Genomic DNA, 71595 nt, shown 5'->3' on the forward strand with positions numbered 1-71595 from the left:
TGAGACCATATTAAGGATGCTGTTCTCCAACCCTGGACTATACACTCCCACTACTTTCCTCATAGGAAGGCTCCCTCAGAGTGCACCCTACCCTGACTTAAAGAGGCAGTGAAGGTGGCAGCATCTGGTGTGACAGACAGGGAAGATGGGGACCGAGTGCTCATTCAAGTCAGTGCTTTTCTCAGGTGGGTAGAAATGAGGACAAATCAAGCTGCCAGCATGGAGGGAAAGAGGATCAATCAGCCTGGCCACAGCCTACTGCTCATGGTTTCCAAGCCTGCCTCTGCAGTACTGACCACCCTTTCCTGGTTTCATTCTCATACCTCTCTGCAATTTTGGAAGCAATTTAGAGGCTTACCTCATCAGCTGAGCCCTGGGCTCAGGGGTGAGCCCTCATGCAACTGGCTTTATTTGGGATTGAATCTTGGGAAAGGTGAAGCACTGCCCTGCCAAGAGGCTGGGACTCCTGCACACTGACAAGTACCACTTGAGGGCAGGGAAATCACCTCTTGGGGAGCTTCCCACATAGCCTTCCTCCCTTCCCATGCCCTGCTGAAGCATCCTTCTCCATGCTTCATCCTCATCTAGAGCCAGTAGGTCCTTTAGGGCTGCTTCTCTAAGTTGTCTGGGGAAGAGCTTTTAACATACAGGCTTTCCTGAACTGGTGCTGGAGGTGTTTCAGTAAAAAAGGTAGATGGATGATCTCAAAGTGTATGCTTGTTCCACTGAGGCCTGTAAATGGGATGGGGTGTATTCTGTGCTGAAGACCCAGCATTTCCAGGGGGCACAATAATGGGATTAGATTACACAGATTTCCCAAACTGACAGTGAACACAGCTGCCACTACTTTCTAATGTTTAAAATCAGATAAAGAAATATGCACTTGAGCTGGGCTTGTTCCTCAGGCCTCTCATTGCAAATTCTGTGAAGTTTTTTCAAGCATTAAATTATTTTCCACAATGCCTTTATTATTACCCATCGGGTTACTTCTTGTTAAGGTTAATTCTTGTTAAACCGAGGCCTATCACTGTGCAGACTGGTATTAGATTCAGGACCAACACTGGATCCCATGACAGGCAGGTGCCAGGTTTGTACATGGGGAATGGTGAGGGTTCCTAGGCTGGAAAGTCAGCCCAAAGCTGGGGGTAAGAGATAGGCATCCTATTACTGCTGGCCTTAAGATCTGTTCCCTCGGTAGAACCCTTCTGACCTGTCAGCAGTGGCGTGCAACCTCCTGGAGTAGGAACCAGGAAGAAAAGAGAGGGGGAAAAAAGGACTGACATCAGTAGAGACCTTATTCTTTGCCCACCATAACAGTTTTTAAGCTGGGAGATGAACTGCATCCACATTACACAGTGAAGAGCCAGTCTTGCTGGTTGCCCCACACAGGACTCAGAGGTGCAGCAGCCAGAGGATACTGAGCAGTGGGAGATGCCTCTCACTGCACCTGGGGATACATCCCTAGCATACAGCCCAGAGAGCTCTATCTCTCTTTCCATCTCTTAGAAAGGTATATGGAAAGCATGGATCTTCAACAAGGCTCAGAGGAGCTGCTGCAGTTGCTGTAAACTATGTTGTTGTGGGTGGTTGGAGGCACAGCCATTTGAAACTGCAATGGTAAAAAGCTTCAAGTTGGTCCAAGAAAAACGTAAGACTTGCATAAGTAACAGGATTTGTGCTGCCAGAAGAGGGGTTGCTGGGCTTTCCTGTCAAGCTGCAGCCATGCTAGCCATGACCAAATTTCCCAGAGCTCCGGATAACAGTATCAGGGAGTTCTGAAGGATTTTTGCATACCAGTAGCTAACCTGCCCTACAGAACCAGCTTGTCTGATCCTTCTCTCATGACAGTGTTACCCTGTGGGCAGCTGGTGCAGATCTAAAAGGGATAATAGCCCATGAAACCAAATAACCTGCGTCTGCAGGATTAACCAGGCTTCTATTAACAGCACAATGGCTTGATTTGTGAATTGATTTGGGCCAGCTACCCCTAGTATTTAGCAGAGTTTCACTGATCCAGGCGAAGGCAGAATTTCACAGGTCTGGGAAGCCTATGTTTTTTTCCCCTGCCTGGCAAAATATTCTTGCTGTTTTGGATTTTATGCTGTTAAAAATTTAAAAAATATGATTCTCTATGAAAAACAGTTTGTTTCTTTTCCATTTTTTTCTCTCTTCTCCAGACTCTACCCAATCAATAATTCAGCAGCCAAATTTTAGATCACAACAGCTCCTGCTTTGGCTGGAGGCCAGTCTGTCCATCTGAAGGATATGTGGACATGTAATTTTCCATTCCTACTGCATACAGACAATCCACTAACCTGCACTATTGCCTGGAGCCACAGAGAGTCATAATGGCAAAACACTGTGAGTCCAAACTGTCTGTAAACTTCCCATGCAATTACTGTGTCTTTCTGTGACCACACTCTGCAAAATAACTTTTGCACTCATTTTTCATTACCTGCTACTTTTTGCATAAAAATCATGTTAGCTCTCTTTACTGTGGTGGCTTCAGACAGAAATGAGACTGTTTCCCAGGCCAGGCTGCTCTCCTCGTAGTGAGAAGCTTTAGTGCTCCCATTTGAGTGGACATAGTAGATAGAGGAAATTGGGACCCCTGGGTTTTGGCACTGATTGCTCATCTCCCATGGAACTGACTTGAAACTCTCAACCTGGTTTGCTATGTCTATCAGTTCAATAATGAAGGTTAAGAGGATTAACTTAGATCCTCAGTGGAAAAATTATTTAGGAGAAAAAAATATGTTTAGGATTTCAGTGTTATGGTTTGAATGATGCATTGATTTTTTATTATTTTTTTTAATGAAGGAAGACCCCAGCAAAATATGCAAGTGAGAAAGCCCTAGTGCTATTATCAGCCTAATAAATATTGTAGTCCCTCTTTCAAGCAGCATTTAATAATTGGCTTCTCTCAGTCCAGGGAAGTCTCTGCCATGAGGTATCAAAGCCAAAAATCATTAGGATGAAAAATATAATAATGTTTATACAACTACACTGAGAACATCCAGAGGTCCTGTGCTGAGAATAGGAAATAATTCTTGCCTGGCACATTAGAATCTCTTGGCTCTAGATGGAGGAGCTTTACCCAGGACAAGATGTCTCAGCATCCTCCTGCATAACTGCTGAATGTGCTCCAAAGCTAGTTTTGGATGGTCACTAACTTGGAGAGACATTAGGCCTTGTTGCTTGTCAGTTCCTGCACTGTGAGCCTGAAGAATGTCCATGGCAGGCCACAGGGAATGTCCCCAACAGCCACCACTGCTGCTCCATGAGCCTTCAGAAATGTACAGTTTTCAACATCAACATGCTGAGTGTCTCTGTGTGCTTCTGTTGCAGGTCTTTTCACACAAATGGTCCCCAGATATTCTCCAAGCCTAGATGCTGCCAGTCCACCCAGCACTGTGGGACGTGTATGCAGACCATCAGGCCAGAGGGAGAAACTGGAGTGAGAAGGTAGAAGTGCAGCTTAGCTCATAGCACATAGGCAGCTGGGGGCTCATGTTAGCAAGCAAAGGGATAAAAACTCTAAAACCAGTATGGTGCAATGGAGAGGATGGGTGGAGGCAGCTATCAACAATACTATGTTATTCACAAAGTGCTGACATCTTGCAGGGTGGTATGAAGAGTAATGTTGATAACATACTGATATTTTAGTTGTTGCTAAGTAGCACTTATCCTAAGTTGTTTCAGTTTCCCCTGTGCTGGCAGCAAGCAGGTGAACAAGAAGCTGGGAGGGAGCACAGCCATGACAGCTGACCTGAAGTAGTCAAAGGGATATTCCATACCACAGAACATCATGGCTAGTGTATAACTGAGGTGAGGCGGCTGGGAGGGCTGGATTGCTGCTTGGGCATCGGTCAGCAGGTGGTGAGCAATTGTGCTGTGCATTGCTTGTCTTTGCTTGGGTTTTATTTATCTATATTTGCTTTTATTACAATGATTATTGTATTTTATTATTGTTGTTATTCTTATATTTTCATTTAGAACAGTTATTAAATTGTTCTTACCTCAACTCAGGAGTTTTATGTTGTTTTCTGATTCTCCTACCCTTCCCACTGGCAGTGGGGAAGACTGAAGGAGCAGAAGCTTGGAGCTTAGCTGCTGGCTGGAGTTGAACTGTGCCACTTCCTAAATAGGGGACAAAATTCTTTGGAGAGGAAAAGCCATAAACAATTGCTGCTGTAAAATGATACCTCAGAACAACAGCAGCCTTTTCATAACCACAACTATGAAGTGAAAACTGTGCAGGTTGGCTCAAAATGACATTTTCTAGATGGAAAGTAAATGCTGCAAATCCTAAACCTTGCCCATTTGTATAAAATCCTCTGATGTCATCTGTTTGCAATGACTGAGCAGAGTATCAGAGTAAGAAAGTCCCCATTAACTGGGGAGTAATCTGCTGTCCTTTCTAGCCAGGGCTGCTACAGCAGCCTTCTCTAGTGCCATCTTCGATTACAGGTGTTTTTATACCAATTGTCCCCTGTTATTTTCCAGGAATTGCCTTCCGTTAAAGCAGGTGGTGCTGAGGGCAGTGAAACCTGAGAGGCACCACTAAGGGCAACAGGAGAAGGCAGTGGGGACAACCCAGCTGCCACCAGAGCCTTCAGTGGGTATAACTCCTAAGGTAATCACCAGGACAGCACTGAGAGGGGGAAAACTGTTGCATCTGCCTAGTTTTCTTCCAGCAATGCATGTGACAGGGCACCATTATCAGTACAGTATTGCAAGAAGGCACACTCAGAAGGAGCTCCTCACTGTTTTTTTAAGCTGTTGTGTGATGGTTAAGTATGTCAGGGATGCTATTTTTGTGCCCATCTGCCTGGTAGCTCCACTGCCCATTTTCTGCTCCCTTGTAGCTCCATTGCTGCCTACCCTTGAGAGCAGCCAGCAGTGCCAAAGGGAGCTGGAGAAGCTCAAAGTGGAGCTTAATAGGTTTATGAAAGCAGTTGTACATACAGTCTGCCTCCATGCAGCACTGGGTCCTGGACAGCAGTGCAATTGGCCTCTCCTGACTGCATTTTCCTGAGCTGCAGAGCGGGTCCCTGGATCTCCTCAATATCTTGCTGTCAAGAGGCTGATGCCCTAACTGCAAGGGCTATGAGGGCTAGAGGGGAATATCCCAGCATTCCTGCAAAGTTCAGGCAACATTATGCCCCTCTCACAAGGCACCACAGTGTTGCAAAACCTCAACTGGTCCATGTGAAAAACTGAGAGCTGTATTTTGCTTGGTCTGAGCATTGATTAAACAAAGTCTGTTTGGTTACATTAGCTGAATCGATCTGCTGCACAGGCAGAGGTGCTGCATATAACCACCATCCCCTCACGTTAAAGCCACCAGTGTTTTCTTACGCTGAGCAGTCAGTGTTTTCCATCCTGTGTATCATGTCGGCTTGCATTTTTTCATCTGTCCCAGTTAGGGGAGGCACAAGGCGAGGCAAGGCAACAAATACTGTTTGCTTCCTTATTGAGAAAAAAAAAAAGGCAGTTTCCTCGAACTGTTTCTGAAAATCCGTCAGTGCCCCCGTGTGTTGGAGCGGTGGCTTGGAGAGTAACTGTGTCGAGAGACCTGCTGCCTGCGGTGGAGGGAAGGCAGGTTTGCAGTTACCTAAAATGTGGTGCTTGCAACTTGTCAGCCAGAGGGCTGGAGCTGAACAAGGGAGATCATGCTGTCTGCTCTCAGACGGGTGTTGTGAAGTGTCTGCACGTCTGCATTGTGGTGGCGATGGCACTGCAGCAACCCCCCCTCCCCAGGACAGTCATCTCCCACAGGGGCAGGATTTGGGTGCAATGCAATGCCTTAAACATGGAGTGTGAGAGAAAAAGAAATATCCAGAAATCACTCAAGGGCTGTGGGGTGCAGCCGTTTAGTGAAGAATTGATGCAGGGCCACTCCAGCATGGCTATGTCTCAGCATGGGTGCATGAGAGGAGGGCAAAGGCTGGCTGCAGAGGCTGCCCTGCGTTATGTATTTACTGCCGAAGCAGCCCATTTCCCTAGCGACCGCGGCTGCCTAACACAAGGCTAGATTAAGCGAATCCTATTCCAGTGTTTGCTGGAGATGGATTTTTAAAGCAGATTAGCACAAAATGGAGAGAGGTCCCTTTGCTGCAGAACCTTGCCTCTCCTCTGAAGGGCTCCTGCTGCTACCCATCTTCATTGTCTTGCAACAACGGAGCTTAAATCAGCTATGACCCCTGTGTGGTGTTGAACAAAAAAGGAATTCTTGATGCAGATGCATCAATTCTGATATACTGCACAGACTCAGTGGTTTAAATGTCACCTAGCCAGGGCTGAGCTGTGCCACACTGCCTCTTCAGCAGGAAACTGGGACAATTTCCCTCCTCAGTGAGTTCGGGGAAGTACCCGGGTTCCACTACCCCTACAGTGAGTCTGGGGCTGCTGAAGCAGATGGCTGCGGGAGGGTGCTTGTTTTAACAGGTGCTCTCAATCCTGCTGTTGCCCAGACATGGCTCTCCTTTGCAGGGGGAGAGGGGCGAGTTAGGGATGGGAAGGGGCTGGCTCTGGTGAAAGAGGGACATGGAACCTTGGGTGGTGAGGTAGCTACCAGAACTCTGCTCTGGGTGAGCCCTGTGCCTAGCACTAGCTCCTGCTCCAAAAGGATAGGAGGGAGCTTTTTGCTGGTGCTGCAGTGCTTTGGTTTATTTTACTCCACTTAATTATCTTTCACTTTATTGAGACTCCCACCCGGAGTACTGTATGGAGCTCTGGAACCCTTAGCACAAGAAAGACGTAGACGTGCTTGATAAGGTCCAGAGGAGAGCCATGATCAGAGAGCTGGAACACCTCTCTTATGACGAAAGGCTTGAGAGGTGGTGGCGTTCAGCCTGGAAAAGTCTCCAGGGCGATGTTACAAAAACCTTCCAGTACCTGAAGGGGGCCTACGGGGAAAAGGGGAGAGTTTTCTTAGCAGGGCCTGTTGCAATAAGGGATAAGAGTTTTGAAGTAAAAGAGGGTAGATTTAGACTCGATATAAGGAACTCGAGAGAGGTGGTAGATCCCTTCATCCCTGGTAACACTCAAAGTCAGATTGGATATGTTTTTGAGCAATCTGATCTAGTTGAAGATGTCCCTGCACACTGCAGGGGGTTTGGACCATATGATCTTTAGAAATCTCTTCCGACCCAAACTATTCAGTGACTCTATGAGCCTGTCTCAGACCCTCTGAGTCGCGGGGGGAACCTAGATCCCTCTGCCCGCGCACCCCAACCCTCATGCCCCAGCATGACAAGCCCCCGCGCGCCGTGACGCCAGCAAGATGGTGACGGGCGGGCAGGGGGCGGTGGTGGCGCCGCGCCGCCATTGGCGCGGGCCGGGCGGGGCGGGGCCGGGCGCAGCTGTTTGGATTTAAACGTTGCAGCGGGAGGGGGCGGGCTCGGCCGCCCGCGGCTCCAGGCGACGGCTCGCGGCTGCCTGCCCCGCCATGGTGGTGCCAGCGCGGCGCGTGAAGACGGAGTACATGAAGCGGTTCAAGGAGCCCAAATGGGAATCGTGCAGCGCCTGCTACCTAGAGCTGCTGCGCTATCGCCTCAGCCGCCGCCTCCTGGAGCAGGCGCACCGGCCCTGGCTGTGGGACGGCTGGGAGCAGGACAGCGGTAGCGGCGGTGGCAGCAGCACCGCCGGGTCCCCCTCTCCACCGGTCGCCGGTAGCCCCGCAGCCGCGCAGGAAGAGGAAGCGACAGCGCCAAACGAGGCGGGACGGGCGAGTCCTGGTAGGTAGTGTGGGCAGTGCGTGTGGGGGTGTCACCGGTGAGCTCGGAGCTGTGGGCTGCGGTTCGAGTCCCGGCTCCTCCTGCGGGGCCGCTCGCCTTTGAGTGGGCAGGCTGCAGGAGACGTCTAAGATGGCTCCATCCGAGCGGCCCTGCTGCGGCGTGAGGTGCCGGGTCCGCGGCGGCGCCCGAGTGCCGTAGGGTGACCATACGGGGGCAGCTGGACGCCGCCTGGCTTGTCTTGCCCACTGCTGCGGCAAGGGTGTCCACAGGGGCCCAGCCCGGGCGGTACTCGAGGTAGGAAGATACAGCTTGTGGGCCCGTGTTGAGGGAAGCAAGCATCACGCCTCGTGTGACGGGGAGGAGTGCGAGGCTTCCCCCTCGGTGCCCTCCAAATAGGGCTCGTAGGAAAGCCAGACTATCGAGGGCTCGGAGGTGAAACCTCTTCATCTGGGCCCCGGTGACTTCCCGAAGTGCCCGCTCTTCCCGACTGAAGGCAAGAACGTGCTGATCTTCGGATCTTTGCTGGGCCCGCAGAGAAGCCGCAGCTGCGGCATTGGAGGCGGCTCTTTAAAGAGCCGAGTGTTGGTAACTCTCAGCCTGAGTCAGAGCCACTTATGTAAACTGTTGCCATGGGAGCAGAGCATCTCTGCCATTATATAAGCTGGTTCTCTGGCAAAAAAAAATGGTGGCAAGTTGAACTGTGTGCCAGTGCATACGTAATCTCTCTCAGCTGAATGCCTTGCTTGTGGTGCTGCCTGAGGTTTGGTCTTGGCTTTGCAGCAGAGTGCAGACAGCTGTAGGCCTAGGCAGGTGAAGATCTGATAGTTTGTTCTCTTCGAGCACATCTTGCCTTTTGAAGGCTCAGAAGTTAACTCTGTGGAGTGGGTAAACAAGGAATAATGCTGTCAAGCTTCTCAAGTTGGCTTTTTTTTTTTTTTTAAATCCCATAGGTTATTATCTCTCTTCTGTAATGCAGGAACTTCCTCTGGTGGCCATTGATTGGTGGCTTACAATGTATTTTGGACTGGCCGTTTACCTGTTGTATTGTAGCAGGGAAAATCCTTGAGAATTGTTCAGCTAAGCCTTGTGCTGGGTTGATTTCTTTCTTTTTGGGGTTTTGTGTTTGGTTTTTATGTTTTCTCTCTGGGGTTAGATGTGCTTGTTTAGATTAGACAGGCTATTTAATCTGTTTCAAGGTCTTTTGGGGCCTCATTTTACCAGTATTATCTGTATTCTGGTATTTGAGTCTAAACTGCATTAGTTGTCCTTAAGAATACCGTGTTGTACAAAAGCTTTGGTTAGCTATGCTATCATCCATTCAAGAGGCCTGGTGTTTCCAAGTGTGCTAGTGATGTGAGGTTTTGCAGTGAGCTGTAGTTCTTGGGGCAGTTCCTGTGGTACCCAGCCCCCCTTTGGTGGCACACATAGCTGCCAGGGTAGCACACTCCACCTCCCCAAAGCTATGCAGTGATGGAAGCTCCCTAGTTAATCAGTGTGTAACAAAGTGGATCTAATCTTGTTTTCCTCAAGCAGATCTTGAGGAAGTTAGATTGGGGAATATATGTGGAAGAAGTATGTAGCATCCCAGTAAGAAGCGCTACAGAATTGCAAAAGAACAGGGAATGGTTGCATGGGAGAAGGTGGTGTGTCCTGATGGGCATTCTAAAAATCTCGGCTTCCAGTGAGAGGAGGGTGGAAGCTGTTGAAGCTGCAATCAGAACTTAACAATTCCACCCTTTCTGATGCAGTTTGAACGTGTGCCAGTCTTGGAGCTGTGTAGGGACCAAAATTTCATTTGTCTGCTCATGGAGCCAGTAGAGTAGAGGAGGTAGCCTGCTACAATCTAAGTAAGACTGGCAATTGCAAGGCTAGAGGCTGCTGGCCAGGGCACTTTGCTCAGTCCTTGTTCTGATCTCCCTGACTCCTGGGGGGAGGCGATGTGGTTGGAGTCACTTGGTACCCTGATTCTGGCTGGGTCAGTTTTGGCAGTGGATAAAAGCTTGATAGCTGTGGATGTGCTGCTCATGCTGGCATTTTCTGTGGTCAGCGATGGTGTAACTATCCAGTGCATGCATAGTTGTGTCCTGGCTTACTTTATCCCAGTGGCAAAGGGAGTGTGGTGCAACTGTAGCCTGACAGTTCATGGGTTTTGGGGAAATTCTCTTCAGCTGATGCAACTTTGCTGTAAGTGCTATAAAGGCATACTTAATGCTCTATTAGATCCATGCTATTTTATACTTATAATGGGAGAAAAAAATCTGCACCTAGCATGTGTTTCTTTGACAAGTGTCTTGGGTTGAACGCTCTTCTCGGTTCTGGTGGTGTTTAAGAGCTTTGCAAGTCCCTGTCAAAAGGACTGAAAACAAGTCTGGACTGAGTGGAAGTTTTTATACATTAGTGTACACACCAATATATTAAGTGACTCATTCAGTATTGGACAATTATAAGGATGTATTTTTCTTTTGCTTAGTGGCTGGCTAATTAAAACATGTAGAGGAGATAACATAGAAACTACTACCCCATGAATCTTCCCTTATTCAACTGCTTTTTCTGGAAGAACTTAATTACACTGAAGTGCTGTGGGGGTAGCTAAGTGTGCTCATGTTGATGACATCTTTTGTCTTCTGAATCTGACATCCACCCACATGCTGCAGGATTCTGGCTGTTACCTGGCTACTGTTCTGTGGGGAACCTGAATTCTGGCTAAGTGGTATTGAATGTACTTGTGGCCAAGAATGTTGCTTAGTATCTGAGGTAAAGCCAATTTGTAATGGTGTGTGTGTGGCCACAGTTGTTTCTTCTCTTTAAGGTGAGCCCGTGTGTGACTGTAAAGCAGTGTGTAAATGCTTTTGGTATGCCTATTGAAAGCTTATGTATAAAGCTTTACTTTAAGGTTTAGTGGTGGTGGTGTAGAGTACTACCAATGTGAACACCTGAGACAGTGACAGATCACATTTGTCCTGCCTTCTGTTTCTCACACCAGAGCTAGAACAGCATGGTATTAAGGCACACTTGATGGCATCTTTAGGTCAGTTCTGTCTAGCACTTCACTTCTAACAACTGTTTGTAAAACTGTTCTGTACAGCGTGCCCAGGCATAAGTATGCTTTAAACATAATCCAGCAAAATCTTGACCTAATTCAACTGGTCTAGCTGACACATCCTCAAGACTGTCAACAGAACCCAGTGGGCTGGTTAGTGAACTCTTGGCAGGAGTACTTGGCAGCGGCATTGCTGTCAGACCTGTTGCTTGTGAAATGATACTGCTGCATGTGTGTGCAGGATGAAGGCTTATATCAGTCCTTATTGCCATTTTGCCTGCAGCATTTTTGTGCAGAGGTCTTAAATGACAGCAGTGACAAGCTAGTGTCACAGCAGTTGCCACACAGTAGTTGGAAAATGACTGATATGAATTAGTGCAATTCAGCAGAAGATCCAATTTCAAACTTGTTCCATGATCCTGTCTGCCATGGTGTTGCAGGTGTATTTTCTGGCCCAAGAACTTGGGAAGGAGTGGCTTGTGGTGGTGGCAGTCTGTTGGGGAGTTTGAGGTAGTATTGTGATTTAAAGTTGCTCCAGGTTTGTTTGTTAGGGTTTTTTTTGGTTGGAAACAAGCTTTGTTATCAAGCCAAGGTAGTCACTGCTTTCTGAACTTTGCTACAGATTGTGAATCTAATTCTGAGCTGCTGTGTTGTTGGTAGCTCCGATGCAACTTCACACAAGATCTGTCTTGAAGCACTGATGTTGCAATCTGTTTCAGCTGTACTAACTACTTTTTACTCATCTGTAGTCTATAGGGTGATAATATTGTTGATCCCTAGGACCCGTGATTCTAGTCAGGTTGCTGATACCTCTAGTAAGTCAGCAGAGCCTCATAGAGCATGCAGTTCTGTGAGAAGAAAAGCTTTTCCTGCTTGGGAGAGAAGCTCTTTTGCAAGATGGAAAATGCAGCAAAGTTAAGTGACTTCTGGGATGGAGCTTTCAGCAGCCATATTGGATGGACCTAGCAGCCTTGTTCTGTCTGCTAAGCACTTAATCCCCTCCTGTCCAGTTCACTCTCTTTAGCATCTATGATGCAGTTTTCCATGTTCCTAGCTTTTCCCCTCGCCCGTCTAATCCCTATCATGCGGCAGCCCATCAATTCAGTTTCCTGCGTCTGCTGGAACTGGCACACTGCATGAGTAGGTGTTGCTGGTGGTTGGGCTCCCTTAGCAGCTGGGTCTGAATCCTTCCCTGCTATTAACTGCTGCTTTTCAGCATTCCTGGAGGGGGAAAAAAAAAAGGGGGGGGGGGGGGGGGGGGGGGGAGGAGAATGTGTGTAACAAAGTATCTTGGATATAAACTATAGTTTTAAGTAAAAGGCTTTAACTGTTAATTGGTGAAGGCACAACACAGGTATCTTTATGATCTGTTATGCACCACAGGAGTGAATCTATTGAAATAGCTGCAGCTGGTGCTCATAAGGTGCTATAGTGTGCTCTGGCATGCAACATTTACTGCAAGACTGTGCACAGGACTCTGTGTGCCATTTACCCATATGCTTTTATTGCTATTTTGGGACAAGCTGGCTCAATCATTTCTGCACCAGCTGGAGCTACATCCTATTGAGCAGCATCCTCAGGCATTGCTGTTGCATTGAAGTAGTATCTTAAAGCTAGAGTATCCATGAAACTGCAGAGTCTCTATTTTCCTGTATTTTTAATCCTCTAAATGCTACCTCTGCTACTCATGAACTCTGTTGCTCCATTCTCCTTTGTAGAGAAGAATGATGCCATTTTCTCTTGAATGGGGGAATGGAACAGCTTCCCAGAATAAAAGCACTCCTCTCCTGTTTCAGAGTTGACAGCAATATGTTGCTCATCAGTGTTTTATTTTCTCCAGACAGTTGATCTTCTGATAATGGTCTTCCTTACACGGAAAGGGATAAGCCAGTCCTTTCTTAGGAGTGGGCTGTGTAGAAAGATATGTGGATAGTATTTTGCAAGGGGATAGCTCTGTGCTGCCTGTTGTATCTCTGATGGACAAGGTGCCTTGTCAGGGTGTCCCAGAGCCCAGGACATTGTGCAAAGCAAGTATTCTATGGCATCGAGGTCACTCTTGCCTTCTTTTTATTCAGCCTTGGCTGTGATGACTGAAACTCTGTGCACTTAGCCATATATATTTAGGTGTGTGCAATTCAATTGGTCTTTTTTGTTGCTCCTTTGGCCTTGACTGCTGCTCTTGGCGGTTTTATGGGAAGATTCAGCAGAATTCTTAACAAATACAGCTCTGAATATTCATTATTACTGGTTATTCTTGACCAAATACTCAGCTGTACTGCAGTATCATCTGTAGCTGAATGCCACATCTGCATAGCTTGTCAGGCCTGTGTGTATAGGCTGGCCTGAACAGGGCCCAGCACCAGTGCCTCTGTGCTAGTTGGCAGCAAGTAGAAAATATGTTGGCAAGACTAAGCTAGCAAGAGAGCATGAGGGTTGCCTTATGTGACAAATCTTTGTCTTTACCCTAAAAGTACCAAGTGAGTGCAAGAGTAAATGGGTGCTTAACTGGATGCTCAACCAGTGTGCCAGGCAGGTAACTTCCATTTCATTTGAGCTACATGGATTCAGAAATCAAATTAAAGCAGTTTTAGAAGTAGCATGTACTTGCTCAACTAGCTGAGTCATTGCAGTTAACAAGAATGACTGCTGTTGTCACAAGGCTGGCAAGCCCTTCTGTTTTTAGTGAAGACACTTAGGTGAAATTTCTTCGTTTGTGGTCAGCCTCTCAATATGCAAGCAAGCCTTAAACTAGATGAAATCCTGCACTAGCAGAGAAATTCCCTCTGTATGTACCATTGTATGGTGGTGATGGCTGAAAGCTGAGACTTGGAACAGAGGCAGCTTGTAGTTGGTGCTTATCACAACCAGAAATAGATGGTAGGGCAGGAAACTTGCAAGTTCAGCATGTTTGTCAGCAGAGTTTGAATATATCACTGTCTATCAGAAGGCAGTAGCCAATGCACAAAGGTGGACTTGAAGGGAATCACTAGTGGGCTGCTGTGCTGTTAGGCTAATAAAAGGCTTTAGTTGCTGTTTATACAGAAGTTGTGGTTGACCTATGTTGCAGACTTCAGATCATCATGTCTGCCTGTGCCCACAGTGCTTAGGCATCATGTTCAATGTCTAACCCACTCCTCCAGCTTGTCCACACTAATACTAAAGATTTGCAGGACAGCAAAATAAAACAGGGTTCTGTGTATTTGTGTTTTCAACTAAATAATTTTTCACCAATGCACTGCAAACAGTGTATTTGCTTAGACTCAAAGACTCGTTTAGGTTGCAAAAGAACCTTAAGATCCAGTCAAACCATATACCTAGCACAGCCAAGTCCACTACTAAACTATGTCCCTCAGCACCACATTATACTGCTTAGGTCTTTTAAATACCTCCAGGGGTGGTGACTCGGCCACTTCCTTGGGCAGCCTGTTCCAATGTTTGGCAACCCCTTTCAACACAGAAATTTTCCCCAATATCCAATCTAAACCTTCCCTGGCATGACTTGAGGACATTTCCTCTTGTCCTGTCACTGGTTAGCTGGGAGAACAGACTGGCTGCCACCTTGCTACAATCTCTTTTCAGGTAGTTGTAGAGAGTAATAAGGTCTGCCTTGAGTCTCCTTTTCTTCAGGCTAAGCAAACCCAGTTCCTTCAACTCTTCTTCGTAAGACTTGTTCTTTAGACCCTTCACCAGCTCTGCCCTTCTCTGGATATGCTCCTGGACCTCAACGTCCTTCTTGTAGTGAGAGGCTCAAAACCTTACACAGTAGAGTGCAAGTACAAGGCTAGTCCTGCTGCCCATACTGTTTCTTATGCAGGCTGGGATGCTGTTGGCTTTCTTGGCCATCTGACCACGCTGGTTGCCATGCTGCTTATCTGGCTACTGACCAACACCCCAGCTCCTTTTCTGCTAGGCAGCTTTCCAGCCACAGCTCCTAATCCTGGAGCATTGCATGGGATTGTTGTGATACAGGTGTGAGATCAAGTACTTGGCCTTGTTGAACCTCATGCAATTGCCCTTGGTCCACCGATCCAGCCACCCCAGATCCCTCTGTGGAGCCTTCTGATTCTTAAGCAGATGAATACTCCTGTCTAACTTGCTGTTGCCTGCAAACCTACTGAGGTTGCTCTTCATCCCCTCATCCAGCTCATTGATAAAGATATTTTAGATGGATTCTTGTCACCAGGCCAACATCTTATAGATTGCAAAGGTGGAAAAAATATTTGCCATTCTTTTCCAGTCAGTAATTTTCATCCATGGGCATTTACTTCATTGTATTTAATGATGTTATAAGTCAGACTTGTTAAAAATTACTTAAAACCTTTATTGTAAGGCATGACTTTCTTACCAGCCTTTCCCTTAGATTCAGGGCCAGGTTGGATGAGACCTTGATCAGCCAAGTCTAGTTGAGAGGTGTCCCTGCCCATGGCAGAGAGGTTGGAGTAGATGGTCTCTAAGGTCCCTTCCAACCTAAGCCATTCTACAAAGTATTGGATATTGGAGTGCTTTGAGATACTCGTTTTCCTTGCCTAAAGTCTAAGTCTGTGAGGCACCAACAAAGGAAAACTGGCTCCTGCATACCTCTATAATGCAAGATTGGATCTTATAGGACAGTTTTCCCTGTGGTTTTATTTTTTAATGTCTTAGATAATGCTGATTCAGCCTTCAATGTTGATCTACAGTCTGTAAACTAACAATGATACAGTCCTTAAATTCTCCTCCACAAACTCTACTACACTTATCCAGTGCTCAGAGAATAAATACTGGACTCTTAAGGAAGGTTTAAAAAGCATGTGGGTGAAATGAGCCTTGCCCATGGAGTGTGGTACTTCAAATGTAAAACATGCTTGACAGAACAGCTAGCAAGGGTGATGTCTATCACTTTCTAAGTCTTTGCTTACTACTCCCCTCTGCTCCATAAACAGAAAACCATAATGAAGATGTATGTACAGTCAGGGAGCTTGAAAATTAATCACTTTTCTTTCAGTGGAAGCTTACAATATGAGGGATTTATTATTGCATGTGTTTTTTTATCAGACTTCTCTGACTGGCTGACAGGATCTATGTGGCATTCAGCAGTCCATCTGTTTGCTGCCTGGATGATGGAAGGATGAAATAGCAAATACAGAAGATCACAGCTCCTGACAGCATTTTAAATACTGTTTTCTATCTGGTATCTGTAGTCTTACTAGTTAAAGGCTTGTTTAGGGTATGTGAAAGCTGAGGTATAGAGGGAGGGCTTGGAAATATTGTAGTTATTGAAAAAGAAAGGAGGTGTATGAATGGTGTAAGAATGAAGTGCAGCTGTTGCTAAGGAAGTAATGATTTCTTCCATTTCTAAGCAGCACAGCTTCAGTGATGTATTAAGAGCGGCTGTGCAAATCAGACATATGTTGTCATTGGAAGCTTAAAGTACAACTTTCTATCTTATTTTCTTTAGAAAAAGAAAAAGAAGATCAAGAAAAGCAACAGAGAGAAGAGCAAGAAAAAACTGTAGAACACAATTCTGTAAAGGAAGCAGACAAAACTAGCCGTACAGGACGACGTCCGAGTCGAAGTGCCTTGTCCAGTCGTAATGATCGAAGATCAGCCAAGAGTCCTCAAAAGACAGATGCGCCAAAGGAGATCAAACATCCATTTGCTCTGTATGGGTGGGGAGAAAGACAGACAAATACCGGAAGCCAGAAAACACACAATGTCTGTGCTTCTGCCTCAGCAAACGAAGTAAGTGAAAGCTTCTGTTTTGTTAAAGGGTAGTGGCTTCATAGTGCCTAGAGAAGACATACCTAATATCTAGGTAAAACTTCTCAGGGATGCCTTTGGGTGCATGAAGATTCCAGCAATAAACCTGGAGAAGTATGACATGTCCAAATCAAATAGCTCTCAACCGTTAATCAGTTTTGAAATTTCCAATGTTTGACTAATACTTGCAAGTTATAATTAAAGCTTGGCTATCTTGTTTCTGGCTGTTGCAGCACTACCAGCAAAACTGGCTGTTATAAATGTATTTCTGCATTCTGAACTTCATGAAAACAAGAGAAAAGCAGCAGGCAGTTAGCACCAGGCATCCCACAGCAGACAGGTATATAAACACTGGGGCAGCACTTGTGCTGCGAGTGACTTATGTTGGGTCACGTTCTGGGAATATGAGCCTTGCTGAGAATGCTTGCTGCTAGAAAGGTTGTCTAGCAGCCTGTTCCAGTGAACTGCCAGCAGGGAACCTTTTGCTTACAGCAGAATGGTCTATCAGATGGCAGCTGGATTGCAGGATTGATGTAAATACTGGCAAAATAGCACAAAAATTTGATGGGGTTATGGAGAGCACCAGGATTCTGCTGTAGTGGGGACTGTTTCCTGACTAACCAAGAAGCACAACAGAGTGCTACAACAGATCAATTTCTTGTCTGTAACTCTCCTAGCTGGTAAATCAATCATTAATATATCCCTGCCAGTGTCTTCTCCTTCTTAGTACTAATATAAAGTCTGAACCTATGACCCAAGTTACCTGAGGATTAAGGTGGGTAAGGGTGTTTAAGGTAGAGCTCACTTTATAGTGGGCTGTTTTGGAAGGGGTTTGAGGCATTGTCTTTTCTTTCCTGGACAGCTCAATCCTTTGAGGGAAATGAGGAAGGCTTTGCAGCTCTTGAAAGAAGCTGCCCTTCTGATAAAGGATAGTGTTACTGGATCAATAAGCTTTGGTCAGTGGTGGGAATAGTTATGTTGAAGCTTAACGGAGGCTGATGCCTGACTTGAGCAGAGATATTTATTCTTTTGAAGACTTGTAATATTTCTTTTGCTAGAAACAGGTACAAATCCTCTAAAATTGGGTCCTGAGATTAGAGTGACTGGGCAGAACAGTTCCGAAACACTTCCCACTATGGAGTGCTTTGTCCATAAGGATGCTTCTAAGTGGGAACTGACTACTTACTGCCTGGCTAGGTCACTTTCTTGAGTGTTTGAAAGCTGTTACTATTCCCTAATTCAGATAGGAGACAGAGTTTTAAATCTGGAGAGAGAAGCAAGCAAACAGAAGTTGTCTCTGAAGATTACCTTTTGTGCAAATATTTGTGTAAATATGATAACTTATTAATGTATGCAGGTGTCTGCAGCTTGTCAACATTAAATTCTTCAGTCTAGTAAGGAGGTTCTAGGGATTGGCTTTACTGATTTTTAAGGGGTGCTTGAACATATTGAAGGATATTTGTTTTAAATTATGGAAATAGCATTCTAAAGAATCAATCCTAAGACTGAAAAATGTGCAAGATTTTTGGAATTGTTGAGTAGTGTGAAGTGGGAAAGGTAATGCAGAATAGAATCCGGGGAATTGCTATAGAAAATTCTATGCTTCTGTTAGTGGTGCACGTTGCAGAAGAAAATATGATCTTGCAACAAACAAATTGGGACTGGGACAAATACAAACTGATCCTCAGTGTTCCTGGGGGAATTCCTAGGCTGCTTTCCTTCTGTAATACTAACTCTGGTCTTTTAGATTCACGAATCTGCTCTACGAGCAAAGAACAGGAGACAAGTGGACAAAAGGAAGCTTTCTCAGAGGCGAGTACGATCAGCAGAAGCAGAGAAAGCTTGGCAAATAAAGCCCTCCCCACCAGATAACCCTTGGATGACAGAGTATATGAGATGCTACTCAGCAAGAGCTCGGTGAATTTGGATTCCTTTGGGTATTGTCAAAAGTTAGGCATATCAGGACACTGGTGCAAGGAACCAAACTACTTATGCAAGGTTTTTATAGGGAGTTTCCAGCTATTAAAATATTTGTTACAGTATTTTTATCTTGGCTACCTACCTCACAGTGGGGTGTATTGTTGGAGCCATAACATTTGAAGAGGTTTTTAGATACAGCTACCCAAACTTTTAAGCAATCCTCCTTTTGGGAACTTTTGTAATGTTTTAGTTGACTTGTTTTAGGGGTGGGAGTGGGGGAACTCTGGCATACTGGAAGTCAAAAACACATTTTTGGTCTTGGTCCCAAATAATCTGTTGTCCCTTATTTTAGAAGTCCAAGTCATGGGGAGTTAGTGTTGGGGAAAGACTTTTAAAGGTGTGATGGAGGTGCCTTTACATTTATAGTACTATTTGATTTAATATTTCTACCAAAATAAGTCTATTTAGACAGGCAGCAGGAAAAGCAGTGGGTCTGGTAAATGGCACCAATACATGTAGGTGCTTTAGGCAGGCAAATACTATCTGTATGTACAAGCTTTGAAAAAGCCTTGTGTTGATGCTAACTTTTACTGGTTTCCAAGGTTGTCAGAACGAGCTACCAATTTTCAGAGCAAGAAACAGCTACAGGATTGTTTTGTTATTGCTGTGCCTGTTGTACCAAATAACTGATGCAGACAATCATAATCCAGTAGCTGCTGCTCAGTAAGCACTTGCGTGTTCTACCAGTATCAAGTTATACCATTGTATTAAGCGTGTGATCACATTCACTATACGCTTAACCACATAAATGCATTTATTGGAGAGGGCTGGCTCCTGTCTAGTGAAGTCTATTTTTAACACTTAGTATCTATTATGCTCAGTGGGGGTTGGAGTCCAATATGCATTCCATTAGGTGGCATTGTGCAAGTGCACTGTTAGAGATTTTTAAACTTGAAGATCATGTTGATAGAACTTATAGATGAAGTCCTGGGTAGCCTTCTGCCTCTCAAAATTGGTGCAGATCTCCTTACTGCAGAGGGATGAGTGCTAGGGGGAAGGAGGTGAGGTGTACCCCTTAATAAACAAGAATATATAATGGAATTTGAACACTCATTTTGTAGGTCCTACTTCTACATAGTAAGACAGTCATTGTTTGTGAGATCCTCAGTGGGTGTTTTTCCCTCAAGTTGCTGTAGATGTTTTCAGTTTGATAACTAAGCTTTAGGCAGATTATTGCTGTAGTTGTGAGCTTCAAGGTTTTGTTCAGATGTGTTGTGTATAAAGTTACATATATTGGTTATCTCAGTTTAATGTTTTGAAGCTTGCTTTACAGACTGGACATCTTCTCCTAGGAAGCACACTTGCACTTCTGCAGCAGAAACCTGCACTAGTCTTAGCTTCATTCTACAATCTCAGTGTGTAAGCAGGACTCTAGAATTACTACTGCAACACAAAATTACATACTTAATGAAAAGTTCCATTGTGTTACTGAACGACAGTAATAATGCCAAGGGATTGAGCACTGCTGCCTCCTAGTGTTAATTACATCACATCAGTAGAGGTTTCATTACTCAGAGCTTTTATCTTACAGATGTCTCAGAATCCATGAAATTGTAATCTGTTCTTTTTTTACCTATCTTTTAAGCATAAAGATATAAAAATACAGGGAGCTCTTCAGGCTACCTACTAGTGAACTTACAGGTTTTAAAGCTGGGAACACAATGTATAATTAAGGATGTCTTTTACAGAGCAAAACTACTGTATGCTAACTCTTAAGGCTAGAATTTAATACAGCTTTAGAACAGTGCCCAAAGCTGAGGTGGACTGCTCCAGAGGATGCCTTTACTACATATGAGATTCCTTTAATTTCCTTTTATGCTGTTTCAATTTGGAAATCCACCCTAGCTTTGAACAACAGTATCAAAGCACTAACTCAATAGTTTAACAGCCTTATTCAATAAAGTCTGCCTGTTCCTGTTGCCCACAGGCTTTGAAGGCTTTTATGTAACTACAGCAGATGGACTGTGACCTCAGTGCATTTTGTCACATTAAACAGTTTCCATGATTGTGCAGGGCAGGACTCACCTTGCCATGCTTTCAAACAGCTTCTCTTGCCACTGAGAGAGGAGCCTTAAGTACCCATTTTTGGGTAAGTTGGATGCTGGTATTTCTGATAACTTTAGGAGGCTTAAATGTACTTTGGATACTGGGTAACAAAACATCTCCAACAGGCTTGTTTAGGTGTTCTGTGGAGGATGAGAATCTTCAACAGTATCAAAGCTGCTGTGTACTATGGAAATGATCTAATCAAGACCTGTTCACCACCGAAACAATTTGCTAGAATACAGTAGTGACACTAATCAGGTCATGTGAGTCACTGTCATGCTTTTTCAAATGGTCTTTACCTAAAAGTAATTCTGGGTGCTATGTTGGACCTATCTTGGCTTAAGTAATACAAGGCCTGAGGTGGGGTAGATTATTCTGCTGATCAGGTAGCCTTCTTGCATTTGGGCATTATTTAACTAAAAAAAGCTAGTAGGCTTGCTTAAATTATGTGAATTAGTATAATTCTGGTCACTCATATGTGTATGTAGCCTGGCAGATGCCAAGTATTTGAAATCTGCAAAACTATTTTAGTGTTTTGATAACAAATGAAAAGCAAATTGACTCAGAAAGCAGCACTATTGCCCCATAGTCTTACAGGAGGTAGCTGTTTTGCATCAGAAAGCCTAGTGAATGTCACTCTACACCCACATTATGGATGTTCTGAACTGTCTTGCATGAACTCCTGAATTCAGCAGTGATGAACACTTCTCATTCCTGTTGTAGAAGTAAAACTTTTAAGAACACAGTAGATAGTCATCTGTCCAAGGTCTTTATTAAAATAAGCATTATTTTTTTTCCTGAAAGTACTTAGCTACATGAAAGGACCTTTTACAAAGTGTAATGCTGCACTGTAACTATAGTGTTGTAAGGACTCGTGTTTACAATGTAGAATGTTGCAATGAAAACTGTAAGAATGTCTGTGTAAAACAGTAGCATGCCTGTTCAGTCACTGCTGTCGCATATTTGCAACTTGGAATTTTTCACTGGAAGCTGAGACAGTCAAGGTGATAGCTAAGCTCAGAGCCAAACTTAACCTGAGGGACAGACAGGAATTTTTTTATCCAGACAGAAATTGCACATTTTACTCACCTTTTTAACAAAGTGGTTTTGTTCTCATTTTTTTTTTTTTTTAATTGAATAATTCAGTGCCACTGCACTATAAAGGCCTCTCTGGCTTTTACTGTGATAGGGACCAAAAGCTAGCAATGGGAGGGCCTTGTGTGGTAACCTAGATGTTCTAGTTGATTTTCCAACTTGCTTCCTGCACTCAGCAGCAAAGCCATAGATGGAGCCTGACTCAACACCTTGACTGTAGCCTCTAAAATCGGGTACAAGTGAATGGGAAGCTGCCTCAGCTATTGTTAGCACTGAATTCACTTTAAAAATCAATAGGGAAATATCATCTAAGCTTGAAGCAATATGTGTTTTTTTAAAAGTTTTTAAACAGTATGTTTTTAATGTTTCTCTATTGTCTATATTTAATAGTGTAGTGTCAACTTGTATATGTGAATAAAAGGAGTGACACAAGATTCCTTGAGTACTTGTACTGTGTTTTTTGGGGGTGGTGGTTCAGACTTTCCATTACAGGCTATGGCTTGTGCTTGTCCCACAGAGCAACAGGAAAAGTGGCAAGCTTCTGTAATGGATTGGTGGTTAGGTTAGTTGTAAGTCCAGCTAAGAGTTGAGCTTATCTCCTGTATTCTTCCTCTAACTCTTCCACATTATTAATACCCTTTCCTAATCTGACTGGCTTTTTGTCCCACTAATAAGTGAAAAAGAGTTAAATACATAGAGAATATAATGCAAATTAGTTGTACAGAGTAATTGGTTTGTTAATAGCATTAATATTTTTAATAACTTACAGCATTTTGAGCTGTAAGGTACCTGACTGAATACAAAGAATGGATCAACCTAATAGTCTCAAATAACATTCTTCCCCTTTTGCTTTAAAAAACCTCAAACCCTGAAGTGTTAACTTGTGGAGGCATGCTCTCCAAGAGGCCTAGGCAGATCCATCTCATCCCTGGTGAGTAGTGCAGGTACACACAAGCCAAGTGTACCTTTGAAACCACAGGACACAAAAAGGAACTTCATGTCTTGTTCCTGTCTAGCAGGGCAGCAGGGTCGTGCCTTCCCCTGCCACAATGTGCTCCTAGGAAACACACTTAAGCACTCCAGCTTCTGTAGCTGCTGCTACTTTATTAACCACATACTTACTAAATGGTGAATTTAACAGAATGGGGGGTGGGTTGGGGTGTTGTTTTGGTGGTGGTTTTTTTTTCCCTCCCAAGATCACCTAAGGTTTGTCATGCTGTGGATTTCAGTTAGTGGGCAAAACTTGTACAAGAGAATTTGTTTTTAAGACACCTAGAAAATCAAGAAACTCTTTATTTGGTGCTAGATACAAGCATGAAATGAAACAGTGTAGGCCAACAGAATCAGTAAAAGGCAAGACACAGGCTTTAAGACATTTCAATATCTTTTAAAGATCTGAACAAGTAATGTTCCACACCCAGTAAATCCTAGGATATAGGCATCTGGTATTTCATATAAAATTCCAAACCTCCTAGCTTTGGCAACATAAGAATTTTACACTGAAAACACATATAATTTAACCTGTTTATCACTTTAAGCTAGGTTTGGTTTGCTGTGTGAACTATGATGCTAAAGCTTAAAATCTACTCCAGGGCTGCTGTTAGCTTGTTTAGTTTTAGAGATTAAAAAACCTCAGAGACATGGTAAACTACCACTTGTACTGGTGCAAGCTACTGCTTCCAACAGTGTTGCCCTCAGTTGCCATTTTAGGTTTCTTATTTTTGAAGCTATCAGTCAGATGCACAGCATAAAAGGCTGCAATACTACAAAACATGCACAATGAGCCCAGTTAATATGTATACAGTAAGAGTATACATTTTAAAAAATGTAAAAACATGTCAAAACTCTTATAATGACACTGTGCTTTCCTTCCAGAAGTGAAAGGGAACAGCTTAAGACAGTTGGGTACAGAAAGACTAAAGTTGTGCTTACTGCTGAACTCCAGATGCTTGACAAAAAGGATCACAAGAAGCAAGTATATGGAAGAGGCCAGTCTTGTATGTAAAGGGAAAAGGACAGGAAGTAGTACAAGACAATCCCTGTCAATCCCTTATAAATTGCTACTAAAAAGCCAGAGAATTGAATTATGCTCCCTCACTCCTTTCAACTGCTACTGTAATAATGGAAAGAAGCCATCAACAGCCAACACCCCTTCAGCCACTGCAACAGTGGCAGGAGAGACCAACCTCCAGCTTTACTTGTGCTATGTCCCAGCTTTCAGTAATGTCTGTAGCAAGAAACCTGATTAGATTGTGGTAGGGGCAGAGGGGCACAGACTTCTGAATTGGTTTGGGGTTTGGAACCAACACCCTCCCCTTTCCCCCAGCTATGGCAGAGACATGGCCAAATTGCAAGACATCACAGTTAATGAGCTGCTGTTTGTACTGGGGAAAGAGACAAATGCACCCCATGTCTATTTCAGAGAACTTGCTTTTGGTAATTACTTCCACTTGTGAGTACTGGAAATGAAAATAGATCGAGAAGGATTAAGACAGGTAAGTTTCTTTGGAGTTTTGACTTTAATAATGCACAGCTGAATTATTTTAAAAATCCTTTATGCTCTCACCAGGAAGAGAGTACTCCTTGGAAATAATAGTTATCAGTTATGGAACAAATCCAATCCTAAATATGATGAGGTACACAGGATAGAAACATAAGCCTTTGGACCCCACAGACTCTTAAAAATGCAACCAAGGCTTTTCAAGTACAAAGCAAATATAATTTCTTCTAATTCAGAGAAAACCTAAGGTGTACAGTTTTCAGCTACACATTCATTTTAACAAAAAATTTTAGGAGAAAGGGCATAATTTTAAACAGCATTGTACTTCCATGAAAAATGGTGTGTCTCTGTGCAGCCCTCCTGCTTTGCTCTTGTGTTTTAACTGCCCTCTAAATTACAGCAATCAGCTCAGTTTTCTGGTTTAGCTTTTAGATGTGCATTTAATAAGCAACCCTGAAAGAGACGATTCATATACAGAACTTCCAAGGAGACATCCCATTTCTAGTTTTACAAGTAAAGTAAAAACATCACTAGTGATTTCCATCAGTGCAAGTGAAATTGCCTCCCTGAATTGAATTTAATTCAGCTACCTCCAGAAACACTTTGTTTTGCAGCTCCTTATTTGGTAAAACAAAAGCCACAGATCTGTTACTCTATCACTTGTCTTGGCACTGTAAAAATGATATGCAATACCTTGTTGTCTGGTCCTCTCTCTTGGACACCCCCCTCCCCCAAGCTCTTCCTCTTCTGTCTCCACATGAGGAATGGATTCCTAATCTCTTGCCCCAGAGCTCTTTCTCACGCTTAAAAGAGAGCGGGAAAGAAACTGAATGCTATGTTTTAATGCAGAAATGTAAGTAGTATGCTTGGCATTTTTCCTTCCATCACATGAGTCTCCTGGAGGCTTTAATGGACAGCACTTAAAAGTAGTTCAAAGGGTAGAGCTCCAGCAATACAGCTTGCAAGTGCTCAGTTTTAAAGTCTAATTTTAAAATGCAAATTGTCAATTATACTTTATTTTTTTTTAAAGAAAAAGTAGTACTTTCAATTTCATACAGTCAGGATACTTTAGAGCCATCCATTTGGGTTCAGTTTGTACCTCACCAGGTATGCTTCAATACAGACCATATTTCCACAGCCGATGCTCTGTTTGTGATAAGAGGTTTGTGATAAGAGAACCCATAAGCCCAAGCCCCTGCCCTAGAATTCCAACACACAGAAGATGCACAGTTCTGTTCCCATCTACATTCCACCTTCACTATGCCAGAGTCATAGAAAACAGGAAGACCATGAAAAAAAATAATCCCAGTCAGTCATCAAGCATTTGAGAGAATTTTAACTTTGGAAATGTGATAAAACAGCTTCAGAAGTTATTTAAGAAGTGTGACAAAGCAGGATATCTGAATGTCGATTAAAAATGACTTTTCCGGCTCGATGCGTTAAGGAAATGTTAAGTGTGGGTCCTAACCATATGTTGAGAGTCAGTCATGTCAACAGCTTGTTAGAATGTGGCAAAGTAGGAAAAAATGAAACAACCCCTCGCTGCCAGTGCCAGCGGTTCTAGAATTCAGGAGAGAGATAGATACACGTATCTAAGAAACCTGTTGTGCAAGAAACAAGCATGACAAAGCCTACCTCAGTTAAATTCATTTGTATGATAAAAAAATAAAATATTGAACTGCCTGTAGTGCAACATTCTATCAGCATACATAAGTATACCATGCTCTGTAAGTTTAATGTGCCATTATTTACAGTAGAGAGCGATGCTTTAAACCAGAGGTGAAAGAACAAAAATCAGTCAATGTTTACATACAGGTACGAGTCTGACTATCGTCCACCAAATGATCGGCTTCGTTTTGCAGGCTTCTACGCCACGTGAAGACTCCTGCCCCACACCATGCAGTACACCTTTCTCTCAGCAGTGGGCTGCCCAGTTCGTAGATAGTGGAAAGATGTTTTTAAAAAATGCATAGCCTTCAAGCTTTTCTGTTCCTTCAAATGCCACTGGCAAGGACTGCTGTAAGATACATGAGAACTCCATCTCTGTCTGGTCAGTCTGAAAACCCCCAAAGTAAGATCAATAAATATTCCTTCCTGGAGAAGCTGTACCTAAGATGAACTCAATTAATGCCCTTTTCCAGCAGTCTCTCTGCTGAAGGATATTTATAGGAGGACGAGAAGGAAGGAAAGCAGTTCAGGGACTCTTATCTGTTATTTAAAATTCTGAGCTTTAATTGGGAGCTAGGCTCCCAGAATAGCACAAAATATAAGAATGTAAAATTGTATGCTCCCTTATTGTGGTACTTTGGCCCTGGCCTGGAGTCCAGTCCAACCCAAGACAGAATCACCAAGGTTGGATCAAAGATCATTGAGTCCAACCTGTCACCACAGACCTCATGACTAGACCATGGCACCAAGTGCCACGTCCAGTCCCCTCTTGAACACCTCCAGGGATGGTGACTTCACCACCTCCCTGGGCAGCACATTCCAATGGCAAACAACTCTCTCAGTGAAGAACTTTCTCCTCACCTCGAGCCTAAACTTCCCCTGGCACAGCTTGAGACTGTATCCTCTTGTTCTGGTGCTGGTTGCCTGGGAGGAGAGACTAACTCCCACCTACCTACAACTTCCCTTCAGGTAGTTGTAGAGGGCAATAAGGTCTCCCCTGAGCCTCCTCTTCTCCAGGCTAAACAACCCCAGCTCTCTCAGCCTCTCCTCATAGGGCTTGTGCTCAAGGCCTCTCACCAGCCTTGTTGCACTTCTCTGGACACGAAATTTCAACTCTGTCAATGTCCTTCTTAAACTGAGGGGCCCAGAACTGGACACAGTACTCAAGGTGTGGCCTAACCTGTGCAGAGTACACTTATTTTAACATTGTATAAAAATGAATATAGTAAAAACAATGCAGTAACTATTGCCTGCAGTGCTTAATTTGACATCGCTGTCCTTCTATTAGAGAAAGATTAATTGTATCAGAATAATTAACTATATAGAGAGGAAGACCTGTCCTAAGAGTCTCTTACATACTGCAAGGAGTAAAGTAAAAATCCATGGACATTGAGAGGTGTCTTAAGGACAACTCTTTATAAGAAAGACTAACTACCAAGCTGTACTTAAGAGCAGGTTATGTGACTTCTGTGTCTCTTCCCTACACAGTTAAAAGGAAAAATCTGCTCCTCACATTCTCTGAAGAACATCTTGGTAAGACTTTCCTTACAAGACTGCACACAATCTGTAGGTTGCAACAGCCCTAGAAGAGCTACTTTAGATGACAACATTGCTTAAGCAGAAAATGCTACTATTCTCGTTTACATTCTGCTCATCACGGACAGGAATCAGAATGACAGGAGGCTGCTTTTAGGTAAGGAAAAAAAAGTCAGTGGAAGTTTGAAAGTATTATCTTTAGTTTTCAAGTCTCCTGGACTTCATATTCTCAGGAAAGACTATATCATAGCTTTGGACAAGCACTGGATAATGCATCATACAGCTTGTGAATTCTCTTTTCTAGTAGTATTTGTCCAGGACAGAACAGAAATTATTTACCTTTTGTACAGGGTGTTAGGTAACTGTCAAGGCTGCTGTAATACATCTCAGGAATATAGAATTTGAAAATGTTTTCCACAGTATTACTCGGTAAGCGAAGACCTAAAAATACTTCACTAAGAGCATTAGTCCTGCTTTAGGGAGCAGATGGTGGAAGAAAAATCAAAGTACAAAAAACCCAACAGATTCATTCTAACATTACTTTACAAGCACATTTATGAAATACAGTAATTTACCCAACACCCCCAGATTTCTGTAACCTTACCTTCTGTATCTAAAGTAAGTATTTGGGATTTTGTGTTTTGCCTCTTTAACATCCACATTCTTGAGCACTTTGTGCTTGTGCTCTGCGTGGTGATCTCAACTGTCTCAAGGCAGCATCTCCATACTGAATACCTGAACCCATCCTTTCTGGATCCAGTTCTCCTGGTGAGAAACAAAATGGTCACAAGAAGATGGATAACATTGCAAATGACACATTCCAATTTAACTGGCAGTATCAGTTAGAAAATGCATAATGATATTCTGCTCTAGTTATGGAGAAATCTACTGCATTTCTGTTTACTTTTATGCAATTCCAAACCTGCATCATCTTCTCCTGTAATTGCAACTGTGCCCTTAATCATCCACAACAAAAGCAGTTTGTCTGTGAGTTAAGTCTCACAGAAATGTGTTGGTACTAACTATGTTTAACAAGGGAAATGTCCAAAATGTTTTCAGTGAACACTGTTAAAGAAAAGCTGCTTTCAGAGACTAATACGCAAAGAAAGTAGTACTGTAGCTATCAAGCCGAATAAAAATGGATCAATCTAACAGGAGAACTGCATAAAGTACTATCCTCAGAGGGAATGAGCTCAACCATGCCTGCTTCTGCTATCCACTTCTGCCTACTCCATATCCTGTGCCTTCAGAAGTGTTCTTATGGCTGTATGGAGGAATGGCCAAGATCAGAAACATTTGGTCTAAAATAAACAAACAAAACCAAACAGAGAAAAAACCCCAACAACACAGAGTCCCTCTGAATAATTCAGATCACTTATTCAGGTTCATCACACACACGAGCACTTTCTAAGTTAGCAGATCAGCCCTTTGTAAGTTAGCGATCAACATCGTTCCCCCACACTAAGGGGACCAGTTGATAGCTTGAAGGTAGGGCTGCCATTGAAGAAAAGACCTTGCCCAAGCTAGAGGAACAGCCTAGCAGAAACCTCATGAAACTAAACATATAGAGCTCAGCAGCTGTGATGGAACAACTCCAAGCACTGTTACAGGCTGGGGACTAAGTAGGCAGCAACAATTGGTTACCAATGGAACACATTGCTAACTACCAATTTTCAGAGCTATAAACAGCTACAGGGGGACTATAGAATCTTTGTTCCTGGAGCATCTCAAAATAAGCCTTGACAAGCCCTGGGCAAGCGGTCTCAATCTGAACCTGAATGTGCTTTAAACAGGAGGACGGTCTACAGACTTCCATAGGTTCTTTCCAGTCTCAATTTTTTCAGGACTTGGTGCATGTGTGCTGGCACAAAGTAAACAGAAGCAGCTCACAGAAAACAGGATTTACTTCTGTGTGATAAGGCCTCTTTAAATCAGTCATGGAACTACAGTACCATAAGGAACCAGCTATACTTTGAATTTTGGTTTGTGGTGGGATTGGTTTTATTTTGTTTCAGTTTTATTTCTTTTTTTTTGTTGTTGTCATTAGGTATTTTGTTTGTTTGGGGCTTTTTTGTTTGCTTTCCTGTTTAAAATGAAAGCTGCTGTTCAGCATTGGTTTGATGCAGTAATTAGCAAATTCCTATGAAAACACTATATTCTTCTAATCTAAAAATGTATGTTTAGCACTCAAAATATGCAATTCCAGTCTAAGACAGGCTTCAATATGGCCAATATTTAAAACTTTGAAGATATCTAACAGCTAGAAGATGAGACAGAAAAACTGGAGTGCAAACTAGCTATAATGTCACCTAACACTTTTCAGCCTGTCTCCACTAGAAACCTGCCCACTTGCACTGAGAAACTTCTGGTATATTTCTAGATCTGCAAAAGTAAAAATGGTTTCAACCAAGAGGCAAGAAGGTCACTTCAGAGAAAACAGTTGCTAGGAAACGTCCCTGAAATGTTCAGTGTTGCTATCCAAATTCTCTGGAGTTACTTTCCTACTACATATCAGAAGCAGAATTAAAACTTTTGTCTGCCTTGATACTAAGTTTTTATTCTGCATTGCTAAAGGAGTCCAACGTCAGGCTTGATGTTTGTAGGGAGACAGCAACCTACGGAACACACAGCCTGCACTCAGAGCTGACTGTTAAGGTAAATACTGTGCAAAGACACCCACAATTCACACCACCATCATCCTTTTTAGATACACAGATCTGACTTACACATCCATTCCTCCTAAAGCATTTGGGATGCAGCTAAAACCCAAATGGGTTATTTTACCAAAATGAAAATTTCGATTCTGTGGATTAATTCAGTTAGGGAACTTTCAATGGTGATACTACCAGGTGCACTTTCAGTTTTCAGGAAACAAAAAGAAGAAAGAATATAAATATCAATTTACCTGATTCAATTTTATTGAGTATTTTTCTTGCACACTGTACAAAGGCCTCTTCAACGTTTTCCCCCGTTAGTGCACTTGTTTCCAAGAACATCAGCTCTGAATTTGACACAAGAAAAACAATCTCAAAACAGTTTGGAATATCCAATACAGTAATTGAAATCATGAAAGCTAGGAATACAAATTTTCTTAATAAGAACTACTGTCAAATACGTGTCCTCAGACTGGAAATTCCAAACACTACAGCCCAAACAGTAGTCTTCTGGATCCATGCCATGCACTGAACTCAGTTTCCCATGAGCAAAACTCACTGCTTCCAAGTGCAGCACACCCCATCCAACATTATCTACTAGCTACAGAATCCAAAAGATACTGAAAGCTAGGAAATCGTGCTCTCCATTTTTTCCTCAGCCCACCAGAGGCAAGGCAACACCTGAAGTTGTTTTACATTCCCTAGAGAATATATCTCCATGTAGAAGAAACTCTAAGTAGAAGTATCACTAATAATGAGATGTAAACAGCACATGCTTCTACCAGCACAGAGGCACTGTCCTCTCTGAATAGAATAGACTAGAACAGACCAGGTTGGAAGAGACCTTCAAGATCATCGTGTCCAACCTATCAACTAATCCAACCCACCTAATCAACTAAACCATGCAACCAAGCACCCTGTCAAGTCTCCTCCTGAACACCTCCAGTGATGGTGACTCCATCACCTCCCCCAGGCAGCCCATTCCAATGGGCAATCACTCTCTCTATGTAGAACTTCTTCCTAACATCCAGCCTAAACCTCCCCTGGAGCAGCTTGAGATTGTGTCCTCTTGTTCTGGTGCTGGCTGCCTGGGAGAAGAGACCAACCTCTGCCTGTCTACAACCCCCCTTCAGGTAGTTGTAGAGAGCAATAAGGTCACCCCTGAGTCTCCTCCAGGCTAAGCAACCCCAGCTCCCTCAGCCTCTCCTCATAGGGCTTGTGTTCCAAACCCCTCACCAACTTCGTTGCCCTTCTCTGGACACGTTTCAGCAAGTCAACATCCTTCCTAAACTGACTGGCCCAGAACTGGACCTCATCATGTGCTGTTGCCAGAACCCTTTCCTGTAGATTTTTGACAACACACAATGGGAAAAATAGTCCCTGACTACAAAATAAATAAATAAAGTAAGTATTAAGCATCTCTGAAGGCCACATGAAGACTTTGTACCACTTACCATTTTCTTGTGCAAACCGAGATGCTTCTAAAAAAGTAACTTCACGATCTGCATCAAGATCCTTTTTGTTTCCACAAAGAATAATCACAATATTTTGACTTGCTAACATTCTGGCATCCGTCAACCAATTAGTAAGCGCATTGTAGGTTTCCCGGCTATGTAGAAAACGACATCCTTTATTGGAACACACTCCTTGCTTGGGAACAGATCACTCAACTAAAACTCAGAAGGCAAATCTGTATTTGTGGCAAACAACAAATTTCTGCTAGTCAGGCAAGTCATCTACACATCGCAATATGCCAGCTATGAACTGAGAAGAGTATCAAGTTCCTTCATGAAAAGTTTAAAGTCTTGAAGAAGCAAAATTGAGGTTAACCACAATATATAAATAAATATACATAATTATACAATACCTTGTTTATGTGAAAAGCTAAAATTTTAAGCAGTGATGTAGGCTGAGCCTTTTGTGCATGAATTTTTGGGGTGACAATGAGCTGAAATTCAATTGATAACAAAATTTCAGGTGAGATAGCAAGAATTTACCAGATTTACGTAGAATTGAGCTTCCATGTTTGTGTCAAGACCAGTAATACTGCAGGCTGTTACCCTGCACACACCATTAGTCATTGTCATGGTGGTCAGAGATAATGCTTTCAAGCAGTAAGACTGAAAAATGAGTCCAACTGACCTTAAGAACAATGTGAATATTTCAAAGACTTCTCAGAAGAGAAGAGGCCACTCATGGGACAAAACCCAACAGATCGAGGGAATCAGCGTTAACCGACACAAAAATTACCTGACAAGTATCGGTCAGTGGTGGCCAGGACACAAATGTGGAAATATCTAGTGGCATTCCATTGGCTGCCTATAGTATTAAAATTTCACAAAATGCACAGATGAACAGAATTTTGTGCTACAGCTGAGGAATGGGTAGGTAAAGCTAGCCAGAGGATGACCTGTTATACCAGCATACTAAGAAGCGGCTTCCACATGTAGGGGTGTACTACCTTGGTTAAAAGTGGCTGAAGTCTGCTCTTAGTTTCTGTTGCAAAGCTTGTTGAGCCAGTGGGTGCATGTAGACCACCATGATTAAAACAGATACCAGTAGGCCAATTCCCCTGTATTTGTCTAACCCTTTGAGGCTGTTTACATTTAAGACATTCACAACATTTCATGCATACAAGTTCCAAAACTTAAACACACACTAAAACAGAAGTACTTTGTATAATCATTTTCTTCTTGTCCATTCTCTGATTAGGTGAGAGGAATCACTATGTGTTAATTGTATACAGTAATCTATAAGAGATTTTACCTGGTTATGTCATAAACAAGCAAAGCACCTGCAGCTCCTCTATAGTAACTCCTTGTTACAGACCTGAAATAAAAGTAGATTTACATTTCCATGATACCTTCATTGTTGTACATCTGGGTTAATATAATGCAATTTCTAGCATGAAAAAGAGTTCTCCTTTACACATTTAAAATAAAATGTGTCTTTTAGTCCAATCAGCTGTGTGGCAATAGACTATTTACAAAAAGACATTTGACAAAGCCCTGTCACAAAATATAGCCAGAGTCCACTTTAACCTGTTTGCTGCTGAAGCTACACATATCACAATACTATATTGCCTGAAACAGAACTGGGAGCTGATGGTGTTACCATAATCATCATAATTAACTTATGTTTGAACTCTCAGCATGAGAAGAAAATGAGTAAAGTAATTGTAACTGAAAAATGTAAGACTCCTCAAGCTGAAGAGGAGAAGGCAAGGAAAGTAAAAGCAAAACATCCTTGAAAAGGTAGAGGAAGAAAAACCCCTGCTAATTGTGCAGAGGTGTGATCAGCTTTAAAAGAATTAGATTGATTATAAAAAACAGGAAAAAATGACTGGTAATCTGTGGGCACTTGGAACTTGAGAGAGCAGAATTTGCACAAGCCTCTGAAAGTACAGAATCTCCAAGCTCCTCAGAACCCCAGGATATCTGGCCAACACACTGAAGAGATCTCATTAATGGAGGCTACTTGCTGAGCACTTGCTCAGCTTTATCTAGTAATGGATGTATCCAAAGAACTTCTCTAACACAGGGCTTGACCAGCTGCTCATTACTCCGACTTTTGTGACTGTATAGTTAGCCACTGCCCTCCACCAACCAAAGAAACCTCACACACACAAACACCAGTGCCCCCCCTCCCCCCAATATTTTTGATATGCTTGATGGTGAATGTACCCAGACACATTAGGTCTTTATTGAGTTTGATAGACGCCACAGATGTGACAGTTAAAATACAGCAGTATTTTAACCCCAGTACATTGGTAGTTCTAAGCTAACAAATGCATTTCTTGTTCTTTAACAAATTTAAGAGATCCCAGTCCTCTAGAAGTGCATTTAACCAATGAACTTGGTAACTAATTTATATCTTTTTCCCTGATAAAATAACATTATCCTATGAAATTGTTTTCCTGTAAATTGTGAACAGCTTACAACTTCCTGGCATTTACTTTTTTCTCAGCCAATAAAAGGTCTTCAAAACAGAGTTAAGCACACAGTTTAAAAAAACCTGTTCTGAGTTTGGCTGGTGAACAAACCTTTAGCCACACGTTCTACTCATACCTTAATCATCACAGAAAATACCCAAAGGAAAGAGCAGAAGCTCAGACCCTGCAAGGCAGCTTTGATTTGCTTACATCAGTAGATGTATGCTGCCATGTCCAAGTTGGAAGATCTGGCATAGTTAATAATATGAAAGTTCATACAACTGACCAAGAAGCTATGCCTAACATATAAACAGGGATAAACAATACCCAATACCCACAGCAACCATTTAATAACAAACACCTCATAAAATAATTGAAAAGGGTACCTGAATCTCTCTTGTCCTGCTGTATCCCAAATCTGCAATTTTACATATTTACCACCAACGTTTATGATCTTTGAACCAAACTCCACTCCTATAGTATGATTTGAGTCATCTTTGACTACAAAAAAGAAAAAGACCAAACTTATTTGGAGACTAGTTAGTGTGAATGATTATTTTCTTTTTTTTACATAATCCAATTAAGGTATAATTGAAACACCTCTGTGTAATTACAGAATTATTTCTCAAACTACCAAATTCAGTGCCACTTGTCAGTCTACGGCCACCATGCAGACATAAACGTTCTTGTCATTTCTGAACAGCTTATTCAAATGGAAAATTACTAAGAAGTCCTGCCTTAAATAATTTCCAGTTCACATTAGTAAGTGGCAAGATAACAGTACACTTTGTTTTTTTCCAGCTGTGTTTTCTAACACTTGGAAGCAATTTAAAATTCATGGAAAAGCAGAACACAAAAAGACATGCTCTTACCCATGAAAAAAAATCAAGAGCTACTTCTTAAGCATGAAGTTAAGATACTTTCCTTTGTACATAATTGGTATCACAAATTCTCTGCAATACGCAACCGCCCTTACTACAAGCAAGGACACAGTTCAATCACAGAATCATGCTACATTCCTTAGTGATTACATATTATTATCCTAGAGCTGCTCCTCAAGTGATAGGGTGAATTGCCATTCAGCTGAGAAAGATAAGTCACCTTAGATTGACAAGGGTTTCTAAATGCATATTATTTTTGATTAATCATTATGCTAAATGCATGACCCAACAGAAAATTTCTATCAAGTATTTATCTCTAAACAACATTTACAACTGAGTCTCTACCGGTACTTATTATAAAATACAGTCCTTAGATACTTCATGTTGTTATTTAGAAAGAGATTAACAGGCTTTCTAGCTCTATTCAACTCAACTGTTCTTTCATCTGCTCAGTATTTTTTCTAAAAGATCCAAGTCTCTACTCTATACCCAGCTGCAAAACACAATAACCACAAAAGTAAGTCTGCATTTTTGTCAACTGCCCGTTATGCTTATTTGAGAGAAACAGAGAATACTGCTCAATATCAGGATTTTGATAAGAGGCAAACAGTAGGCAAGAAATATTGGTGAATACAGCATGGTTCTGAATGCAACTCTCAGTACAAACTCTAATCTATAAAAATAAGACAATTGTGAGAACTTTCACAAGGAGAATAGATGCTCATTTAAGCACAGCCTTCATCTGTGGTACAAAGCAATGGAGAAGTCTTACTATGCTTACATATACTTACATTTCTTTTCAATAAATTGGTGTAGTAAACAGGACTTTCCAGTTCCAGCATTTCCTATGACCAAGAACTTAAACAGGAAATCTGAAAATTGAAAGACAAAACAAACCCAAAACCTGCTAAATTTTAGTACACACTCACCTTGTTTTTCACAAGACCAAGTACATAAGCCAGTACAAATGTATCACAGTATCACTTAGGCTGGAAAGGACCTCGAGGATCATCGAGTCCAACCTATCAACACAGACCCCATGACTAGACCATGGCACCAAGTGCCACGTCCAATCGCCCCTTGAACGCCTCCAGGGTCGATGACTCAACCACCTCCCTGGGCAACCCGTTCCAATGACGAATGACTCGCTCGGTGAAGAACTTCCTCCTCACCTCGAGTCTGAACCTCCCCTGGCACAGCTTGAGACTGTGTCCCCTTGTTCTGGTGCTGGTTGCCTGGGAGAAGAGACCAACCCCTTCCTGGCTACAGCCACCCTTCAGGTAGTTGTAGAGGGCAATGAGGTCACCCCTGAGCCTCCTCTTCTCCAGGCTAAACAATCCCAGCTCCCTCAGCCTCTCCTCATAGGGCTTGTGCTCAAGGCCTCTCACCAGCCTTGTTGCCCTTCTCTGGACACGTTCAAGTGTTTCAATGTCCTTCTTAAACTGAGGGGCCCAGAACTGGACACAGTACTCAAGGTGCGGCCTAACCAAAGCAGAGTACAGGGGCACTGTGACCTCCCTGCTCCTGCTGGCCACACTATGTAGTATCAGCAGCCAGTACAAAAGCCCTACATAATATTGTTTCCTAAAATGAATGTGTTTCTCTATTTGTGAATTTTTTGGTTATTTTCTTTTATTCACAGTATCTTGAGCTTCTCTATATAAACTGCTTAATACTTTGTTTTAATACTTGTAAAGATGGAACAGCTACAATATTTGTGAACAAAATTCACATGCAAGAGGTAATTCTTATTCTGGGATGCCTGCTTTCATGTTTCTTCCACCTGGTAAATTTAAATACAGGTACTTCTGGTACTGTACCTAATTATGAGCCATTTACATCACTGTTCATTAGGAATACATGCATTCAGGATCTATAGTGTCTCAAGAGTTACATATAATGCTTTAATACAACCTCTCTCAGATCTGCTTGGCTAAAGACTGAAGAACACTTCCTTATCTTTCCACTCTCAAACACATACACTAACATACTGTGATTAGAAACTTTACAACTCCCTTCCCCTGCCATCAAGGCAGCCTTTAAAGTTTGTGCAAGATTCATTATTTATTTTTCTATCATGAGCAGTCACCTTTACAACTTTATTTTAGTTTCTCTTACAAACACAGCATATCTCCAGAAGTCATCAAGAAAGAATTGAATGAAAAGAACTAAGAGCAAAACATCAACAAAACCAGTAACATTCATTTCATTAACAGTGTTCAGCCTTCCATGATGTCATAACAGAAGGGGTAGATGCAGGGGGACCAGTGGATACAGTCTACCTTGACCTTAGTAAGGCTTTTGACACGGTCTTCCATACCATTCTTGTGACTAAGCTCAGGAAGTACAGGATAGAACAGACAATGAGATGGATTAGGAACTGGTTACACAATAGAATGTAAAGAGTAGTGTTCAATGGTGCCAAGTCCAGCTGGAGAGCTGTAACTAGTGGAGTTCTCCAGGGAATCCAGTCCTGTTCAACATCTTCATCGATGACATTGATGAGTGTCTGCTCAACAAGTTTGCTGATGATACCAAACTGGGAGGCTTGGCTGATACACCTGAAGGCTGTGCAGCCATTCAGTGAGACCTGGACAGACTGGAGAGCTGGACAGAGAGGAACCTAATGAGGGTCAACAAGGATAAGTGCAGAGTCCTGCATCTGGGAAGGAATAATAAACTGCACCAATACAGGTTAGGAGGTGATCTGCTGGAGAGTAGCCCAGTGGAGAAGGACCTGGGAGTCCTTCCATGAGTCAGCAATGGGCCCAGCAGATTGAGGGAGGTTCTCCTCCCCCTCTACTCTGCCCTGGTTAGACAACATCCGAAATACTGTGTCCAGTGTTGGGCTCCCCAGTTCAAGAGTAACAGAGGACTGTTGGAGAGAGTCCAACAGAGAGCCACGAGGATGATTAGGAGACTTGAGCATCTTCCCTATGAAGAGAGACTGAGAGACCTGGGGCAGTTTTGGGCTGCTCAGTTCAAGAAGAACAAGGATCTATTTAACAGTGTCCAGTGGAGAGCTACCAGGATGATCAAGTGACTGGAACATGTGCCCTATGAGGGGAGACTGAGAACCCTGGGGCTTTTTAGTCTGGAGAAGACTGAGAGGGGATTTAATAAATGTTTATAAATATCTGAGGGCTGAGTATCAAGAGGGAGAGGACAGGCTCTTCTCCATTGCACCCTGTGACAGGACAGGGGATAATGGATAAAAACTACAGCACAGGAGGCTCCACCTCAACATGAGGAGGATCTTCTTCGCTGTGAGGGCCACAGAGCACTGGAAAGGGCTGCCCAGAGAGGTTATGGAGTTTCCTTCTCTGGAGACTTCCAAGACCCATCTGGATGTGTTCCTGCACGACTTGTGCTAGATTCTATGGTCCTGCTGTGGCAGGGGGGTTGGACTTTATGATTTTCAAAGATCCCTTCCAACAACCTATGATCCTATGAATTGTGAAATGGATTACAGAGACCCTGGCTCAGGAGATGGCAAGTCAAAGCACTGATACATTACCAGAACCTCATTTGAGTCTGTAGTTTTACAAATCAAATTTAACACACGCACACACACACAAATCTCTGCATGCTCATTCCATTTTATGTAGAAATTGTCAACTCTTATGATACCTCATAAACATCCCCAGGGCAATGGTAAAAGCAACAAGTAAGTTTATCACATGGTAAAATAATTCCTATTGTTGAAAAGTTAATAACAAAAATATAGGTCTATGAGTATTAGGATGTGCCACCATCCTTCATCTTCACCTGTCTTCCAAATTTTATTCACATTTAAAAATGAAACAGGGTTTTAACAAGGATTTTGGCTTTTTTTTGACATTTTACCTATGCATGATTTTTCTTGTTTCAAATGTTGTAACAGACTTGGTAGATTCCATATTCTACCCTTCTCAGAAAGAGATTACTGTTTCTTGCTCACAAATGTGACCACTAACACACTCCAGACAGTCTGTTCCAAGCTCCTCTCATTCTTGACGCCCCCACCCAGCTGCTCATGCTTTCTGGATGGAAAAGAAAAAACAAAGTTACAAAACCGATTTTGCTTCAGGTTGTGAACATTTTGTGTGCTATCTCCTGTAAAGAAGGGAATTTTATGTCATCTCAACTTCATTCTATCAAATTTTCATTGCTAGTATGAAATGCAGACATCATAAATAGCTCCAAAGTGTTAGATTAATAAAAAAAATCACCTCTGACAGAAAGCCAAGTTTCTCTTTTTATGGAGCATCTGAATGTAAGCAATGAGCTGCCTTGTATACTTTTTTTTTTGTATATTTAAACTGCTGTGGGTGTGTGTAACCTCACTGGTTTCATCACTTTCAGAGAGCTCCCCAAAATGTGCGATGTTCTGTGACACAGTCACAACTACAGTAATCTGTTTCTCTGAAGGAGTTTTTTGTTTTTAAAAATCTGAAATCCATTAAAACTGGTTCTGCTATACATCTGGTGAATGCTGCTACAATTTGCTTGTTAAAAACAACTACAAAGCTCAAGTTTACTTTCCTTTTGTCCGAGGAAGACTCATACTATTGACAGCAGTGTAACAGGTACTGGCAAAATAAACCAGGAAAATAACAAATCTGAAGCTCTATCCCTACACTGATTTGCTCTGTGAATGTAAGCACCGGTTGTTAAATGCTGTTGTGCGACCCACAAAACCATGATGAACAGCAACTCTAACACGCTGCTCCATTCTCCACAGACAGACTGAAGGCCAGCAGGGAGCTGAGACAACAGGGTCACTGTCAGGGACAGCTTCAGCACTGCAGAGTATTTTTCCCGAGATGCTTTAAGTTGAAGTGCTTTATATGCTGCTCTGAGACCAAAGGTGATATTTGGGGATTTCATATTCACATCTTCAAACTGGTAACATATAGCAACACCACCACTATTCCTTTCAAAATTCTACTGAGCCTGACAACTTGAAAAGGAAATCTTTCCCACAAATAAATCACTTAAATGCTGACTCAATACCTGCTTAGGTAGTAAACAAAAAGTGGTAAAACAACAAACAGGTTTCAGCAAAAAGCTGAAACTACATCTACATTTCACTTGTTTACAGTATCAAAGTAAGAGATGTTTTTTATTCTACCATTGTTATGGAAATAGAAAAATCTTATAATTAAAAAAAAAACAACCACCCACACCCCTCCACAAACTCTCAGCACCAAAGGCAGCAGTGTTCCCAAACACATGCAGTCTTGTAACTGACACTTTGAATTTACATTCATAAAGAGAGAAGGGGGCCAAAAAGGGAGAAGGGGGCCAAAAAGGGGAGCCATTTCCCCTGCTTACTCCTTTCTCTAGCAATAAGAGTTGACAAAAAGGTAAAAGAAAGAAACTTGGCTCTGTTCTGATCTGCATAATGAATGCCAAAAGAGGGGAGATCTGATTTCTTAACAAGCAAGAGAGCTATGACCTCTAAGCAATAAAACCAGATTTGAAATAAACTGCAGGCCTGGGTGAAAAATGCAGGGATCATCAGAGAAGTGGAAGGGAATGGTATAGGGAGAAAAGGATGAATCAAGTTGTCCAGGCCAAAAAGGATTATTATTCTTTAAATGGACAGAAAACAATACATGCCCTGACAACGACAGAGACTGATAAACTTACGTGATCAGACAAAGTAGTAGAGACTGGTAGAGAAAACACAGGTAAGCAGAGACCAGAGTTTTGACTGTAATGTTACATATCACATTCTTTCTTCTAGCTTTGTATCATTTAAAATCTAAAGGTTGCTTTGCATTTACTTGTTAAGGGTAAAGTACTTCTGTGTCAGTCTATAATTACCATAACAAAAGCCCATACACATTTCGCACAGATGAAAGCAAGCATCTCCAGAGAAGGGCCATAGGGATGATTAGAGAGCTGGAGCACCTCTCCTATGAGGATAGACTGAGGGAGTTGGGGCTGTTCAGTCTGGAGAAGAGAAGGATCAGAGGAGACCTTATTGTGGCCTTCCAGTATCTTAAGAGGGCTACAAGAAAGTTGGAGAGGGACTTTTTAGGGTGTCAAGTAATGATAAGGCTAGGGGAAATGGAACAAATATAGAAATGGGTAGATTTAGATTTCATGTTAGGAAGAAATTCTTCACCATGAGGGTGGTGAGACACCGGAATGGGTTGCCCAGGGAGGTGGTAGAAGCCCCATCCCTGGAGGTTTTTAAGGCCAGGGTGGACGCGGCTCTGAGCAACCTGATCCAGCATGAGGTGTCCCTGCCTATGGCAGGCGGGTTGGAACTAGATGATCCTTGAGGTCCCTTCCAAGTCTAACACTTCTATGATTCCATGTGTTGTTAAATGTTAAGTCTCTACAGTGAGGCCACTGCATCTGAGAGAACTCACATAGAAAGAATTTTGCTATGCATAAGGGATTTGTTTTCAATATTACAAGATAAACTGTTTAAAGAATGATGTTCCTCTCCCAAAAGCAGCAGTAAAACATTCTTTCTAAACTTAGTCTTAAAATTAACAGGGTTTTCTGTATTTACTTTTTTTTTTTCTTTTTCTTTTTTTGGCACTTTGTAAGGGAAATAAGTTGATCACATGGGAAAAAGATGAAAAGATTAGAATGAAAAACAGATATATAACTGACCAAATAGAGCCACAGGAGAGAAAACATGGCTTCTGAACAAAGCATTTAGTGCCAAAAACATGAGAGGCTACAGACCTTGGCTTGAAAAGAGGGAAGAGACAAGAATCACAATAAGGGACAAAAACAGTTGGGAAAACTGTGAACAGAAAAGCTTCAAAGTAGACAGAATCTGACACAGAGAAAAGAACTCCAGGGGGAAAGAAAAATAAGGAAGGGACATGTAAATTACCCAAAATGTATAGTCAAGTATGACAGCAGAAAGGACAGACCAGACCATCTTATGGATAGAGAAAAATACTGCAAAAATTACCCCCCTTTCAAAGGGAAGAGAAGTTGAAACCTCACAGTAAATTTAAAGTTGTATAAAAGAGAGCAAAATGACATTGAAAGAAACTCAACCAACAAACCACCAACCATTTTCCTGAATCTATCCATATGGCATGAAAAACTTGAGGTTACATAATTAGAATGGGTCATAATCCAAGTAATAGTAGTTAAACTTCAGTTCATGAATAAGTATCTTCAAGAGCAGGGATTCCAGCACTGAGGCGACAGTAACCACTACTCACAGTCATTGGGGGGTCACTGTCTTAATACTTCTATCATCCTTGATGATCACTGTAACAGCTGCTCAGAAACAAACCTCTCTGTGTTAGGATAGTGAGCACATTAAATCCCAGAATGCTCATCCAACACAGAAGAGCCACAATGTTATCACATCATCCTCTTTACATTGAACTGTGAATTGGGCTGCTACATCTATAGACAGGACACTGCAAAATTACATACTGATTACTGTTATGGCTAGAGATGGTAGAGACATTGTCAAATTTCATGTTGTAACTTAGATTTTATTCTTCTATCTACTCTAAACCTTGACACTCTCAAGCACTCCAGCTCAGAATTTTTGTAGCTTGTGTATGAATAGGACAAACATCGAAACTCAAAAGAGAAATATACCAAACAAGAATTAAACAAACAAAAGGAACAACACACCCCTACGAACTTTCAATTTTAAGAGCTTGCTTACTAGAACACTAAAACTTTCTGAAAGAATCAACAATGACATTTGGCTTAAACCTGCTATTTTGCATTGCTGCAACAATATGAAAAATGTTGAAACGTATTTGTTTCGGACACAATTGTCTATTGAGCTTTCTTATATTAGAACATGGGAAGAGGAGCACCACTGAAATTATCTCCATCATCTTTCATTGCATACCAATCAAATTCCTTAGAGACAACTATAAGCACAGCCAAAGTGATCCCAGGTCTCGATCACAAGAGAAGCCTGGAAAAGAGGAGGCTCAGGAGAGAACTTACTGCTCTCTACAACTACCTGAAGGGAGGCTGTAGACAGGCAGGGGCTGGTCTCTTCTCCCAGGCAAACAGCACCAGAACAAGGGGACACAGTCTCAAGCTGCACCAGGGGAGGTTCAGACTGGATGTTAGGAAAAAATTCTACACAGAGAGAGTGATTGCCCATTGGAATGGGCTGCCCAGGAAGCTGGTGGAGTCACCATCACTGGAGGTGTTCAGGAGGAGATTTGACAGGGTGCTTGGATGCATGGTTTAGTTGATTAGGTGGTGCTAGATGATAGGCTGGACGCAATGATCTCAAAGGTCTCTTCCAATCTGGTCTGGTCTATTCTATTCTATTCTATTCTAATAGTTCAGAGCATGAAGAATTAGTTCAAACTCAAATCCAGATCTATAAAGCACATGTGTATTCTACAAATAAATTTTACATGTTTCAAGAAAATAACAAGCAGGGTCTTAATCACAGAATAATTTCAGTTGGAAAAAACCTTTAAGATCATCAAGTACAACCATTATTTTAAACTACCAAGCATGGTGGTAAACCTTGTCCCTTAGCACCATAGGTGAGTCTTTTAAACACCTCCAGGGATGGGGATTCAACCACCATTCAATCGCAGTCTCAAGCTGTGCCAGGGGAGGTTTAGACTCGAGGTGAGGAGAAAGTTCTTCACCGAGCGAGTCGTTCATCATTGGAATGGGCTGCCCAGGGAGGTGGTGGAGTCACCGTCCCTGGAGGCATTCAAGAAGAGATTGGAGATGGCACTTGGTGCCATGGTCTAGTCATGGGGTCTGTGTTGATAGGTTGGACTAGATGATCCTCGAGGTCTCTTCCAACCTTAGTTATACTGTGATACCTACTTGGGAAGCCTGTTCCAATGTTTAATAACTCTTCAGTTCCCCTGCTGCAACTTGAGGCCATTTCCTCCTGCCCTATCACTTGTTACTAGGGAAAAAAGACCACCCACCTCACCCCAATATCCTTTCAGGTAGTTTTAAAGAGCAAGAAGGTCACCTTTTCTCCAGACTAAACAACCATAGTTCCCTCAGCTGCTCCTCATAAGACCTGTTCTCCAGACCCTTCACCAGCTTTGTTGTCCTCTGGATCTGCTCCAGGACCTCAATGTCTGTCTTGTAGAGAAGGCCCCAAAACTGAACACAGTACTCAAGGTGTGGACTCACTACTGCTGAGTACAGGGGAACAGTCACTTCCGTGGTCCTGATAGTTACACTGTTCCTAATAAGGGCAGGATGCTGTTGCCATTCTTGGCCACCTGGGCACATTGTTGGCTCATGTACAGTTGGCTGTTGATCGATTAATATCCTAACATTTGCACCCTGAAGGCTGATGCATATTACTGCCTCATTTTATCATTTAGTTCTGTGCATTTGCTGTACACCAAAGCACTGATCACTGAGCCAAAACATCTTAAAGAGGTGTGACTATGGTATTGAATATAAACTGACTTACATAGCAGAAATAATCAGGTCAGTTAGCCTACTAGTAAGCACACCTGATATCTATGCCAGCCTCCCTCACAGGTAGCAGAGTAGTTGTATCCAGTTTTGCTTTAATTATGCAAAGTATTCCTTATTTTCAAGATTCTGCTCTAAAAGCAGGAAAATACAAGTCCAGCTCTAAAAATTGAGCAACTACTGATGGTAAAATGTTGCAACAGACAAAGCTAGAAAATTACAAGCGAAAGAGTTTATCACTCTATTGAATTCTGATCTTACTCTCAAACAACCCCATCACACAGACTTTTAACATGTTAATATGCATGATGCTGGCTTTCTGCTGCTAAATATTACAGATCTGTATGTTATGGAAACGGGTAGGGAAAAAAATGATTCAACAAACCGAGTTGTTTCAAGATAAGTTATAACGAAGAGAAATGAACACTGTTCAGTCGCTTTCCATCTCAACCCAGCCAGCAATAGCTGTGCTGCCTACATTTTTGACTCCTGACTTCTATGATGCTTCCCTGTAAAAGCACTGACACACCCTGTCAGTGCCTGCACTCCAGCATACTCCTTTGCATGTTTTTCTACCAGTAGCAGTTAGACATCCATGCCAACATCGGAACGTATGAACATACTCACTGATCTCTGCCTCACAACTGACTCTCAAAATCAGCTCTTTTCAATGCTTGCACATCTATCACACCAGGTTCAAAATCCTAACTTGAGCCTCAGAAGAACACAATCGCTACCCAATTAAAGAAACCAGCGAACACACACTGCAACTTTTCTTGCGAATGCACGCGTCCGTGCTCCCTCGCTCGGGTCCCACTCACACTTCAGTATGTCCGCACTACGAAAGACCATTTTGAACACTCACTGTCGTGTAAGCACCGGGACCAAAGGGCGAGGGGGCACGGCACTACGGTGCACACAGCTCACAAGAGCAGGTAAAAGACAGAAGCAGCAGCCGGCAGCTGCACTCCTCACACCACACCAGTTCAAACCCCGCTCCGCCGCCCCCTCTACACACCGGCCGTCACCTCGCTCCTTAGGAGGTGACAGCCCAGGCCCAGGCCCGCTCCTCGAGAACAGGAGTAGGGTCCCCTTATCCCATCCTGTTCCTACCGTAGGTCTCGGACATGGCAGACTGCGACATTCCAGGAGCGGTGAGCCACACTCCTCCCCCTGCCCTGCCCTGCCCTGCCCGGCGACGGTGCGCTGCGGCCCGGCAGAGCCGAGCGAGCGGACCAGGAGGGAATAGGAGGAGCCAGTGGAGCCCTGGGAGCCCCGGCCCGGCTCAGCCCCTCAGGCGCACGCGCGCGCAGGCCACCACGCCTCCTGCCGGCTGCGGCGAGGAGGGCCAAGGGTCGCGAGCCCTGCGTCGCGCAGGCGCAGCGGGCTCGCGCCCAGCGTTCGCGTCCGCGCCGCCGCAGCGCCTCCGTCTGCCCTCGCCAAAACAAGCCTCACGTGCGCGTCTGCCGGCGGGCGCTGGGCCTGCCGGTTGTGTCTCCGTTCACCTCAAGCCTCCCTCATCCCAACCTACCCGCTGCCTCGGCAGTGTCTGTGTCACAAGATGGAGGTCTCTGCATGATGGTGGAGATTCCCCTGTTCTTCCTGCAAAATACAGCATCTGGGGAGGATGCTGCATGCAACGGGGTGAGCCTGTCTGGCTGCCTTTAGGAGAAATGTGCCCTCAGTTCTGGCATATTTAATTGTCTGGAATCTGAACCGACTCCTGTTGACTCTCCTGCTAGTGAGCACACAAACGTGGGTTTTGTTTTTTTTTGTTTGGGTTTTTTTTTTCCCCCTCCTGGTGCAGAACCTCACTGAGAAAGTTCTTCCACTTCTCCACTCTTCTGCTCAAAAATCTTCAGCTAACTTTTAAAGGCATAGCCTAAAACTGCCACACTCCTGAAAACTGCCCAACTTCAGTCCTAAAATCATAGAATGGTCTGGTTTGGAAGGGACCTCTAAAGGTCATCTAGTGCATGTCCCCTGCAGTGAGCAGGGACATCTGTAACATCAGGTTGCTCAGAGACCAGTCCAACCTGACCTTGAGTGTTTTCAGGAATGGGCCTTCTGTCATCTCTTTGGGCACCCTTTGTGTAAAATACATGTTCCTTATATCTAGTTACATCTTTCCTTTAGTTTAAAACCATTACCTGTTGCAACAGACTTCCCAGCTTTCTCATAGGCCCCCTTCAGGTACTGGAAGGTCACTATAAGGATGTCCTGGAGTCTTCTCCAGCCTGAACAGTTCCAACTCTCTCCTTCATAGGAGTTTTAGGATAATTCTGTTGCCCTCTTCTGGACCTGGTCAAACAGGTGTATTTCTTGTGCTGAGGGCTCCAGAGCTCAACACAGTACTCCAAGTGAGATCTCACTAGAATGGAGTGAGGGGCAGAATCACCTCTGTTGACCATGCTTCTTTGGATGCAACCGAGGATATGGTTTCCCTTCTGGGCTGGAAGCACACACTGCTAGCTCATGTCCAGTTTTTTATCCACCAGTACCCACCCTGAAGTCTTCCTGAAGCTGCTCTCAATCCCTTCATGTCTATTGCAGATTCTTTGAAATGTTTTTGATCCTCCCACCCTGACAATTGCCAGCATTTCAGCCAAAGGCTGAGCCTTTTGCTGCAAATCTCTTTGAGGGACATGGTGTATAAAAGCTAACTGCTATGAATTTGTTTTTCTTTTGTAGGTCTTCTGACCTTACCATTGGTTTTCTTACCTCCAAGATAAACCCCAAGGAAAGTCAGATTGCTGAACAGACTTCCTGAGGGCAATAGCACCTCACTGTATTATTATTTGATGTCTTACTAACAGTCCTGTGACCCTGGTTAGTTTGGCACCAAGGGGCACTAAGACTTCACAACCAACAGCCTGTCATAGTATCATAGTATCAGTCAGGGTTGGAAGGGGCCACAAGGATCATCTAGTTCCAACCCCACTGCCATGGGCAGGGACACCCCACACTAGATCAGGCTGGCCAGAGCCTCATCCAGCCTGCTCTTAAACACCTTCAGGGACAGTGCCCCAACCACCTCCCTGGACAGCACATTCCAGGGTTTCACCACTCTCATGGTGAAGAACCTCCTCCTCACATCTAGCCTGAATCTCCCCACTTCCAGCTTCATTCCATTCCCCCTAGTCCTATCACTACCTGAGATCCTGAGAAGTCTTTCCCCAGTCTTCTTGTAGGGCCTCTTCAGATACTGGAAGGCCACAATTAGGTCACCTCAGAGCCTTCTCTTCTGCAGACTGAACAGCCCCAACTCCTTCAGTCTGTCCTCATAGGAGAGGTGCTCCAGCCCTCTGATCATCCTCGTGGCCCTTCTCTGGACACGTTCCAGCACGTCCATATCCCTCTTGTAATAGGGGCTCCAGAACTGGAGGCAGTACTCCAGGTGGAGTCTCACCAGAGCTGAGTAGAGGGGAGAATCACCTCCCTTGACCTGCTGGCCACACTTCTCCTGATGCAGCCCAAGATCTGATTGGCTTTTTGGACTGCAAGTGCACACTGAGAGCTCATGTTGAGCTTCTCATCCACCAGCACCCCCAAGTCTCTCTCCTCAGGGCTGCTTTCCAGCCAGTCACTGCCCAGCCTGTATTTGTGCCTGGGATTGCCTCGATCCAGATGCAGGACCCTGCACTTGGTCTTGTTGAAGCTCATGAGATTGGCTTGTGCCCACCTCTCCAGCCTGTCAAGGTCCCTCTGGATGGCCTCCCTTCCCTCCAGCGTGTCTGCTGCACCACACAGCTTGGTGTCATCATCAAACCTGCTGAGGGTGCACTCAATGCCACTGTCCATGTCACTCACAAAGATGTTGAACAAGACGTCCCCAGATGTTACTGTGTGTCTTCCACATTCTGTTTTCTGCTAGTCCTTTTAAAAACTCCTCTCCTGTTATTTCTGGCTTTTTACTCTTGTTGCTAATAACTTCATATACTTTCCACTTCCCCATTATCTCCTAAACTGTAGGAAAAAACTGCCTCTGCCTGTCCTAGCCACATCCTTACTGAGTCTTTTGCTGGTCAAAGGTCAGCTTTTAAGTACTTGTCTGGGATCAATGAAATAGTACACATTGAGCCAGCACCTAGAACTCCTCAGAAAATCTGCTGATTATTCATGATGTTGTGGACACATGCAGACAAAGAAACTTACTATGGTTTTTCAAAGAACCAGTGACTTAATTGGTTCATGCTAGTAACAGTAATTAGAAATTACCTTCACAGGTTCACAAAATTATCATAGCCCTGATATACAAAGGATATCGGAGTCTAAAATGTCACATGTGAGCATTTCTCTGGGTTGTCAACTCTCTGGAATGCTGGAGGAAGCTGAAGAGTCTTCACATGAATGGATTCTAGTATGTCACAGACAAGATCTTTGTGGCTGGAATCTGTCCCCCAACATGATGCATCCTGAGGCTTAGGCTGGGGCTTAAAGTTTGGTCTAAAGTTACTGAATCCCTGGTAGATATTTGTTTCTTTGTTTGGGTTTTTTGTTTGTTTTGGTTTTGATTTTTGAGGGTGGGGAGAAAGTAGTTACCAGAAAAATCCCCAAAGATTGGGTTAAACACACAAATAGATTTAGTAGGGTACTAAAAATAGAGAATGTGGAGATTTAGATGTCTTGCACTGTATAAACAGGACTTTAGGCTAAGAGACAAATTAGTCTTGTCCTACCTTGTTTTTATTATGTGAATCTTGCAAGATGAGTTTGCCTATATGGAGGTTATATTTGACTGTATTTGATAAATATGTCATTGTGCTAATGCCACACTCCTCTACCTCCAATCACTCCATATTAGTTTATATGCACATGCTAATTAAATACCTTAAAACTGTAAGGCTTTTCATAAAAGCCATTAGTAATACTGAACAGTAATATGGAGGTCAGAATCGGCGTTTCTGTATTTCTGCTGTGAAGAGGAAATTAGGAAAAAAGAGTAAATTAAATAATGTGGAAAGATGGATCAAAGCTAGAAAATATGTAGCTGATACCTCTGTAATCTCAGAGTATGGGGTCTTGTATGTTAGTGAGTTCTTTCTAAAGTGTAATTTGTATTCTGCATTATGGTTTCTGTTGTTTACATCTGCTACAAACTTCTCTCACTTAAAAACAGATTTATTACGTCAATTTGTTTCTGCAGATTGGGCATTTAAAAGCCATTGTTTGTTCCTCAGATTAGTTTCACCACAATTTTGGGGTCTATAATTGGTTGTGGATGTAAAATTGCTGCTCAGAAGGTCACATTAAAGTTTCTCTCAAAATGTTAATCTCATTTTTTACTAGCTTTTGCTAACTGTAAAGGTTATGTGACACCTAAAGGTGCCTGATGCCTTAGATATGGAAGAAGACTCACAAGATCTCCTCAGAGCCAGACTAAGGATGGATTATTCTGTAAAAGCTCTGAATCTGAAGTGCCATGGATTCAACCTTCACTATGAGATGAGCCTTTCTGGCTGGTGGAGTTCTGTTGTCAGATAGATGTTCTAATCACCCAGAGCAATGCTTCCAGGACAAGATGTAAGCAGGAGAAGACCTTTATTATGTTATACAGTAAAGTTGAATAGAATAGAATAGAATAGAATAGAATAGAATAGAATAGAATAGAATAGAATAGAATAGAATAGACCAGGTTGGAAGAGACCTTCCAGATCATTGTGTCCAATCTGTCATCTAATACTATCTAATCAACTAAACCATGGCACCAAATGCCCCATCAAGTCTCTTCCTAAACATCTCCAGTGATGGTGACTCCACCAGCTCCCCAGGCAGCCCATTCCAATGGGCAATCACTCTCTCTATGAAGAATTTCTTCCTAACATCCAGTCTAAACCTCCCCTGGCACAGCTTGAGACTCTCTCTCTCTCTCTGTGCATATATATACACACTATATATATACACTATATATATATATACACACTATATATATATACACACTATTTATATATACACACTATATATATGCATAGTCTATCAGAAGGCACATGTGTCACATCTCAATTGGTCATTTTCTACTGGCATGTGTGTAATTGGGGCATACAATAGGTCAAAATAAAAAATCAATATTTTAACACATCCAACCAAATTCTACCCTTCGGTTACAAGGTGTTTACATTCCCCTCAGAGTCAGAGACAAAACATAGCTTTCTCTAATTTGAGCAAACTCTTCCCTATAGCCTTCCAAAGCTATCCGAAAACAACTTCTTCCTACAGAGTTCACCTAAAGGTGGGACGGGACCATTGCTTGAAAGCGCGATAGGGAATGTCTTGATTCGGTCTCAAGGTGGCACTAGGAGGCCGTATGTGAAAGGCACTACAGTAGCCTGACACTGCTGTGTGTATTCTCTCTTACGGCTGTGTGGCATGCAGTCCGACCTGAGGGACTCGGGTAAAATCACAGAATTGCAGAATATTAAGGGGCTGGAAGGGATCTCGAGAGATCTTCTAGTCCAACCCCCTTGCCAGAGCAAGAACACCTATACCAGATCACGCAGGAATACATCCAGGCGGGCTTTGAATATTTCCGGTGAGGGAGACTCCACAACCCCACCCTGGGCAGCCTATTTCAGTGTTCTGTCACCCTCACAGTGAAAAAAAACTTCCTTATGTTCCCACGGAACTTCCTATGCCTCAACTTCCACGCATTGCCCCTTGTTCTGTCATTGGGTATCACCCAGAAGAGCCTGGCTCCATGCTCTTGGCACTCACTCTTTACATATATGAATGAGATCACCCCTCAGTCTCCTCCAAGCTGAAGAGCCCCAGCTCCCTCAGATTCTCCTCCCTTTATCATTTTCGTGGCTCTGTGCTGGACTCTTTTGAGCAGCTCCCTGTCCTTCTTGAACTGAGGAGCACAGAACTGGACACAATATTCCACATGTGGTCTCACCAGGGCTGAACAGAGAGGGAGGAGAACCTTTCTTGACCTACTAACCACACTGCTTCTAATACACCCCAGAATGGCATTGGCCTTCTTGGCCACAAGAGCACATTGCTGGCTCATGATTAACCTCCCATCCACTAGGACCCCCAGGTCCTTTTTCCCTTCACTACTCTCCAGCAGGTCTGTCCCCAACCTATACTGATCCATGGCGTTGTTCTTTCGCAGATGCAAGATTCGACCCTTGCCCTTGTTGAATTTCTGTAAATTTCTCCCTGCCCAACCTGCCAGCCTGTCCAGGTCCTATTGAAGGGCTGCACAGCCTTCAGGAGTGTCATCCACTCCATCCAGTTTAGTGTCATCAGCAAACTTGCTGACAGTGCACTCTGCACCCTCATCCAAGTCATTGATAAATATACTAAACAGCACTGATCCCAGTACTGACCCCTGAGGGACTCCACTAGATAGAGGCCTCCAACTAGACTCTATCCCATTGACCACAACTCCCTGACGTCTTTCATTCAACCAGTTCCCAGTCCACCTCACTACCTGATCATCCAGACCCCGCTGCCTCAGTTTAGCTGCAACGATGCTGTGGGAGGTAGAATAAACCTTTATTTAGAATAAACCAAACCAGGTTGGAAGAGACCTTCAAGATCATTGCGTCCAACCCATCAACCAATCCAACCCACCCAAACAGCTAACCCATGGCACCAAGTACCCCATCAAGTCTCCTGAACACCTCCAATGATGGTGACTCCACCACCTCCTTGGGCAGCCCATTCCAATGGGCAGTCACTCTTTCTGTATAGAACTTCCTCCTAACATCCAACCTGAACTTCCCCTGGTGCAGCCTGAGACTGTGTCCTCTTGTTCTGGTGCTGGCTGCCTGGGAGAAGAGACCATCATCCGCCTGTCTACAACCTCCCTTCAGGGAGTTGTAGAGAGTGATAAGGTCACCCCTGAGTCTCCTCTTTTCCAGGCTGAGCAATCCCAGCTCCCTCAGTCTTTCCTCATAGGGCTTGTGTTCCAAACCCCTCACCAACTTCGTTGCCCTTCTCTGGACTCGTTCCAGCAAGTCAACATCCTTCCTAAACTGAGGAGCCCAGAACTGGACACAGTACTCAAGGTGTGGCCTAACCAGTGCAGTGTACAGGGGCAGAATGACCTCCCTGCTCCTGCTGGCTACACTGTTCCTGATGCAGGCCAGGATGCCATTGGCCCTCTTGGCTGCCTGGGCACACTGCAGGCTCATGTTCAGCCTACCATCGACCAGTACCCCCAGGTCCCTCTCTGCCTGGCCGCTCTCCAGCCACTCTGACCCCAGCCTGTAGCACTGCATGGGGTTGTTGTGGCCAATGTGCAGAACCCGGCACTTGGATGTGTTAAATCTCATGCCGTTGGATTCTGCCCATCTGTCCAGCCTGTCGAGGTCCCTCTGCAGAGCCTCTCTACCCTCCAGCAGATCAACTCCTGCCCCCAGCTTGGTGTCGTCAGCAAATTTACTGATGAAGGACTCAATGCCCTCATCCAGATCATCAATAAAGATGTAAAAGAGCATGGAGCCCAGCACTGATCATTGGGGCACACCACTAGTGGCTGGTCACCAGCTGGATGTGCCACCATTCACCACCACTCTCTGGGCTCGGCCATCCAGCCAGTTCCTAACCCAGCTCAGAGTGCTGCTGTCCAAGCCATGGGCTGACAGCTTGGCCAGGAGTTTGCTATGGGGGACGGTGTTAAAGGCCTTGCTGAGGTCCAGGTAGACTACAGCCACAGGCCTCCCCACATCCACCAGGAGGGTCACCTGATCATAGAAGGAGATCAGGTTGGTCAGGCAGGACCTGCCCTTCCTAAATCCATGCTGGCTAAGCCTGATCCCTTGGCCATCCTGTAAGTGCTGTGTGATTGCACTCAGGATGACCTGTTCCATGATCTTGCCTGGCACTGAGGTCAGGCTGACAGGCCTATAATTCCCTGGCTCATCCAACCGGCCCTTCTTGTGGATGGGCACAATGTTGGCCAGCTTCCAGTCCTCTGGGACCTCTCCAGTGAGCCAGGACTGCTGGAAAATGATGGATAGTGGCTTGGCCAGCTCATCTGCCAGCTCTCTCAGCACCCTAGGATGAATCCCATCTGTTCCCATGGACTTGTGGGGATCCAAGCTGCTGAGGAGAGTTCCAACCACCTCCTCATGGAACACAGGGAAACTGTGCAGCTCCCTGGCTCCTTCTGCCAGCTCTGCAGGCCAGCTGTCAGGAAGACGTTCTGTCCTTCTAGTAAAAATTGAGGCAAAGAAGGTATTAAGTATCTCTGCCTTTTCCTCATCCCTTGATACAACATTTCCCTCCATGTCAACCAAGGAGTGGAGGTTGTCCTTTCCCTTCCTCTTGCTATTAATATATTTATAGAAGGACTTTTTGTTGTCCTTCACAGTAGAGGCCAGTTTAAGCTCCAAATGTGCTTTTGCCTCCCTAATTTTCTTCCTACAGGATCTAGCAACATTCTTAAACATTCCGTGGGTTGCCTCCCCTCTCTTCCAAAGGTGATACACCCTCTTTTTTTCCCTTAGTTCTATTAAAAGTTCATTGCCCATCCAGGCTGGCCGTCTGCCCCGGCGGCTCATCTTCCGGCACATTGGCACAGCCTGTCCCTGAGCCTTCAACAATTCTTCCTTGAAGTAGGTCCAGCTCTCCTGGACCCCTTTATTATTAAGGGCTTTATCCCAAGGAACCCTCTGAATTAGTTCCTTGAGTAACCTGAAGTCTGCCCTCCGGAAGTCCAGAGTGGAGGTCTTCTTGCTACCCCTCTTAGCTTGACCAAAAACCGAGAATTCAATTATCTCGTGGTCACTGGACCCCAAACACCCTCCAACCACCACATCACCCACCAGCCCTTCCCTGTTGGTGAAGAGGAGGTCAAGCATAGCCTTGCCCCTGGTAGGCTCTCGCAGCACCTGGGATAAGAAGCTGTCCTCCATGCATTCTAAGAACCTCCTAGACTGTCTCCTCTCTGCTGTGCTGAGATCCCAACAGATGTCAGGCAGGTTGAAGTTGCCCATGAGAACAAGGTCAGGAGATCTTGAGACAGCCTTAAGCTGCCTATAGAATGCTTCATCAACATCTTCCTCCTGGTTGGGTGGTCTATAACAGACTCCAAACCAGGATGTCTGCCCTGCCGGTCTTCCCTCTAATTCTTACCCACAAGCATTCAACCCGATCGTCCCTAATCTCCGTCTCAATGGCATCTAGTGCCTTCCTGATGTACAGGACCACCCCTCCACCCCTTCTTCCTTGCCTGTCTCTCCTGAAGAGCTTGTAGCCGTCAATTGCAGCGCTCCAGTCATGTGAGTCGTCCCACCACGTCTCTGTGATGGCAACTACATCATAACTTTCCTGCTTTCCTGGTGTCAAATGCTTTACTAAAATAGAGATAAACCACATCCACTGCTCTACCATCATCCATCCACCTGGTTATGTCCTCATAGAAGGTTATCAGGTTGGTCAAATATGACTTCCCTTTGGTAAAACCATGTTGGGAAATAATAGGAAATAATGTGTTCTGCTGTGCTTTCCTACTCTTTGTGTGCTGAATATGGGAAGCAACCTAGTGTATGTGGAAGCTGCATGGTTCAGATCAGTTTGAAGCAGCAATGAATTTGGCTTCAACAACTCAAACATGAAGATAGTTGATTGATGCTCTGAGAAACCCCTGAGACTTCCATGACCTTCTTGTATGCTGCATCACTGGCCAGCTAACTTATCTGTAAACAACTGACATCATGTGAACACTGTCATCTTCAGCTTCTACAGAAGCTGCCCTCAACCTATGAAGATGGTTGTCCATTAATGTCATTGCAGTTATGCATGGAAATGTGTGCTGGATACTTCTAAAATTATGGGCTCATCCCTCAACTGTTAGCCCAGAGTGACATGAGCTGGTGGAGAAGGTGACTGCAGAGATTCATCGGTGCTGTAACTGAACTCCTTTATCTTGTGCCATGGTGAACTTTTCCAAGAACAGATATGAAGCTCACAAGCTACACTACTGTACTGGCAGCCAGTGATGGCTAGAGCCCAACATGCTCTATCTGCTTTATTTTTTTATCATGCCCTCTTCATCAGTGGTAGAGAGAAGGCAGCCACACCGTGTAACCTGGTATTCTTGAGGAGCTGCCAGAAGCAGGAATAAGCTCAGTTTGGAATAGCTTTATGCTATAATGGGGAAGTATAAATTTTTCCTGATGTGGGACTGAGTAACTTATCTTTCTGTCTTGCAGAACCTCATATAATATTTTTAGGTGTTTTGTCCAGGGAAACACATTAATGTACTTTTGCTACCATAAAGGTATAGAGAAGCTCTAAATTTAAAAGTTAGGGAAAAAAATTAAAGAAATCAGACTTTAGGCCATAGGTTTCAAAAACATTGATTTAATTTTGCAAGTGAGAGGCATAGGAAAATGAAGACAACAGAAGTTTGAGACATTATAAAAATGCATTACTACATGAGAGTGTCTAGAACCCAAGCAGGTTTGAGTCACACCTGTGTTTTATGAAGCTAGCCTCATGGTGTCACCAATTAACTGTTCTGTTGGTGAAATAATGATAATTGACGTAATTGCATCTGTTCACTTTTAACAATAAGGAATAGCATACAGGTTTGAAAACTTTAATACCACATGGTTCCTGTGCCTTACTTTCATGGGGGCTGCAAATAGCAGTGCAGCTGGACCCTGGCCCGTGGAAGTACTCCCATGTCCCATGTCAAGTGTAGCCTAAACACACACTGGCTGTCTGGGCACTGGCTGTATCTGTGCAGAAGGACCTGGAAAGGTCTTCAGCCCAGGGATTGCCATCATCCCCCAAGCTGTGCCAGGGGAGGTTTAGACTCGAGGTGAGGAGAAAGTTCACCGAGCGAGTCGTTCGTCATTGGAATGGGCTGCCCAGGGAGGTGGTGGAGTCACCGTCCCTGGAGGTGTTCAAGAGGGGATTGGACGTGGCACTTGGTGCCATGGTCTAGTCATGAGGTCTGTGTTGATAGGTTGGACTAGATGATCCTCGAGGTCTCTTCCAACCTTAGTTATACTGTGATACTGTGATCTGTCTGAGGACAGAATGAACCACCTTCTCTCCATTGGTTTGTTACAGAGGGAGCCCAATGCAGGTTTTGAAAAACTATCTTATAAAAACCTAAAAGTACGAACTGTCAAAGCCCACCCTGGGAGGATCTGGCTTATTTGTCCCTTCTCTGGGGATTGCTTGTGCAGACAGTGACAAGGCACCAGGCCTCTCAGGAGAAACAACTAAATCCACTGGGCCTGTGCCCTTCAACTGTCCCCTGCCCTCCTGCCTTCCTCAGTGACCCCTTGCTGCCAACATACAACAGGCTCTGCTTGCAGCTGTTTTGGGAAGCAGACAGGAAGTGTGTGCAGTAGGATGATGGTGTAGTATTTTGCAGCTTCTAGGCATGCTACTGGCAGTTCATCATGCCATTGGAATTATAAAGGGCAAGATTTTGTTCAGGTTTGATGACTAAAGCCAAATTTCAATATGTTTATCCTCCTGCCTGAACTGTTATGTACTTTTAAACATGTAGGTGTATAGTGACATCCTTGCCTCTGAAAGATGCTTTCATGAATTAATCTAAACAGACTGTAAAGCCTCTCTTTAGTTTGTTGTATGTACAGATGTGTTTAGAGAGAGACCTAGTGGGGGACAGTCTAGCAGTGCTGAGCTGTGCTAAGTGGAGAGAGCTCCCTGATCAGCAAAAGAGCCCTCTGCTCAAGCGGTGCTATGGTTTTCAGCCATAGTGGTGTTAAAATAAGCTGCAACTGCAACTAACACTTTCCCAGTATTGCTCTCTCTCCCAAACGTGGTGGTATTGTGCAGCCATGAAACTGGGACAGGCGAGCTTTCAGGTAAAGAGGCCAAAGAAGGGCACATTGCACATCTGACATGGCTGCAGGGAGAGCTCAGCAGCTGGAAGAAGCCTGGGAGAAAAGAAGGAAGCCATGTGTGAGGGGATGTCTCTAGGGATAAAATCATGCAGTGGCTTTGCATGAGTCTGGAAATGTGATCTATGCCAAGATGGTTTGAGAAGACTGGTCTGCAGTTCAGTGTTAAGCCTTTCACTGCTAAATTTATCTGAAGCCACAGAGTATTTCTATCTTACAAGCTGCAAGATTAGCATTTTTCAACTTGCTATCATATACTTATGAAGCATTCCACAAAAGAAAACCTCTTAGAAAATGATCACCTATTAAGAGATCAGAATTGGATAATTTTTTTTCACAGACACATACAAAATTCACAACAGCTAAGGTCTAAAGTGGCCTTTTTATACACTATATATATATTTTATTTTATTTTTTATAAAAGCCAAGGAATTCACTTTGTGTTTGCTGGAACAGAGGTGATTGAGCTGCCTTACATGGGTGAGGTGTGCAGTATCCTTTGTTCTACAAAGAGGAACGCCAGATATATTCAGGAGCGTCTGAAGAATGAATTTGTCCCTAAATATAACAATGTGTGTGTAGCAAATGAATCTTAGTTCCCCAAATGCAATTTTCTCTCTGGCCATGCATGTAATTTTTCATGGCAGTTTCTGCCTGCTTCATCTTCACTTGTAGATAACCTTGTAGCTAGTTTTACCTTGTAGCTGTTCTTTTCCAGAGTATTTTTTTTAAAGTTTAAAAATACTTGTGGTCTATGAAGATGCTTCCTTTTAAATGACATCATCAAGTTGACATGTTGATTGAAATGAATGGGCATAGATTTCTATCCAGCCTACGGTGCTAGTGACTGAATGTTGTTATTGATGGCTTATATAAAACATGTTTGATGATCTTATCTAGCTTCCTCACCGTTGCTGTCACTTAAAACCCACACAGATCTGTTATCACCAGTTAGAGGAGAGGTTGAAGACAATTGAGTCAGATACAATTTTCAGCAAGTGTTACAGAATATTTAAGTTTGTCAGCAGACTCGACCCTCACTGTTCTTTCTCAAAGCCAGATGAATGTTTTTGTATCTTTTAGTTTTTCAGATGCATTGTACCTACAGCAATGCCTACAGCTGCGTACATCAGAGGCATCAGCTCTTCTTAATGCCTCTTGCTGTCCATCACAAGTGCCCAAGAAAAGCAAATTCTCTTCTTCAGCCATGAGGGCAGGTACACTCGACAGCACTTCATTCTAGTTAAAAGCACATGCTTAAGCCTGATTCTCACATATTAAGCCCCTTTTGATAACTTTGGCAATGAAAATGTCCTTGAAACAGGTATAGATGAGGGACTTGAAGTCTAGTCCAGAGTTCAACTTTTCTGCAGCTGCATATAGACTGGGATACAGGATAGTGCCTCCCTTCAGTCATGGATGTGGAAATTCAGAGAAGGTGCCCATTAATCCATCACAAAACAGGTATCCTGCTGACATTTACTTGAGTGCTTGCACCCATACTCCTCTGTAAGAATGGCACTGGGTGCAGGCCAGTTGGGTCCTCTTCATAGGTGCTGATGCTGTGCCATCATGCCATACTTGACCCTTATAACCTGGTAAGTGACTTCCTAATGATATGGTGGCCTCTCCATACAGCTAGCACATATGTATCTGAACAATGTTTTTACATTCTTTACCACACTCGTTGACCTCCCCTTCAGCAAAGGAGGAATGAGGTCCCAGGGGCCATTTGCCAGATATACAAGTTGTCTTTCATGAGGCAGCTTGGAAGCTCCCACATTGCTTCCTCTTTTAAGGGACAGGGATTGTATGCCAGCAAAGCTATTGGGCTGTTCCATGGAAAGTCATGCCAATCCATAGCAATAGGAAGAAAGTGAGATACAAAAAACCAAACCAAACCAAAACCCCCACCAAAACAAAAACTCAAAAAACCCTGAAACCATAAAATCCTGCTGAGCTCAAAGCATAAATTGAGCACTTTGCTTGCAGAGTGGATGAAATGTTGCCTGAGAATATAGGATGCTTTTCTGTATAAACAAAAGAATAGAAGAGGCTTTCTGTGCTGGAAAGTAAAGTGAAAAAGAAATGGAACTGAGCAAAATCCAGGTCCCATATGAAAATATCAGATGCAGCTGATTCTCTACAGGAACAATTCATTGTCCTTTAAATCTATACAAATCCATATTTGCATGCTTCTGTCAATTAAGCCATGAAAGATCTGCAAGTGTGTTAATTTCAGCATTGTCTAAATGGATTAATTCAATTAAAGCTGTCAGGTGTAACAAAAGCAATGTATGTCAACTTCCAGGTAATAGAAAAGGGTCATCTTCTAATGCCATGTGCTTGATGGAGTTATGAGCATACTTTGCAGAGTACTTCCTATGCTCAAAGTTTTGTCTCAGGATTAAATATTACTACAGCTGAGACACACAATCCTTCCCTATGTTCCAGAAATCAGATTTAGGTCTGCATAAGGTCCTTAAATATAAAGCCAATATAAACAGCACAGGACTTAATGGAAATCCTAGAAAAGTATAAATCCAGTGGATTTACTTCCTGAAGCAGTAGCAAGAGTTACTTGTGCAGAAGTTTTGCCTGATCCTGCATGCCTAACTTTGTATTTTGTTATGCATTTTTTGTTGGTAGTAATACAAATGTCACTCTGTCTGCTAATGTAAAAGGAGATTTTGGGAGATTTGCCTACAGTCTGTCAACACTAAAATTATAATAAAATACTTGTAACATGATTTAAGGTCCTGGGCCTGGGCTTGCAGTTTGATCCTCTACTAGGATAGGTCAGATGAAGCCATGGTCCATACTGATGGGAGAAGGTCCTGAGTCTGAATGAATAGTTTATAGATACTTTAAAAATTCCAGACACAAACCACTCAGAAGTCCAGAGGCAGGAGACTGAAGCTTTAGCAAAGATATCACTGGATTATACTCAGATTAAAAACCAGACAATTAACACCTCATGCCTTTGCCACTGTCATTTCTGACCCATCATTTAAACATTATTAGAGAAAGCTCAGGGATTCATTTAAATGGAAATATACAGATAATTTACTTTATTGCTGCCAGCAAAGCAGTTGTTAGCTGGGCTACTCCAGCACAGCCAGGCAGTACTACTGTAGTGGGTAGCCTAGAAGTCTCACCCTTAGAAGGCTTTCAAGGAGCCCTTCTCCTAAATGTGTTATTTAGGCTCTGCTTTCTCTATTTTACATTACCCCTTTCTAATTAACTTTTAGTCAAGGTAATTGATATGTTGTTGTTCTACAAATGGTTTCCACAAAATATAAGTACTCACTGTATTTTTTTATTATCTTGTCTTCATGACTGACCAAAAGGAATTCTAGTAAACATATAAACCCATCAAATCTTACTTTCCCCTCTTAACCAGGAGAAAGATTTCCTACAATCTAAGTAACATATTTGCATGCTTGCAATGAAATTCACTGGCATTAGGTGAACATCTCACCTCTATGCATTTCCAACCTGTATTTCTGCAAAATTAAAGTACTCCCTCAGGGCTGGGACAGACTCTTCTGGCTGGGCTGATAACAAGATTACATACTGATAGGCAGCCTTTCTTTGGAAGGAAATTTTAATACGTCTTCAGTGTTTAATCTCTGTGTTAACAGCTTTGGTCCTGTAATAGTTGCATCTCTGTTACTAAAAATATTTCTGTTCAGTCAGTTGTTAATATTACAAAATAAATCATAGCCTATGCACCCACGCTTACACCTAACACTAAAATTTTAAATTAAAGCTTACAGTAGTTGTTAAACCTTTCTGTTGGGCTTGTTGCGTTTTAGGCAGAAATATCCATATGCTATTTATACCTTTACTTGGATGTTTTTCTTTGACAGTTTTTTGGGTGATTCACACATGTTTGACCAGAATTTTTCCAATTCATTTTTCTGATCATTGTTTTTCTCTTCATTTGCACTGCTCACCTTTTAGTTGTCACTCTAAACCCAGCACAGCTATGCATAAAGCAAAGCTGGATAGCAATATTTGTATCTTTCTGGTATACACTTAAAAGGGGCATTGAATTCATCCTCATTCTATAGACGTTGGTTTCAAAATGATCAAAAATGAACATTTGTGCATAAAAATTAGTATGTTGTGGATCACACACCTACAGGTAAAACCTCCAAAATGACACAGATAGGGTTTTCCTGCCTCAACAGCAAGAACCATGTTTGACTAAAGAGTGAGGGTTGCCACAAATAGTTTTTAAACTATGTGCTGTAATGCCATGACAGGTAATAAAACTGTGCAAGTATAACTATTTATAAGTTATTTAAATAAGTAATAAAATTAGAAAATGACCTTTTGTTCCTAGGTTGTAAAACTGTAGCATCTTATCTTAGTTATTATCAGCAAAGTAAATGATTTATTTCCCTATCTATTTACATTTGACTGAATAATTGTTCTAATCCCCTTTCATTAGTAAGATGACATATTATAGACCAAAACTGATACAAGTTTGTCTTTTGTGGCATTTTACACATAGAACTTTGCCTAATACTTTTTGTTGAGTCCATCATCAGTAAATTTGCTGACAACACCAAGCTGGGGGCAAGAGTTGATCTGCTGGAGGGTAGAGAGGCTCTGCAGAGGGACCTCGACAGGCTGGACAGATGGGCAGAATCCTACGGCATGAGATTTAACACATCCAAGTGCCGGGTTCTGCACATTGGCCACAGCAACCCCATGCAGTGCTACAGGCTGGGGTCAGAGTGGCTGGAGAGCAGCCAGGCAGAGAGGGACCTGGGGGTACTGGTCGATGGTAGGCTGAACATGAGCCTGCAGTGTGCCCAGGCAGCCAAGAGGGCCAATGGCATCCTGGCCTGCATCAGGAACAGTGTAGCCAGCAGGAGCAGGGAGGTCATTCTGCCCCTGTATACTGCACTGGTTAGGCCACACCTCGAGTACTGTGTCCAGTTCTGGGCCCCTCAGTTCAGGAAGGATGTTGACTTGCTGGAACGAGTCCAGAGAAGAGCAACAAAGTTGGTGAGGGGTTTGGAACACAAGCCCTATGAGGAAAGACTGAGGGAGCTGGGATTGCACAGCCTGGAAAAGAGGAGACTCAGGGGTGACCTTATCACTCTCTACAACTCCCTGAAGGGAGGTTGTAGACAGGTGGATGATGGTCTCTTCTCCCAGGCAGCCAGTACCAGAACAAGAGGACACAGTCTCAGGCTGCGCCAGGGGAGGTTCAGGTTGGATGTTAGGAAGAAGTTCTATACAGAAAGAGTGATTGCGCTATGGAATGGGCTGCCCGGGGAGGTGGTGGAGTCGCCGTCATTGAAGGTGTTCAGAAGGAGACTTGATGGGGTGCTTGGTGCCATGGGTTAGCTGTTTGGGTGGGTTGGATTGGTTGATGGGTTGGACACGATGATCTTGAAGGTCTCTTCCAACCTGGTTTGGTTTATTCTAATAAAGGTTATTCTAATAAATGTATACTACAGATTCTGCTATCTTCACCATAAATGTATACTACAGATTCTGCTATCTTCACCATAAATGTATACTACAGATTCTGCTATCTAAAAATCTATAAAAGTATGCAAGTCCTGTAGTTTGAAACTGAGGTACAAGGAGAATTTTATTTAAAGAGCACCTACGTTAAAATGAAACCTACCCCTCATCAGACCATCATACAATGAGCATCTTTTCCACTTTCAGGCTGTTTAAAGTACTTCTCAATTCACAGACTCTTGAAACTTGTTCTTCATATTTCTCAAAACATAGGAACCCCCCACTTCCCCCCAGCTCATGCTGAAAAAATACTTCCCACATTTATGAATTTTTGGTTTTTCACTTCTTTGGTGACTTTTTTCTTCACAGTAACCATTGAGCCAATAGGATGGTCTAGACGACCTGTAAAAGTCCTTTCCAAACCAAACTTTTGGGTGGTGCTATAAAACTTATAAACTTAGAGAGTCTACCCACTGTGTACTTCAAATAATTATCATATATATCCTTTGGGCTTCAATTTGCAAATCCTTACAAAATTTCAAAACAACATCATTATTAAAAGAAAAATATTTCTTTATGTAATTCCTAACAAATTGTATAAAAATTATAGCCTTATTTTACTGCTAAAGTAAAAGCTTGCAGCAGCAACTCATTCTTTAAAATTTCCACACCTCCAGGTCAACTGTCTGTAAGTCATAGCTGGTAGGGACTGATTGAAGCAACTTCTGGGGACATTTTCTCCAGCTGATACTATTTCAATTAGTTAACACTGGAAACATTATCCATGACATTCTTACTTTTAACAGCCTTAAATGGGTACATGTAAGTCTCATGTATTAACAGCTCAGTGAAATTCAATCATTTGTGGACATTTCTAACATAAAACTATATAAACTACAACATCCTTAGCTTTCCAAGCATTCTTCCACAAAAATGTGTCAAAATAAATATTGCCTTGGCTTCCCCAGTTTAGCAGGTGTGTCCAAGTAGGCTTATAACAACTGCAATTAATTATCTAATTCTCGCTGGACTAATGCCCTGTGCTTGTAGTCATTGATTTCCTCACCATTTAAAATATGTATTAATTTGATCCATCCTTCCAAAAATATAAGACTCATAGAAAACAGATAATTTAAAATGGGCTTCCAGTAGTTTCAGACATCTGGCTAGTATGGTTGGAATTAGGAATCATCAGCATCACCTCTAAAAAAGTTCCTCAAATGCTCCTAAAAATGCTCTAAAACTTTGGCTCCAACAATGCCCTGGCCAGGACTAGAAGCTGCTTTTAAAGATACAATTTCCTTCATCTCTATATAAAACATACAGAACTGCACATAATGACACATCTCTTCAAACCAACACTCATTTTCAAAGCTGATTGGCTAACACAGAAATCATAAATATAATTCAAATAAACCCGCACTGGTATCTTAGTAAATAAAAAAACCTCTAATAACATTACATTTATTAAGGACAAAAATGTTGCTACACTGAACTCTTACTAAATATAAATGACTTAAAGAGAAAGTCCTTCACAAATTTGCTAGCTCTTGGTTTTTGAAGGGTTTATAGAAACTTAGCAAATGTAAAGATTTTTTTAAATTGTAATAAATGTAATTGTAATAAAGAATTCCTTCATGTGCAGATAGAGAAAAAGCTTAAAATGAAATCTATCTTTCATTCCATGCAATTTTGCTGATTAAGAGAAAGTTGTAAAATTCCAGGGAGCCAATTTTTCTGGCCTTTGTGAAAGCTTATATAGCATATAAATCTGTCAAACTGTTTGTATTTAGATGTTAGTAATTCCTCAGAGGTGAGGCTGTGAGAAATTGCATGTAACCTGCTGCTCCAGCATCCCCCTACTTGCTGGCTGGCCAGCTGCTGAATGGTAGCCAGAAAGCAGACACCGAAGCAGCAAAGAAGCAGAAGCTGCCACAGTGGAGGAGGGAAAAAATAACCCACCACAAAACCCAAAACCCAGACCACAAATGACTCAGCAGCTGTCTTGGAGCAGCTAAACTGGAAAGTGTTAATTAGTAAAACAAAAGGCTGTGATTTTCTAGTGGGTTATTTTCTGCTCTGCATTATGAGGGACCTGTTTCTGACAGCCCAGGGGGCATGGCCTTTCACTCTGGGGACAGAGTGATGCCTTACTCTCACATGTGCCTGCAAGAGATATCACTGAAGGACAATGAGGCCAGCTTCAGGATGCTGGTGACTCTTGGGCACTGTAAGTTATTTGAATAATCAATTGGAGTAGAGGCCAGATTATTTAGACCAAGTCTGAGAAAGAAGCACTCTGGCTTTTGACAGGTAACTGTTTTAAACTCTGGGTTTGGGCCAAACAGTCAGCAAGGGCAAGCTTCTCATTTGGAAAGCGGTTTTCTGGTGGGAGTAGCATTTTCTTAACTATGGCATATGCAGAGCAACCTACCTGCTATAAGGACCCAGCACCTTATTGCATCCACCACACAGACATTGTCCGACATCTGCAGATCTTGCTGGCATGAAGCTACCAGGTCACCTTTGAATATGGATGTTTCTGTAGCAGGACCTTTTGCAAAAGAAAGTAGTGAGTGACATCTCATCCTCTGTCTTAGGTGGGGAGAATGTTAGTCCTCAGAAAATGGTTTATAACAGTTATGGTGTGTCTTTCCAATTTTGGGTCTTTGAACAACTACATCTGTTCACCTGGCACCATGTAACATTTTTAACTCTAGCTGAAGTTATCGGCCTGTGATAACTTGCTGCTGTGGATACATAGAGATTTTCAATTATATTTTCCAGTTCCTACTTCATCCCATCTGTTGTGTATATTCTTATTTCTCCTGCAAAGAAACAGGAATAATTATGCTATCTTGCGAGGAAAGTAATTTGTCTGAGTAAAATCCACAACTAATGTAAATGGCAGTTATGTGCTGGAGGATGAGATAGATATGTTAGGAATGCCATAAATTGTCTCTTTCTTCTATCTTCACCCAGGATCTCCTGGGAAGTTTCTGTTATATTCAGTATTTTCAGTTATTTTCTTGAGGGACTTGAGCCACAGGTTGCAGTTTTCTCCCATTCATGGTAATGAACATCAGGATAATTTCCTGCCATTGTTTTCAGAATCACAGAGCAGAATCATACAATCATTAAGGTTGGAAAAGACCTCTAACACCATCAAGCCCAACCATCAATCCAACACTACCATGGCCACTAAACCATGTCCTGAAGTGCCATGTCTACACGTTTTGTTTATACCTTCAGAGGGGTGACCCCACCACTTCCCTGGAAAGCTTGTTCCAGTGCCTTAACACTCTTCCAGTGAAGAAGTTTCTTTTCATAGCCAATCTAGGAGGCCAATTTGTCTTGTCCTGTTTCTAGTTACTTGAGAGAAGAGACCAATATCCACCTCTCTACAGCTTCCTTTAAGGTAATTGTAGAGAGCAATGAGATCTCTATTCAGTGTCCTCTTCTTCAGACTAAACAACCCCAGTTCCCACAGCTGCTCCTCATAACACAAATTCTCCAGACCCCTCAACAGCTTAATTGTCCTTCTCTGGACACACTCCAGTACTTCAATGTCTGTCTCATATTGTGGCACCCTAAACTGAACACAGTACTCAAGCTGCAGCCTTGCAGATGCTGAGTGCAGGGACAGGATCACTTCCCTACTCCTGCTGGCCACACTGTTTTTGATACAGGTCAGGATGCTGTTTGCCTTCTTGGCCACCTGGACACATTGCTGGCTCATGATCAGCCTGCTGTCACCAGCACCCCACATCCTTTTCTGCCAGGCAGCTTTCCAGCCACTCTTCCTTTAGCATTGCCTGGGGTTTTTGTGACCCAAGTGTGGGACCCAGAACTTGGCCTTGTTAAACCTCATACAACTGACCTTGGCCCATCAATTCAGCCTGTCCAGATCCCTCTGCAGAGCTTTCCTACCCTCGAGCAGAGGAATATTCCTGCTCAATTTAGTGCCATCAGCAAAGTTACCAAGAGTGCACTCAATAGCCTCATCCAGATCATTGATAAAGATATTAAACAAGACTGGTCACTATTCACTGAACCAACTAGAATTACATGTCTGAGCATCTGGTTTTCCAAAGCTTGCAGTTCCTGCAGATGATTGGAGCAGACCTGGAAAACATTACTATCCCAAATGTCTTGACAACATACCTTGTATTATCCCACCTTCTAGTGATATAATACAGGGCACAGAGCCAGGTGCAGGAGGAAATTCAGTGTGAAGTCACAGAGGGATGAAGCATCTACTTTTCTATTTTTGCAGAGGACTTGGGAAGACAGAAGTGCTGAAGAGAGATCAGGCAAAGCCAGAAGATGAGCTCACAGCCACATCTCCTGGAGCAGAACTTGTGTTGGCATCCTAAGCCTACCCTAAGACTCTCCCCTTGAGCAGGGGGAAGATAAAGCTGTAGGCCATTACCTGAGAGTGATTATTCCTCAGGGGCAGAGGGTGATGCTGAAAGCCAGGAAGGGTGTTTGTTCCCATGGTGTGATGTTTTGCATGGCAGAGCTCCAGCCACAACTGAGGCCTAAGAGCATTATGACAGTGTCAAGCAAAAAGTAAGAATATCTTTTTCCCTCATCCTGTTCAGTGTAGTATTTCCCCAAGAAGACTTTGTTGTGATGTGAAATGGGGAGAAGAAGGAAAAAAAGTGTTGTAGGAGCCAGGAGGACTCTTTCAGAGACATGTGAATGATGAACTGGCATTTGTGTCCAGCTATGTTCATCCCAGCCAGTATGGAGCCAGTGGACCGCATCCACACTACACTCAGGTTCACTAGTACACACCCTGTGTTTAGATTAATGTCCAAGGAAACAGGGTATGACCTCTAACTGCTCTGAAGGGATTTCCTCACATTCTCCCAAGGCTCTTACTCATGTTTTTCACACAGAAGAAAAGCTCTTTCAGTCATGTAGAACTTCTCTCTCCCCTGTCCCTCTCTCCTACTGGATTATGCAGGGACAAGTATTTGGGTAAACTATGTGGAGGGGGTTTCTGTGTTTGCTTTCTGACTACAAAACCATGGATTCATAAAATGAACTTTTTGAATATATAAACATGCTGTTGACACAATTATTGTTTTGGCCAGCAGCCCTTTAACCATGACAATGTTAAGGAGCTCTCCTTCTGTGTGGTGCCTCCTGAACTTTGTTCACTATTCCTTTACCTGTCAAAAGCAGGAATGTTCACTTCTGGGACAAAAGGAACAAGCTAAAACACAAGCCTGCATAGTTACTCTGAGCTACAATACACATCATGACACACTCTTGTGTAATTTAGGGATAGGGCAAATACTTCATTGACCTTTACTCTGATATCTGATTATTTATCTGCATTAGATAAACAGCCAATGGCTGTATCTCAGCCTCAGCAAACAGTTAAGTTCTGTCAGCACTGCAGATACCATTTGTTGCTTTATTTTATGGGAAGGAAGGAAGGAAGATTGCCTTTTTATTACTGCTTTCAGGGATGCCTCACTGTGATGCCTGCTCTCCTCCATCCTGGATGTTTGGAGGTTTTATACCCTTGGCCAGATTTTGCCAGAGGGCAAAATTCTGCTCTGTACAAGTTCTTGAGCATGTTGCACATTTAACAAGACTGACAGCAGCTTAAAGACAGAAATAGCAGATCCTTATCTGAACTTCTATGAACTGGGTGGAGGGAAACTACTTTAGTCTTGGTCACAGATGGGGATTCCAACATGTTCCAGTTCAGTTTCTGTAAGGCTGTCTTAGTCCTGGTGTTAAGAACAGAGTAAGAGACACCCTTCTACTTCAGCTTTGCAAATTATAGCTCTGTTATTATCTAAAATGCTAGCATAGCTAGGCCTTTAGTTGCAGAGCACATAAGGCAGACTTTTCTTATGCAAGCAGCTTCTCACCCCATCAGCACTATCTTGGGATAAGAAGGGTGTCTCCTATTGATTTTCTTGGCTTTCTTAATGTGGTTTATTTATCACTCAGAAGAGCTACATGCTACACCTTAGCAGGGGAGAATTTTAATTTCAGGCTTGAATTCAAAGTTTGGGATCTAGTTCAGATTTCCTGTTTGCTTTAGCTTGTGCTCAGCAATAGTGACTAGATTACTGAAAGGACCCCTTCTCTCACTTATTCGTACTTAGGATGAACAGGATACTGAATCCCCAACCCAAAGGTCTCCCAAATTTTGCAGTAATTTGGATCTGGCTCTGGAATTTTCAGGTATTTTGTCTTTAGGAATAAAAAACATCCCTCCAACCTACATTTTGGAGAAGCTCACACCCAGTCTGCCTTGATCTCTAACCTATCAGCCTACCCTGATAGGGTTTCATTTCTCTACTGAGCTCTGCGCAGTTCTTCACAGTACTTCATGTGCATTTTCTGTTGAGCCAAAGACCACAAAAACCTCACAAGTATTTCTTCATGGACTTGAGAGACAGCTATATTAAGCTATGACATGTGTTTCCATGTGCCTTCAATCATGGGTTTTGGCAAACTTGTGAAGAGATTTGGTTATTTCTTATTGAAAACAAGAAGTCCTGGATTTGATTTGAGTCACTCTTTGCTTCCTCCTTCCTGTGCTGAAATATCTAGTAACTTACAAACTTCTTCCCAAGCAGTGTTAACATTTGATCCAGAAACTCTTGGTGACCTGCTGATTGATATACAGCCACAGGCTGAAAACCCCCTACTTTTCCTGGACTCACTCCAGTAGCTTTGATCTAGAAACTGAAGAAATTTACAAATGCTTTGTAATGGGAAGAAGAAAGATATTTTCCAGAACGCTGAGGAGATATTGTCTAAAATGAACTGTTACACACTAAGTTTGAGATGACATATGAAATAGTAAATACGCAGCAAGGCTGAATTATTCATGGAGAAAGGAAATTGACTGCTTACCTTTGGGAATGGAAGTCTGAATGAACCTGAAGTCTTAAAATTAAATAAGTTGGATGGTTTCAGCCCTTTCCCTGGAGTGTGATAATGTCAGCATCGCATCTTGATGTCTTCTGGAAATGCCCTTTCATTCTCCCCTCTTTCCTTCTCCCACAGCATATTATTGCTGTATTGTTACTGTCAGCTTGTTATTCTGATCGTGTTTGCTGCTTCTCCCAAACTTAAGGTGAGCAGAATTGCAATTGGCCAAGCATATATGGAGTGCTCCTGCTTGGTATTCACCTGCAAGGACAGATGGCTGCCAAGCAGCTGATGGGCATAGATTTTCAATACCACTGTAGGCTGCACAGTTGTATTTTTGCAGTCCAATCTGTAATCCCAAGGTTTCTTGGGATAGTACATGCCATTCTGAACATTTTCCTGTCCCACCATGTGCACGTGTGTGCTTGTTGTTAGCATGTATATGCTTGTGTGTGAAGGAATTATTTCAATAAGTAATTAAGATATGGTAAATGGACATTAATAAAAATATTAATACCTTTTCATTAAAATGAAAATTTGCCAAAATGTATAAAATAGGTTTGATGTATGATTAGAATATGTATTTACAGTGGGAATGTACAGTATTTAGGCAACTATAACAATTTTTAACAATTTTCTGCAAACCAGTAGGAATAGACTAGACTAGACAAGGTTGGAAGAGATCTTCAAGATCATTGCGCCCAACATATTATCCAATCCACCTAATCAACTAAACCATGGCACCAAGCACCCCATCAAGTCTCCTCCTAAACACCTCCCCGGGCAGCCCATTCCAATGAGCAATCACTCTCTCTGTGTAGAATTTTTTCATAACCTCCAGCCTAAACCTCCCTGGTGCAGCTTGAGACTGTGTCCTCTTGTTCTGGTGCTGGTTGCCTGGGAGAAGAGACCAACCTCTGCCTGTCCACAACCCCCCTTCAGGTAGTTGTAGAGAGCAATAAGGTCTCCCCTGAGCCACCTCCTCTTCTCCAGGCTAAGCAACCCCAGCTCCCTCAGCCTCTCCTCATAGGGCTTGTGTTCCAAGCCCCTCACCAACTTTGTTGCCCTTAATAACAGGGAGAGAATCCCTGAGAGTGACATGGTGCTCAGCCACGGTGGGGGGAGACTCAACAAGAACTGTTAAGCTAAAGAGGCAATGAAGTAATTACTCACAGCTGGTTCCACCCAAGTGGGGAGTGCTGCTGCTGTGTATTAGCTATTGAGGCTTTTGGGACGCTCATGCAGCAGGCACGACTGATTGCCAGCAGGAAGGCCACGTGGTCGTGGGGCTGGTCTGGCTCCAGCAGGAGGGCAGGCTGTACAATGCTATTCCTGCAACAGGCTCTTGCTTTGTCCTGGGTAAACTGAGGCATGGCAAAATTGTAGTTGCAAGGGGAAGCAAGGCTTGGCTCTGGCTCCTAACCTTGTGGCTTCTCTAGCTTGCAGTGAGTAGACTTGTGGATTTATCCCAGGACCAGGCAACTCAAGGCAGGGCAACTCAAGGCAGCTGCAAGCAAGGTGGGTCCAAGGCAAAGCAGATTCAAGCAAGCCAAGCAGCCTGTATATATATCTTGCCTGAGGTTCAGTTGGGCCAACAGGGCAACTGAAGGCAGCAGATAGTTACCAATGAAAAGGGGTTCTGCCAGTCTGTGGCCATAAAAGGCAGAAACCTAGGTCTGGTCAGGGAGCAGTGGCCAGTACATGTGCCCTTATCCCAGAAGCAGACTTGTTTATCCAGACATGTTGGGGCCTCTGTTTTTTAACTCTTCCCGTGTTACCCTGATTTCTGTGGGATGGGGGGTGTGTGAGAGGGGGACCATGTCTAGATGCTTCGAGGTTTGTCTGGGTTTGTGCTGGGGCTTGTTTGGCCCTACCATGACATTGTGTTCATGTGCGTGCACATGTATATGGTTGTGCTGAGGAGCCTTCAAGGTGCCAGGTCATCTTGCCTTGAAGTGAGAATCATTCTTCTGCTGTCTCCAGAAAATAAGACAGCACTGTGATGACCTGATAGAGAAGTCCTGGGCTGACATGAACTTTTTCAATCTCAAAACTGATATTCAAAGAATACTAAAGCTCATCTATATTTGTTTTCTTCCCTCTTTGTCATGGCTTCTATTTTCACTCCTTCCTGGCAACC

At 43.2% G+C, this 71595-nt stretch overlaps 2 protein-coding genes across 4 annotated transcripts; one reads left to right on the top strand and one right to left on the bottom strand.

Moving 5' to 3' along the window:
- Window positions 1–7401: 7401 nt before the first annotated feature.
- On the top strand, window positions 7402–22088 carry CCSAP (centriole, cilia and spindle associated protein). The gene is made up of 3 exons (XM_068154163.1): window positions 7402–7742; window positions 16220–16503; window positions 18269–22088. Exons 1-3 carry the CDS (start codon window positions 7454–7456, stop codon window positions 18440–18442), a joined length of 747 nt encoding a protein of 248 aa, XP_068010264.1. The 5' UTR covers window positions 7402–7453; the 3' UTR covers window positions 18443–22088.
- Window positions 22089–22898: 810 nt separating this feature from the next.
- RAB4A (RAB4A, member RAS oncogene family) lies at window positions 22899–45446 on the bottom strand. Of its 3 annotated transcripts, none has more exons than XM_068154185.1 (8): window positions 45334–45446; window positions 35604–35684; window positions 34318–34432; window positions 32767–32829; window positions 31455–31609; window positions 30252–30347; window positions 27951–28111; window positions 22899–26159 (listed from the first exon to the last, which is right to left on the bottom strand). In XM_068154185.1, the coding sequence occupies exons 1-7, from the start codon at window positions 45362–45364 to the stop codon at window positions 27996–27998; spliced, it is 657 nt and encodes a 218-aa protein (XP_068010286.1). In that variant the 5' UTR covers window positions 45365–45446; the 3' UTR covers window positions 22899–26159; window positions 27951–27995. The 3 variants fall into 3 exon arrangements, with proteins under 3 accessions (XP_068010286.1, XP_068010276.1, XP_068010295.1); XM_068154175.1 differs by having other exon boundaries at window positions 22899–26198; XM_068154194.1 differs by lacking the exon at window positions 35604–35684 and having other exon boundaries at window positions 22899–26198.
- Between the last annotated feature and the right edge of the window lie 26149 nt (window positions 45447–71595).

This window comes from Melanerpes formicivorus, unplaced genomic scaffold, assembly GCF_026170545.1.
Source record: "Melanerpes formicivorus ecotype bairdi unplaced genomic scaffold, bMelFor1.0.p_v2 SCAF_2, whole genome shotgun sequence".
Classification (NCBI taxonomy): Eukaryota; Metazoa; Chordata; class Aves; order Piciformes; family Picidae; genus Melanerpes; species Melanerpes formicivorus.

Coding starts and splice junctions, on each gene's coding strand:
- CCSAP (XM_068154163.1), top strand. CDS start 7,454: ATGGTGGTGCCAGCGCGGCGCGTGAAGACGGAGTACATGAAGCGGTTC. Junction 7,743..16,219: donor GGCGGGACGGGCGAGTCCTG/GTAGGTAGTGTG, acceptor TATTTTCTTTAG/AAAAAGAAAAAGAAGATCAA. Junction 16,504..18,268: donor CTTCTGCCTCAGCAAACGAA/GTAAGTGAAAGC, acceptor CTGGTCTTTTAG/ATTCACGAATCTGCTCTACG.
- RAB4A (XM_068154185.1), bottom strand. CDS start 45,364: ATGTCGCAGTCTGCCATGTCCGAGACCTACG. Junction 32,830..34,317: donor GCAGGACAAGAGAGATTCAG/GTACCCTTTTCA, acceptor CTTTTATTTCAG/GTCTGTAACAAGGAGTTACT. Junction 30,348..31,454: donor TCGGTTTGCACAAGAAAATG/GTAAGTGGTACA, acceptor TGTCAAATTCAG/AGCTGATGTTCTTGGAAACA.